This window comes from Coturnix japonica, chromosome 19 (genome assembly GCF_054131305.1).
Source record: "Coturnix japonica strain WE chromosome 19, WE-NBRP24, whole genome shotgun sequence".
Classification (NCBI taxonomy): domain Eukaryota; kingdom Metazoa; phylum Chordata; class Aves; order Galliformes; family Phasianidae; genus Coturnix; species Coturnix japonica.
The window spans coordinates 9270250-9342338 of NC_140681.1; the positions used below are offsets into that span (position 1 = coordinate 9270250).

The 72089-nt window shown below is 43.9% G+C and overlaps 1 protein-coding gene across 1 annotated transcript; it reads left to right on the plus strand.

Annotated features, from left to right (window-relative positions):
- Positions 1–4409: 4409 nt before the first annotated feature.
- On the plus strand, positions 4410–52026 carry NTSR1 (neurotensin receptor 1). The gene is made up of 4 exons (XM_015881684.3): positions 4410–5457; positions 35136–35337; positions 44174–44264; positions 46561–52026. Exons 1-4 carry the CDS (start codon positions 4801–4803, stop codon positions 46808–46810), a joined length of 1200 nt encoding a protein of 399 aa, XP_015737170.1. The 5' UTR covers positions 4410–4800; the 3' UTR covers positions 46811–52026.
- The last annotated feature ends 20063 nt before the right edge of the window (positions 52027–72089 follow it).

Sequence of the window (72089 nt, forward strand, 5' to 3'; positions counted from 1 at the left end):
GTCCCAGGTAAATTTCTACAGGGAGCAGCATTGGGGACAACCCCTCACAATGCACTGATGAATGGAGCTGCTGGAAACTTCAGGGCTGGGAAGGCAGATGGCATCCCTGCAAGGCATAGGGCTGCCCACCTGCACTGCTCTAACCTAACTCTAACCCTAACCCTGACACTAATCCTAACCCTAACTCTAACCCTCACCCTAATCCTAACCCTAACCCTAACTCTAATCGTAACCCAGCCAGAACCAGGCTGAAGCCTCAGGGACTGCAGCAATTGCAAACACTCCCCTTGGATTCCTCTGTCTCATTTCACTGTATTTCTTCCTGGGGTAAAACAAGATTTTCAAAGGGAAACTACATGGCAGTGCACAAGCACAGTTCATTGTGTGTTGGGCATTTATATTATATATGAAAACAAAGTGTGTTGCCACAAGGAATCTGATTTGGGCTTGTTGCAGTCACAACTCAGGGGATCCAAAATCTGCTTCTATCTCTGAACTGAAGCAGCTGGTATCTTCTGTGTGCGTCCAGTCAACGCATCTGGCTTTGTCTGAGAGAAATATTGTAATGCCTATAGGCCATCTGTTAATGTTAAAGGGATGAATCTGAACACCCAGCACGCAGAAGATAAGACCTGTACAAAGAATGCAGACACCTCCTTTCCCAGCTGTCCATTCCCAGAGATCGATCCTTCTTCAGGGAAATTCTCTTACCAACATCACTGTAGGTATCCCAGTGTGCTCTGTTTTCCACTTTCCTATTTTCTTTTAAATCTGTCCAGGGACACAATGCTGGGGTATGAGATCATTGCTCTGCGCTGGGTGTGACCCCTCAGCTTTGCCAGTGCACACACCAATGTGTTCACACTGAGGAACCTCAGCAGTTTCCTCTGCTATGAAAATCAGAGGCAATAAATATCCCATGTATCAACAGTTTTGATTTAAAATACTCTCCTGAAATCGCTTCAGCCAAATACAGTAAATAACGTGCAACAGTTGGGAATCCTTTATTGCTTATCCCAACTAACAATACTTCATTTTGCAATACATTGGGTAATGCAGTGCTTGTAAGTAATGATGCAGTCAATATTGTAGTCAACAAAGCTGATATATGCCCAATTTTCTATCACTCCTTTCTTCCTCTCTTTCTTGTACAAATCTTCCTTGTGCTCCCCAGGACTGTATCTTACCAACCCACTTTAGACACCCCTGACTTTTAGGGAAGTTTGAAGAAGGGAGCACCTGTCCCATTGATTTCAATGGGACCCGACTCTATAGGTTTGAACCAGGAATCTGCTCTAACAGATATATATGGTGGGGAGCTGCGACCTCAGCAAAAGGAGAAGGTTGATGCTGTTATTTAACATCTGCTTCTTGCAGAGCTTTCTCTTTGCTGCTTTTCATGTCCTTCAGAAAAATCCCACCCAGAGAAATCAGACTGCAATAGGGTTAACATGAAAAATTCCTAGTGGTCCCAGCTGCAAAGGGAAAAGCAAAGAAGAAAAACACTTGGGTCAACATAAAAGGGAGTGAGGCAATCTGGGGGCCTTGTATCCTGGTCACTGTGGGACCCTCAGCTCACAGTCCAGGAAGTTTTAATAGGCAAGGTCTTTAGGTGATATTTTCCTGCAAGATTTTAAGTAAATGCCTTGCTGTAACATTTGAGATCAAGAGCCTGTTGGTTTCCATCATTCTTTTCTGTTCTAAGCCACAGACACACACATACAAAATATATTAAAACGAGCCCAGCTTAGCTAAAAGGTCGTCTAGTTCAGAAACAAACAGCAGGGATTTAGGCTGGAAGCTTTAGCTCACAAGGAGAGAAGGGTGCACCTCCAGCTCTGCTTTTGCTTGAAGGAGGATATGGATTACCTCCCTGCAGGGAGCAGAAGTGAAGGCGAGAAGAGATGGTTTGGCATTCATTTCAATAACCCACACAAGGAGAGGGACTGTGCATATCCTTCAGTGATGCACAAGTAATGGGGACACTAATAGTGTGTTGGGAGATGCTCTCTGCTGGATGGTATCTTTGCTTGGCACTACAGTTCTGCCCATTCCAATGGAAGGGTTTTCAAGGCTCAGCTCTGCACCACAGGTAGGTATCCAGCTCTGTAAAAGTGATGTGAGGACAGAAGGTAGAACAAAACCTTCCTATAAAGATATGAGAGATGCTGACCCTTTTCCAGCTGATGACATGCTCAGGCTTTCTTTTATTTTCTTCTTTGCTTGGTGACCCGTGCTTCTGCATGGGGAATGGCAAGGCTGCATGTCAGCAGGCAGGATCTGGGAAGGCAGCATACTCAGGCTCAGCTAGGATAAACTGGTGGTAAATTTACCAGCACTGGTGTACATTGGAGAGCCACATCATGATTTCACATCTAGTCACGCACTCATGTTCTCTGATGACTCTACAAGAGGTGCAAGCTAGCTAGTTGACTTGATAGAGGAGCAATGAGTCGACATCCTTGCTATTCAGCCTCATCTGCTAGGAAGAGCTGAAAAACAGGTACCTTCCAATGAGATTTTATGAAAGCGGAGGTTTGGCAATTGACATAAACTGCAACAGCCTGATGAAGTGCTGATGGTAAATCAACAGCTACATTGATTCCAGGTAGCTGATATTTCAGAGTGCAATTAGAATTCTCTTGTAGCAGCACCTCTGGGTATTCTCTGCCAGCATTTGGCACAGAGAGAAAGTGGAGAAGTTGGTACCTGCAGCACTTGGGAACAGCTGCTGGGACAGAGAGAGGAGATGTAGTATCTTCCTTGTCAGCAGCAGTGCCTGCGTTGCCTGTGTGTAGAAACACAAGGCAACAGAATCCAAAACAGAGCATTTCTAGAGACAGCTATTGATATAAACGTGCACAAACACACTGTAAAATTAGACCAGCTGATGGGTATCTAGTTTATGGGGATAGCAATTGCTTTCCACAAGGCCAAAACGAAGTTACAGGGCTAGGGACAATAACTCTTTGTTATGGATAAGAATCCCAAAGGAACTCTTTCACTGCCTCAGGGAGGAGTGCTTTAGTGCAGAAGCATGACTTTGGGCTTGGATCACAGGACCATAAGCTACTGTAAATGGGGGGCTAAGGAGTAGGAACATCGGGAACCTGAGATAAGAGCACAGCCCCCACTGCAGCTGTAATTCAGGCAGCAGCACAAGGACATGGAACAGGGGGTGAGAGCAGCTGGGGACCCCAACCCTGACAAATTCCTATATGCTGACAGAGACCTCATAGAAAAAAACTGTAGATAAAAGGAACACTGGTGCTAAGAAATTATTAGTCATTCTTTAAACCAGTGTGGGATGAATGCTAGAAAACATTTAAATGACTACATGAGACTAAATAAATCTGATTTTGGTCAGCTTTCTGTGGTGACGCTGTTTGCTGGATGTAAGAGAAATTTGGGGGAACGTTGGTTGTTGGTGGCTGGCTGTGTAAAGTCCACTGTATGCATGCAGAGATTATTTGATTGACTGCAGGATTAGATGTCTTCTTGCATCAAACAGATAAGTGGTGTGCAAGGCGTCAGTGCACTCAGAGCCCACCGGTGTTTGGAAACACAACATCTGTCAGCAAATAAATTCAGACAAGTTATGGTTGCCTTCGCCAAATCAGTGGATGGGAAATCCCTGGATGGGATTTCCTAGATCTCTGTGCAATAGTAAAGAGCTTTATCATAAAGACAATCAAGTAAACAGCCCACTGAGGTTTTACAAGACAACATCCAGCTCAGCACCCCGAGCTTGAGAAAGTAACCACCAATAACCCCTATCCTGGGGAGCCCTTTGCTGTGGGGGATCCTTTTATCACCTTCAGCATCACCGTGGCACCTTCACACCCCCCTGCAACAGAACAGCTCATAGAGGACGGTTCATCCCCAGACTGGAGGATGTGGAGCTAAAGGAAAAGTGACATATGGGGATCAGAGCAAAGCAGCTCGCTGCTGATGTTGCTGAGTTGTAGGGCTGAGAAGTCTCAGGGCAGAGGTAGATATTTTTATGCGTTTTAAATGCATTTTAAATGCATTCCTCCTAGAAGTAGAAGAGTGTGTGGGATGCTCACAGGGCACGGGAATGTCCAAGGGTGCACTGCTGGTGTCTCTCATGACTTGGGGATAGAGTTGAAGGGGGTAAATAGGGCTAGGGCACTTTCCTAGTCCCCTGCCAGCCCTCTCCTTACAGCTCTGCCTCTGTGCCTGACTTTGCATGGGATGGAGAAGTGGGGTTCCAACGGGAGAAGGGGGGCGCAGTACCCGGGGCTCCGCAGCCTCCTCTCCCCAGCCCATCCTCTCCTCCCCATCGGCTCCAGTTCGGGCGCCGGGCTGGAGCTGCCGAAGCCGCTTGGCGGCGGGGCTCGGGCAGGGGGATCCGAGAGGAGGGGCCGCCTCCGGGGCCGGGGGAAGGCAGTTCGGGGGGCGGCGGTGCGGCGTGTGCCGGCGCGGCTGTGCGAGGCGGGCGGTGGTGTGCGTGTGTGTGTGCGTGTGTGTGTGTCTGTGTGTGTGCGTGTGCGTGTGTGTGTTCAGGGAAGCTCCTGCCGTACCCGGGCACATCTGGGCTCCGGGAAGCTGCAGGGAGGAGATTCCAAAGCTGCGGGCTGCACACAGAGCGGCGAGCCTGCTCCGGCGCTTGTGTCTGTCTGTGTGTCACACACTCACACACGCACAGCAGCCCGGCAGCGGTAGGCGCCTCCTCCCCGCCGCATTAAAACGAGCCAAGTTTCCTCGCTGGGGGCAGCGGTACGTCGGGGCGGGCGGCGGCTCCGACCTGCAGCCCCGGCGGGGCGGCCCGGCCACGGGATGCACCCCAACGCCACGGCCCCGGCCGTGCCCGGCGGCTCCCAACACCTCCACCCCAACGCTTCCAACCGCTCCGACCTGCTCTCCAAAGGACCCGACGAGGAGGATCTGGACGTCAACACCGATATCTACTCCAAAGTCATGGTGACTATCATCTACCTGGCTCTCTTTTTAGTGGGCACCGTGGGGAACTCCATCACAGCGTATACGCTGGTGCGCAAGAAGTCGCTGCAGAACCTGCAGAGCACCGTGCATTACCACCTGGCCAGCCTCGCCTTCTCCGACCTCCTCATCTTCCTCCTCTGTATGCCCATCGAACTCTACAACTTCATCTGGGTCCATCACCCCTGGGCTTTCGGGGGAGCTGTCTGCAAGGGCTACTACTTCCTCCGGGATGCCTGCACCTATGCCACAGCGCTTAACATCGCCAGCCTCAGCGTGGAGCGCTACATGGCCATCTGCCACCCCTTCAAAGCCAAGAGCATCATGTCCCGCAGCCGCACCAAGAAGTTCATCAGCTGCATCTGGATTGCCTCCTTCCTCCTCGCCATCCCCATGATCTTCACCATGGGGGAGATTTATGCTAAGGATCAGGATCCGGATTCCATCATCTGCACCACCATCGTGGACACCTCTACGCTGAAGACAGTCATCCAGGTGAGGACCCCGAGCAGTCGGGGATGGGCAGCTGCCTCCTTCCCCGAGCTGGAAAAGCCCAAACTTTGTCGAGGGAAGGACAGAGTGGGTGGGGGGAGATGAGTCTGGGGAGCCGGCTTTGGGAAGTGGGGGAGCAGAGCAGCCCCGACAGAACAGAATGGGACAGAGTGCGGGTGGGCTCTGTAGTTTGATGGGTGGGGGGATGTCGGCTGTGTTTGCTGTGCCCCATACGGCTCCTGCCCCCCAGCGCCAGGCTGAGCACCGGGGTGAACCCCACAGTGGGATAATCTGGGCCCCGGGATACGGCAACAACACCCCCCCCTTCCCCCCCGGAGCAGTTGTCCCTGCTGCCCGCACACAGCCTGCCCTGTCCCAGAGCGGGGCTCTCTGTCCCACATTGCAGGGATTTGCATGCAGAGATCCTCAGCCTTTCTTTACACCCCCTCCCCTTCTGCTGGAAAGGAATGAGCAGCATCAGGGCAAATAAACCCATCTTTCTGCTCCACTCTCCCTCCCAGCTTCTTAGGATGACCCACAGCTCATTTCATCTGTGAAGTAGCAGACTGATCTCAGAAAGTTTTGGGCAGCCAACAGGAACAGCAACTGCAAAGCTGGCAGCTGCTATTTTGGCTGTTTGGGGAAAATCATAGCTGGTTTAACTAGTGGCCCCCTCCCCGACTTCAGAAAGGCTTTGCTGGTCTCCATGCACTGCTTAATCTAACACTCCCATGAGTGGAAAGGATTTCAGCATCACCACTCACAGCACTCTGAGGGGTTGAGGCATTTGTTCACTGGAGCATTAGGCTTGAAAAATGTAAGAGAAGTGGAAGGAACGGCAGAAAGAGCCTCCAATCTCCATAGCTCCTTTGCCTCCAGGCTTACGTATGATAGCTTCTCAGACTTCTATATGAAACATGAATTTCAGGTGGGTCTAATCTGGAGCCAAAAGCCTTCTAAATGTTCCTGCAGGTAAAGAATTTAAATGGAAACAGAATGATTTCACCCTCTAAAAGTGGGTGAGGATACAGACAGGAGTAAGCCCACAGCCTGCAGATGTTACTGGATGTCTCTCTGAGTTTCCCACTGTGCTACTGCTCCAGTGACCAAAATCCAGCCCCAGCAGAAGCTCTGAATTCCCTCCGAATTTTGTCTTCACACCTAACTTTCACTTTCAGACCATGGAGGTTGTTTCCCCTGTAGCTTTATAGCTTTTCTTAGAGGCAGCCCAGTGTGCTTAACCCAAATTCTCTATTCTCTAAGGAGGAGTGAGCCGTCTGATTTAAGAACAATGTGGCTGGAATGCTTTATTTCTACTTATCTTCCTTTAAGGATTAAACCCATGCTTTGTGTTAACACGATAGAGCTGAGGAGAGCAGATTATTTCCTAGCCATGTCTATGGAGATTGAACAATTCTCAACATATTTTACAGTCTCGCTGTTATTCAGGATCTACCTTATCCTGTTACCCGAGTAAAAGACAGGCAGACATTAATGCATTGTGTATGAAGTTTGCCTGTGGCCTCTTCCTTACATTTTTTATCATCATTTCACTTGTGAATGTACTGAAAGTAAAAGGAAGGAGGCAGCTGTGGGGGAGGCGGGGGAGCAGAATACTTTTCCTTCTTGGGAACCTGGCTACAAGTGTAGATTTGTTAAGATAGGAACTAATATCATGGCTTGGGGCTCATTCCTCAGCACCCAACCTGAAGCAGGGCCCTGGGTCAGTGAGGGCTGCAGAGTGAGTAAGCAAAGCAGCTGCAAGTCGGGTTTGAAGTGCATTAAGGGAAACCATTGCACAGCGTGTGATCGAGCATTCTCACGTTGTAAGCTGTGCAGGGGTTTAAAAAAAAACCCAACGAATAATGGAAGACCTGTGAAGGAAAGGGCAATGGTAATGCGTGAGAGTGATGCGCAGAGGTCCCACAGTTCAGATATCCAGAGCCCTTGAGTTGTGCAGAGGGCTGAGGATGCTTCAGAGCAGGTCTCTACATCTCTTTCGTTCATTTTCTGCTTTTAAATTAATCAGAGCAATGATACATTTGCTCGAGCTGGCGAATCTCTCGTATTAAATCACTCAACATATTTCGCTCTTCCTGTTTGGCCAACTGCCTAAAGTAAATTGGGATTTTTAAAATTCTTTTTTATTTATTTATTTTTTTGAATCCATCGGTTCTCCAAGAGGTTTCATTTGGTGACTAATTGCAAGCCAGGCCCTAAACACAGCAAATGTAACCATTTATAGACTCAGAGCCCAGCGCTCACACTGCAGAGCCCAGGAGGATGCCCCTCTTTGGGTTGGAGCCACCCCAGGGTGAACACTGGACGTTCTCATTGAAGGCTCTTTCTGACAAAGTTTCTGACTCTTTGCTTGGAGTCTTTAAGGTCTGATGGACATCCCCAAAGGGAACTGCACTGTGTGCACAACTAAGTTTCCTTATAAAAGGGAACAAGAGTTAACCATTCAAACAACATGCCACACACTCGATTTCTGCTCGTATTAACATGTACCACTTGATCTGCGCAACTCTAAGAAGTAATTACTGGCATTCCTCTAGTAATTACAGATTGCTCAGTGCAGCACACTGCTAAGCAGGCAGAGCAACACATGTGTGCTCTGTGGGGTGTCACCCATCAGCACCATGGGGTGCTGAGCATCCCTCCTTGTGCCATCACGGCGTGAGCTCCGTGCGACCTCTGGCATTTAATTCCTTACAGCAGCTCTGCTTCCCAGCTTTGTTTATCAGCAGCCTTGCAGCTGCTGAAGTCAGGCTGGTTTATTCTGTTCTCCTCAATGCCAAGCTTGCCTGTTCCTTCTGTCTGTTAGGGGTGTCTGGTTTGGATGCTGGCATCGTTTTGGGATCTGGTCACAGGAATAAGTCCATTATAGTACATCATTTAGGTCTAGTTAACACTTTAACTGGCACACATCCTCTAACACATGCTGCAGCCAATTTTATGGTGGGTTGTTTTTTTTCATACAAATTAAGCACCTCTCGAAGCCATTTCCATACAAGTAAATTAATGTTTTCGTGCCACTTCAGCTGGAGGAGGTTATAACAGCTGCTCTTTGTGGTACTACCAGATAAAAGAGCTGTGAGGCAGAGCGACATGTGGGCTCTGCTCCCCTGCGGGTCAGCACTCGTGCTTTTGGCTGCTTGTGGTTCTGCTCTCAGAACAGGAGACCCCTCAGTGACTGCCCCATATCCACCAGCATTCACTGTCCATCCTGTTCCAAAAGGACCTAAATTTTACTGTCTGGGTGACAGTGCAAATACTGTTTTCCTTTAGTGCCATGGTGCAGCATAACCCAGAATGTCCCCCGGGCTCTGACTGGGCCACCTGCAGCCTTTTAGCCTCAGTAGGGTGGTTCAGGTTACCCCTTTCCAAGCCTTTGCTGTTTGTATTCCTGTGTAGGGTGTCTGATACACGCTGGTGGTTTACCCCCACTCTTGTGTGGCTGCAGCTCTCCCACCCTGCAGGTCCATTATCTGTTGTTTTATGAAGTCTGCTCATGGTACAGTAAATAACACAGCACATGAAATAACAGGTACTCTGCTTTATTTTCTCTTGCATTGAAGTAACGTGCTGAAGGGCTTCAGATCTGATGGGATAAGAAGGAGGGAGCAGACACTGGGGCTGAGGATGGAGGAGCTCTTTCTTGCGTGCAAGATCTCTCACACAAGACAGCTGGCCTGAACGCTTCCCTGGCCCTAAGCATGATTCCAAGTTCACCTATTCAACCCCCATTTATCCAAGGGGCCCAGCATCCCACACACAGTATTGCAAACACTCTTTTACACCTTTTCCAGTGAGGACATGTGGCAAGATGCCTGGCAGGTCCATGGGGCCCTGAAAATAAACCTGGCAAGCGTCTCTTCATAGCACATGAAAAGCAGCAATGAGTAAAACCAAAGGGCTGAATTCTCTCCATATTTGCTGGCATATTGTATCCAGGATTAGTCAATGGCTTCAGTTCAGGAATTCTGCGTTTATCCTAATGTTGGCTAGAGGAACTGAGGCTGGTCTCTTTTCCTTAAGTCACAGCCAAATTCCTGCTATTGCTTTTACTAGGAGGGCTGTTTTCAGTCACTTACATGGTGATAATCCTACCCCTGGAGCCTGGCTGATAAACTGTTATGGATAGATAAAGGCACAGGGTCTCTGCCCACCAGGGAAGCCCACTTAGCAGCAGCACAGATCAGCTCCTTTGTGGCAGGACTGTGTCTGATGCAAGGTTTTAAAAGTCCCTCATACCACAGACTGCACAGGTGTCCATAGGACTTTAATCCAGCAAACTCAGCCCACCCAGTCCCAGGCCATTTACACATGCTCCATCGTACAGCTGGATCTGACTTGAGCAAGCTCCTGTGTTTGTTGCTTTACGTAACTGCTTGGCCTGCTGCGTTCTGCCAGTTCTTACATAATTTCTTCTCTTTCTTCCCCCCCAATTGATTTTAATTCACTTGATACTTTTTCCCTCTCCAACCCCCTTCTCGAGTTGTCAGCTGGAGGGAATCAAAAGTGAGGAAACATGGCCAATCAATTCAGCTCTTATGTTTTCCTCTTAACAGCGCCTTGTAAGAGCAGAAGAGATGAAGGTATTCCAGTGGCTCCTCTTCTCAGGGAAAAAGAAAAAATGCAGCTGCCTTTAATCTCCTTCCAGATCAGTTAAAACAGCTATTTAATAGTCTTCTCTCTCCTTCCCCTCCTTCCCTTTAAAGGCTTTTTCTATCACTTCTGTGCAGTATCTGCTGGAGATGTGCAGATGGCATTTGTGCCTCCTGTGTCCTACCCAACACACCTGATGGCTGCATCCAGGGGTGGGGGCTCTGGACACCAGTGGTGTCACCGTCCCATTTCTCAGCTGTGAAAGTGGTGGGTGCCATTGTCAGGAGAGAACAGCAGCTGAGCAAAGTGTCCAGAGAAATTGAGGGTATGGTGGGACCCTGAGCTGATGGGGTCTGAGTGTTGTGACCATTGAGCCCTAAGGCAGGCATTATTAGATGCAAACATGGCAAGCCCTGGTCCTAACATCCCTCTTTCCATTTCAGAAAGCAAGTGAAGCTCTGTTATTACACTCCCAAGCTGCCTGGTTGTTCTCCAGCATGGAGCACTCACGCCATGTGAAGCTGGATGCGTTTCCAATGCCTGCACTCCCTTATCTCCACTGCCCACATCCCTCTCATCATTCAGACTGGTGTGGCAAAGAAAAGCAGATTAGAAACTCTGAGCTTCTTATTGGGACCAGGGGTTTTTCTGCCTTCATATACATGTGACCACCTTGTGATCTCCTGTCTAGTGTGACCTTGGCTGCTGGCCTCTGTCACCCTCTGCAAGGACACATCAGAGCAGAAGGTTTCACAAAGACCTGCCCTTCCCCAAGTGATGCATTTGGCAAATTTAATAACATCAGCCCACACACTTTGCCTCCTGTGGGTGCCGTTCCTTCAAACTAATTTCAAGGCATCATAGGTGTGGGATTAGGAAAAAAAGAAAAAAATAAGCTGACAATAAATCAGTCGAGCTGATGAGTTATTCAAGTAATAAGTGCCAGGGGTTGGTTTTGAATAAATAGGTGGTGGTGATGGAGTACTAGACCTCTCTGGGAGGGAGAAATTGCTGAGCCACTGGTTCATCCCCAGTATTTCTCTGCATTCAAAGTGTCAGCTGTTGATTTTTCTATGGGAGGGCAACAGCAGTGAGAGATGTTTGTATCCTGTGCTCAGTCCTGAGTGCACTGAGTGTGCATAGACCTCCTCCATTCTGGGCTGCCACAAAGCTGTCCCTCCTTCTCTTACAGGGCAGAGGATGCTGTGGGATGGGGCTGGACACGGCTGTGTTGTGTGCAGGCTCTGTTTGCTTCCTCCCTCCTGTGGCTTTCCCACTTCAACATTCATCAGTGCAGTAAGTGTGCCGCTGGGCACAGCTCCATGGCAGCTCATCTCTAGCGAGGAAATAAAGTAACAGTGAGCAAAGTTCTTTTTAACCGAACTCTTGCTTGAGCAAGAAAGATAACTTGCTTTGAAGCTTTTAATTTCTCAGGGGCTGGAGATGACTGTCAGCTGAAGGCAGGCGATGAGCTTTTCTAGTTAAAATCTTTTAAAAATAACTTTTCACAAAGTTTTCCATATCTGAACGGGAGGGAGGAGAAGCATCTCTTCTCTGCAAAGTGCTCACAAATGGAACCTGAAGGCAGCTCTATATTGTGAAGCCACACATGGTGAAAAGCCTGAAAAGCCCTTTGGATCTCAGTAATTCAGGGCTGTCAGACCTGGGGCAGTGCCCTGGGGGCAGCAGTACCATCTGCCCGCCCTCACCCCATGTTCCTCACCCACAGTTTGCAGCCAGCCTGCAGGCTCGCATCTCCCCAGATACAGCACCCTGTGCTGTAAATCTCCCTTTATAAAGTTGTCTCTTTGCCAAGCGGATTTCTAAATATACAGAAGAGGAACAGGCAGCCTAGACAGAGCTGGGGATGTAATCTGATTTCAGCAACGTGTTCCCTTCTCTTTGCAAATACCCTCTGGTACTTCCTGCCAACTACTACTCCCTCTAGATAATAAAGAATAAATTTAAGGCTGCTGCTGTTAGAGCCAACTTTTGCTTCTGAAGCAAACCTATTAGCTTGCTCCTGGAGATTGGTTCCTCCTTCAGGGAGCATTTCTATTGCAGGAGCCACTTTAAAAGGAAGGAGATGAGGACACTGGAACTCTGTGTGAGCCTTCACTGCAGTCACTTGGAGTAACTTGATGACCATATTGTTTCCCTTCCCACCACAGGCCAGTGGCTCCTCTCTTGCCCTGAGCAATGCTCACTTGCTGGGCTTGCTTCTGCTGCTCAGCCCGCAACTATCTCACTGCCTTCCTCCTTCAGCCTTGAGGATCGGGGTCTGCTCTCCCAACTCATCTTCTCCAAGCAGATCTCTGCAGCACAGAACTGCTTCACAGCAGCCACGAGCGCTTTGACGCAGGGCGACATTGAGCTCAGCAGAGCCCTGGTTTTGATCAGGGCTCCAAGCAGCTGATTAATGGGGTTGTTGCGATGCCACGTCCCAGTCATTGCAACACCATCAAAAGCAATGCAGGTCTGCAGAGCTGAGTCATGTGGATGTGGTCTCAGTCGGTGGTAGGGCTGTAGCACCCTGCTCTCCCATAGAATGGGTTTTGTGAGCCCACAAGTATCTGAGTGTGCTCAATACCAATTTAATATTAATTTGCTTTTCACTCCTCTTCTGTGTTTTCTTTCCAAACCTTCTCATTAAAATGCAACACACACAGCCAGCAGGAAAGTTTAGCTCGTTGTTTGCATCATTCTATTGATTCCTTCTTGCGTTTTATCCTCGAGAGGACAATTTATACATTTAATTTACTCGTTCCATTCAAAAGAGAAACTCGCAGAAATGCCCCTCCCTGCAGCCCACACTTTGTTCCTTCCATCACTGTCAGTTACGGTCTTACATGACACTGTCACACTTTCTCATCCCCACGTGAGGAAGCACTGCAGGAGGAAGGGTTCAAACCATTGCAGAGATATCTGACCGCAGTCACCAACCCATGTTGCTGCCTGAAGAAGTGGAAGAAACCTTGAAAGGGGACAAAGTTCTGCAGGAGTGTTGTTGGGACCCAACAGTGCCGCTGTGCAAAAGGAAGTGCATGCATTGCTCATGGCCACATGAGGAAATTTCACCATCAGAATTTCACCATCAGAGCACAGGGAAAGCAGAGAGCCTGAGGGTGGTGTTTCAGTAGCAGGTTGGTCAGCAATAAGCTTGCATGCTCTGAAAGCTGCTCAGGGGCTTAGGGATGGATTAGCAGCAGTGGCCAGGAGGGCACCAGGACGTGGCACAGCGCTGCGCCAATGTCTGCCCTGACCCTGCAGCTCTGCAGGGAGCACCTCCGTGTCCCAGGTCTGAATCACACTATGCTCCCTATATTCTCCCCTGGGCCTCAGCCCTGCTACCTTGATCTGCTGGGCTGACACTGCAGTGCCCATGAGAAGGTTAAGAGTCCCCAGAATGAGTTTTGCAGAGCACTGAGGGCAGATCTTGCTGCTACCATTTCTTCCAGCACTGAATCTGTGCTCTTTGTTGTAAACAGAGCTCACACCAGAGTCTGCACTCAGCAGTGGGACAGTATTTGACTTAACTGTGGCCTTTAATTTATTTATAACTGCATATCCAGCAGTTGGTATCATATTTAATGCAAACAACATTCAAGTGAAATCCCCACTGAGAGGCACATTATGAAGATTAACAGCCTGGCTTTTCTGTTGTTCCGATTAATACAGTGCTGATTTGTGCCTGGTGCTTTATAGACAAGCGCAAGGAGAGCTGACTGTAGGAACCTGAGCTTAAAGCTGCTGTTGTGCAAAATCAGTGCCTGACACCCTGCATTCATCTCAACAGCCAGAGGAATGGGCCCAGAGCATGAAGACCTCTGGGAAACACTGACATCCAGGAAAGGAGGAGAAAAATAGGGCCAGGGCATGCAAGCCACAGTGCCAGGAAAGCAGGTGGGCATTGCATGGAATTGCAGTGGGGGAATGTTAGGTTTTACAGCCCTCACCCAGGGGACAGCCCTGCAGCCTCACCACCCCAGCTGCCCCCAGAAAGGTAAAGGTGAGCTCCATCGACCGCACTGCACGCCGTCTGCGTGGGTTGGATTTCTTTTAATTGCACAGCCTGTTTCCATTTTAAACAAGCTGTCAGGAAAATTAATTTTCGCCAAGCTTAAGATGACATTGAACATGTTCTCGTGCCCTGCAATTATCTGGAGATGTTTTATTCCTTTATGTATTTGTGTGATGAATTTGTCAGGTGTAATGCTGTAGGCTCTTTAGGAATTTTATTAATAGGTTTTTGTCTACTCTCCTGTCTGAGTCCTTATGTCTCCTTCCCACCCTTTGTAATCAGATTACTCCTGCTCCCAAATTCTTGTCCCATTCTCATGTGTCACAGAGGAGAAATGTGGCCAAACCTCTGAGAGTTGCCAGGGCAGGGATCTGTTCTGCTTTGCTTTCTGCTGTGGATCACGCTTGTGCTCCAGCTCTGCAGAGAAGCTGCTGCGGGCTCCATGGTGCTAAATAATGCAAAGGGGCTCTTGAGGGTGTTGGCTCTTGTCTCGTCTCTTCCAGCAAATAAGGTCTCCCCTCATTACTGCCTGTGTGCTCTGAGCTCCTCTGGAATGGACTGGAAAGATATCTTCCCCAGGGGATGGCTGCGTCGCAAATAGACCATGCAGGAGGTCTTCCACTTTCCATGAGTGCTCCCCTTCTTCCTTCCTCCCCTTTTATCAGTGGAGACTTCTCAGGAAAGATCGTTCACATTCAGGGATGTTACAGCAGGAAGAAACTGCCTTCTGCCTTCATTATTCTGAAACAATTCTGGTTGGGAAAGGGAAAATTACCAGGCACACTCCAGAGGTTTTCTCATGTCCTATATTGCTGTGTTTAATTCCATCCCTTAAGCATTAGCCTGGCTAAAAATTGCTCTGGCGGCTCACAGGGGCTGCCCCCCCATGCTGCAGAGGCCTGATCCTGCTGTCACACAGTGTTAAGGTGTGGGACAGCAGCACCCACCCCCTTGCTGTGGGGCAGCTGGCAGTGCCTGGATGGGACAGCTCTGTTTTGCCATGCACAGGGATAACCCTGAGCAGTCAGGGGGGCAATTTGCTCTAAGGACATACGGATCGATCTGGAGAGATGATTTCACCTCATGCTCTGAGGGTACTGTGGATAAAGCATTGAAGCCCAGCTGCAGATTTGCCAGGCACTAATTGCTTTTCAGCTGTGGATTGTCTTTGCTCTCCGGGAGGTTGATCTGCAGCCCTGTGCCATGCAGTGAGGGCATATCTTGGTGTCTGTAGCAAGGTGTGCCTCTCTATTTCCCTCCTAAAAGTCTCTTACTGAGTGTCACACAGGAGTTATTTGAGCTCCATGAGGTGCAGGGATGATGTATATCTATCTCCCTTTTCAGTGCAGGGGACTTGGCCTAGATGACTTTTAAAGGTCCTTTCCAACTTGACCAGTTCTATGATTCTATGATTCCTTGATTCCATTCCCAGCCTTTGCCCAACCATTGCAGAATGCTCTAGGGAAACTCACCCTGATGTCAGAATGGAAGGCTTTGCAAGCATATTTGGCTACATCACACAGAGCCACGACTCTACCTGCCAGTCCTTGCTCTGCAGGTGCAGCATCCCCTTATGAAGCTGTGCTGTTCTGCCAAATGCAGCTGGGGCATTTCAGGTCAGCAGAAAAGCACTCAGGTGGAGAATGGGTTGTTCTGCCTGGCTGCCTCCACTTATCAACAATGTGGGGCTGGTGTGGTGGTCAGGCAAAGCTGGGTGTCTCCATGAGCCCACTGCTTCCACCACTGACCCCAAATGGAGCCAGTGTTGCACCACTTCACCTGTTGGCACAAACCAAGGAGCTACACCTCAGGGAGATGATATTTCCAGCTCCTCCTGCTTACAGCATTCAGCAGAACTGGTGTAGTTCAAGCAGACCCCATTCCCCCAACCCTCCCAGCCTCTCCCAGCTGCCGGCCAAAGTCTTGTGTTTAAATTGCCCAGAGTTGAAGGAGACAAGTTTGCCTGGAGCACCAGCATCAATCCTGTGGCAAAGACAGACTGATAAAATAAACAGAGATTTCCCTGGTTTTAGTGCTGTTTAGATAACTTTGAAATGCTTATTATTCAAATAAACGAATCGCAAAGCCTTTTCCCTTATTTTTGGCTCAAGAAGGAGTCAGTGAATTTCCTTTTTCAGAGCAGAACGTTTGTACTTTTTTGCAGTGATTGAAGGAGCAGCACTGTAACCAAGCCCTTCACAGTGACACATTTTGTGTTGGCAGAGTGCTGCATCTCCAGAGCCTCTGTGCGCCATACAGCCCAGGCTGTGCCTCCCCAGAACCTGTGCGTGCAGCTGGAGCAGCCCTAGGGAAAGCAACTGCAAGGAGCTGAGCCCTGCAGCACACCACTCTGTGCCCTGCAGTGATTTCAGGTGCAAGTTAGCATCAGGGCTAACAGACAGCATTATCTTTTCCCCCCCCTATTTTCATGCAAGGCAGGTGATGCAGCAAGAAGGCAAGAGTGTGGGTCCCTGCCCAGAGGGCTCTCCTTGCTGCACTGCTAGGAAAGACATTTCCCAAAGAAGTTGTTCCTGGCTTATATCACTGTAAGTGAGAAGAGACACAGAGCGGTGCATAAAGTGCCCTGGAAACTGCTGCTCAGCTCTTCCTTTAGAGCCTCATCCACCCAAGTAATTACATGTGGCTCAGGAAGCTCATGCTGCCACAACAATATCATTGCCCTCTAACTTTTCTGTTTTCATTTACTTAAAGCATTAGTGGTCAGGAACTGGCACAGCTGCCCAGGAAGTGGTGGGGTCACCATCCCTGGAGTGGCTCAGGAACTGATGAGGCACCGAGGGATGCAGGCAGTGGGCATGGTGGGGTGGGATGGGGTTGGACTTGGGGATCTCAGAGCTCTTTTACAACCTTAATGAATCCATCATTCTATGTCAATTTGCATTTTAAATAAGGAGATAAGGATAAAGCTGATTGGTAACTTGTTCACTGCATGAGTGAAGGTAAGCATGAATCACCACGTCACGCTCATGCTTTCTCTTTCCTTATGCATCTCTGGCATTAAACTGAAGATAAAGGGGAGAAAAAGTGTGGGTGACACCTGGCTGGCTTCCTCCTTTGGGCCTCCCGGAGGGATGGTGACATGCCCTGGGCATTTTGAGGAACAAGGAAACTTTCATCCACAGATAGTGCTCTGCTTTGGAACTCAGTGGCAAACTGAGCACATGAAATGGGATTGGTGGTGTAATGGAGGAGAGTGGCTGGGTTTAGGGGGCAAGGAGCTGCAAGTTGACTGTCCCAAACCTGCTCTGTTCCAGGTGTATCCCCAGCCTTGAAGCATGTGCTTTGCAGGGGATGGTTGCGGGATATTTTTAGCACGCTTCAATTTAGTGCAGGTCGCAGAGAAATAGAGCATCAGTATGTGAAAGAGCTGTCATTCCACTTCCAGTCTAGCAGGAGTAACACATTGACTTATTTATGAGAGCAGTCAGCTCCCTTCTCTCTGTGTCTAAAAATCTGCTTTACCACTCCCAGCACAGAACAATAATTTTACTGTCAACATTTATGCCTCCATAATAAAACCTTAAATCAGGCTAAGCAGGATTTGAGGGAAGTGGACATGTTCCCTGTTTATTATATTTTTCACTCTTTCCAAAATATTCCACTCTTTCACTGTCTAAGCCATCGGGCAGCAAATCACTGTGCTGGCCAAAAGGACGGAGAGGAAATTATTTTTCAAAGAATGAAGGTTTCTGGATAAACCAGTGGCTGCAACAGTTCCCAGTGGCTATACAAGCCTTTGGGTGTGGATGTTGCTCTACCTTCCATCAGGAGGGCTGGCATGAGGGCAGCATCCCCCCTTCTTGTCCATCCCTCATAGCTGCACTTCCTTGCAGGAGGAGAGGAGCCCAAGTGCACAGCAAACATCAAACTGTTCATTAAATCTCAAAAGACAACATCCCGATGCTTTGTGCCCAGTAGGAGAGGCTTAATCTGTTAGCTGGAAAATGCCCACATTGAGAACAACTAATCTTTCACCTAGAGAATGAAGATATTTAATGCTCCCTGCAGCAGAAGAGCAGGTGGATGCCTCTCAGTGGCACACCACGAAGAAAGAAAACATGAAGAGCTGCAGGGAAGCCAATATAGAAAGCCATGAAGGCTTTCAATGACCACCTGCAATGTCCAATGTTATTCTGAAGTCTGATGTGAATTTTTCTGCCTGAAGTGGAGATTTGGGGATTTGTGTTTATGGGAATGCCAGATTGATCTCATGGACTAGATTTTGGTGGTGCACTGAATGATGCCTGCCACGAGTATGAACAGTCCTGAATGAGTCACTGAGGGTAATGCAGATGGGGCTGATAACCAGCAAGAAGGGCTTGGCCAGAACAACAGAGATCCTAAGCTGACATGTCCTCGTGCTTCAATGATGTAATTATCTTCATGAAAAATGCCAGTTCTTATTAAACAATTGCCTGTCATAATTGTCTCCAAATCTGTCATTACCAAGGAGTCAGCTGTCATTTGCAAAGATGTGCTTCTGGAAATGTCTCTGTCTAATTCCAATGAGATGACCCGGCAGAGCATTGCTGCAGAGTATAGAAATAACCCTGGGGTGTAACAAGGGTAGAAAAGCTCCATGCTGGTGCTCCCCAGATGCTGCTCTGATGTCTTGGGCTGCAATAGCACAGCTCAATCCTCAGTACTGCTCTTGCTCATTCCTTAGTGCTTGTCATAGGAAAGCTGGGGTCAAAGGCTGCAGGGATACATCTGCTCCCAGTGGCCAGAGCCACAGCTTCTCCTCCATCCTGTCTTTTCCACCGGAGATGTGCCTTCTCCACTCAGCAGAAAAATGGGGTTGGTGGTTTCATAGTGAAATAGTTCACTTCCAAAGGAAAAGATGCGTTTGGGTCAAAATGAGAAAAAATAGAGGTGAGGAATTTATCAAGGATGAGATAAACAGACCAGTTAGTTTGGGGTCGACCTATAGCACTCTGTGAACCTTTATTCACAGCACAGAGCTTGAGTTGGGGTGAAACACTTTGTTTCCCTTTCTGCTTATAACCATCTTCTTTTTTGACTCAGGACAATTCTGAAATAAGACAGAAGGTCAGCATGTTTTGTTTTGTTTTATTTAAGATGTTGAGAAGAAATATGTTAGCATTTCTGAAAATAAATCAGTGTTTAAAAGTGTTGCACAGTTCACCATTTCCCCCATTTCTTGGTCCTTACGACAGTGTGCAATATACCCTTAAATGCACAAAGCTTTTAAATTATACAAACAGGTTATATTTTTTGCACAGCTTTTATAGTCTCACTGTACTGAGTCAAAGCATTTCTGGTCTGGCTTCATCTGACACTGTTCCAGGTTCCACTTCTTTGAAGCATTTCAATTAATGCATAATAGATAAGTAAACAGAGGTGTAAATTGTCCCCTAGAAGTTTGGTGCTGTCTTCTTGGCATTCTCTTCTGATGCATTTTGTTTCAAGCATCTCTCCTCTAGTTTCCCCATGTTTTAGCCTGCTAAGGATCAGATGTTTTCCCTTGCTTGTGCCAGGTATACACCAGGGAGAGTATTTAATAAGCTTTCTAATTGGCTCTGAAGATAACAAACCAAATAGCAATCAAATGGTGATACCTCTCCCATTTCACATATGTTTCAGGCTTTTCTTGTTGTTCCAAGGTTGTGCAGGGACTCTGTACCATTAAACACCAGAAATCCCCTTTTCCATCAGTGTGATCCCTGCAGAACTTGGCACACTTCACAACCAGCTCCAGACAGATCCCCCCCTGTGAAATGCTTTGATGCACCATTTAGGTGGCATAACACTGTCATTAGGGCTGTGCTTTTCCAAATTAAGCAGTGCAGGAAACAGAAGTTCAGATGAATGAGGGCTGTAAGTACAGGAGAGGAGGTGGCAGTGAGGTTGGGGCTGGGGCAGGAAAATTCCCATTCAACAAATAAAAAACAAATTCAAAAAATACTATTAAATAGAGCTGATTAGAGAGAAATGAAGGTAACCAACAGCCAACACAGTGAGATGTGGATAATCAAGGAAGGCAGCAATAGAAGGCAGGAGAAACATGCCTTGGTGGGGAGCTGTGCAGGTGACCAGCTGCAATGCTGTCTGTGTGCAAGCAAGGAGGAAGCAGCATGCCTGAAAAATCTCCGAAGAAAAAAACATTTGCAGCTGTGATAAAGTAATGCTCAGCAAATTCCCTGGGCTGGCTGAGGTCTGGCTCTGCTTTGGCGATTGTCCTCCTTGCTGGTGATCACTCACATGTTGATTGTAAACAACTCCCAGCAGGGAGTTGAGTTCTTGCAAACGTTTACTTTCTGTCTTAAAATCAAGTAATGCTTCCCTGAGCTGGAAATTCGATACAAGCCAAACAGAAGGGATGACTCATAGGAGTGTTTCCCATTGCCACAAGTTTTACCTGCAGAGCTTTATCTTTGCCAGCTCCATCTAAGCGCATCAAACGTTAAGGATGCGACATTCACATCTTTGGTTACACCTTTTTTTTGAAGCCGTGTAGACAGCAGGAGAGTACCAGCAGGGCAATGTGCTTTCACCCTTGTTCCTTTGCTTATGATACCCTTGGCTGAACCTTGCTTGGCTGTTACACTACAGCGCATTACTTCATGTGATCAGACTTTGGTGTGCAACAAACACCCGCCTTCATCCTCATGTGCTCTGCTCCAACATCCTTGTTTCTCCATCAGTGCCTTCAGTGCTAATGGAACAATCAAGGACCCAGATGTTTAATTCCCTTGACTCAGTCTCAGAGTGCACAACATAAGACAAATAGGAGAGTCACTCTTTCAAGCTTCCAGGAATTCATTTAAACCACAGATATTGCTAGCAGGCCAATTCCTCCCTGCCTTGATGAAGTAGCACGCTTCTTTTCCCGAAGTCTATATATTGCTTTATTCATTTGTAATATCCACGTATTCAGTCTGCAAGCCTGGCATTTCAGCTCCCCTGTGCATATTTTTATTGCCTTTAGTCAAAGCAATATTACGTGGGAGCTATAGTGAAGAATGGGAAGACAGACTTCACAGGTCAATTTAAGGCTTTATTTTAAACTTCGCTACAAAACAGAGAAATCCATTGTGAAAATGCTTGGGAAGAAAAGGTTTAGATTAGATTTCACTGTTTTCTGCCTCCGTTTATTAAGTTGAATAACAGGAATAATAAAATCTCTCTTGTACCCAGAAGGGAATGGACAGTTTTGCTTAATGAACAGCACAATGGTTTTGTCCATAAAATGCTGAATAAATTCAGCTTCTTTCCACCAGTTCAGCACTACATATGCTATTCTATTCTCTCCATGAAAATTCATCTCAGTGCACAAATACGGAGAGCTAATGAGAATTCTCTACACTTAAAGGGATAAATTAAAGTATCACAATTACCAAACTGTCTTCCATTAGATGGAATTATTTATGAGAACTTGTCACTTAAAAGACTCTCAGTTTTCACTGAATCAGAAATCAAGAAGTTTAAGTCTGCTGTCATTTATTTTTTTTTCCCTACCAGCTTGACACATCTCTTCCTATATTGCAATGAATTGCTTGAGAGAACAGAGTATGGGATTTCTGGCATCTTCTTTATCCACTGTTGCTCAAGCGGAGCCCCTCAAAACAGCTCAAAGCTGTGGTGATTGATACTCACATGTCCTGGTGCTCATCCTTACGTGACCAACAGGAGGGTCCTTCATGGAAGGTGAACCTGAAAAAGCTTAAATTTATTGCCCTGACACTGAATTTGCTGCCAGGTGCTGAGTACAGGAAACGCAGTCCCACCGAGTAATTACATTCCTCAGTATTTTTGAAATGGACATCTCAGATCTTTTATGCTCCTCCTTGCATCCTCACAACTTGAAGATGCAACTTCTTTTCAACTGGAAGAGGAAAATAATATTAGAAGTGCTCCCATAATCCATTTTGAGTCAGGATTTTGGGTGCAGAGCACAGTGAACCAAACAACAACAAACAGACCCAAACCTGGGCTAGGAGGCTGTTCTTTTATTTCACATAGAGCAGACACCTCACCTGCACATCAGGAGGGCAGTGTGAATGCAGCTTGCCCATTAACAGGCCAGCATGAGCGAGTCAGCATGACCCTGTGGTGCAAAGTGGTGGTTCAGGAAGGGAAGGGGTGCTACACCATGGGCAATAGGCAGCAGAAGGGGTCACAGAAACCTCGAGGTGAGGGTGAGTTGGGGGTGGTCCACAGTGCATCTGGCACAGACCTTTGGTCACCTCCTACAGTGATGGACATGGCATATGCTAGGACTATGGCAGAGCTGTCCAATAACTTCTGAATGTAAGAAGGTTTTGGGCAAATAAACATAAGGAAGAGAGTCAAAGGATGATTTCACCATCAAATCCTTGTTGTGTGGGCTGTTATAGCAGCAACAGAAAGAAATGTGATGTGTCAACCTGTTTGCTGGCAGCACAGCCAGGTGCTCCATTTCCATGTGCTTGATCTGAAACCAGTATATAAGGAGTGAGTTGGAAATTAGGAAAAAAAATAGGGACTAAATACTCAGTTGTTGGCTATGAATATTTATGACAACATTGGACTTGCAAATTTAAGGCAATTTAAATGTCAAAACCAGTGTAAAGTCTTACCTTTGGTAGATAAGGCAGAGAAAATTTATCTTGATTACAAGTCATAACATAAGGAGATTAGCATCTCGGGGCAGCAGTGATAAACACTTCTGTGCTATCCCCTTTATAAGCCATGTACTTCACAAAGATGAGAATTAATTTTAATAAAAAAATCACCCCTTAATTAAACAGTTAGGTAATTAACAGGGAAATCCTGGTTGCATTCATGACACTGTGATTATTCCATCTAGCTAAATCACCTCCTCTACTGCACAGGCTCTACCTCCATAGCTCTTTGAGGAAGAAAGGTTTCTATTTGAGACAGAGTCTTCTTGTTTCTGAGAAACTTACCTTAGGGATAAGTGATTCTTGCAAGTAATTACTTATATTACTTATATTTTAAATGGAAATCATTTTAGTTAATGCATAGGAAAGACAAGCACAAGCAGTGTCTGTGGTAGTGTCCCTGCAAGCAGGGTAAGTGGCTGCTGGGCATTCGCCGGGGTTCCACTGCTGATTCCTGCACTGGAGAAGTAAGAGTGTCAGGAGCTGGTTTCCACTCCAGCTTCTAGGTCAGCATATTTTGCATCCCTCCATGGACCTTCTTGGTTTTGAGAAAAGCAAATGTGAAAAACACCCCTACTGTTAGCAGGCTGCAAATTGCTATACAGGAGGCTGAGCAGCCACGGGGAAATGGAAATTCTTCTAAACCTGCAATCATGATCTAAATTTAAGGAAGAGCAGTTTATAACTTTACAGGCCTCTGAGACCCCTACGGGCCCCAAGGAGTTAATTGACCCAGCAATTCACACTGGCCTCATCCATCAGACTTATAGCCAATTCCCAGTGCTGGCTACAACCAGCTGCTTTGGGATAAGGTTCAAAGAAATTAAGAACAGCAAAGAAACCAACCCACTGGCAGAATATCTGCCTCCCGCCACTCATCTGGTGGCTGGATTAAGCCTCAAAGCAGAGGTTACATAAAGTCTGCATGCAGTAATGACTCCTCAGCAGCTGCACCAGAAATGAATCTGACATTTGTCCTATTAGTCTCATTTGCAGTCTTATCCTGTAGCATTTAGCTCCACGTGTTCATTTTGCACTTCAAATAATATTAAAAAAATAAATAAAAATCAGTTCTGAGAAATGGATGTGCAACTGGGACTTGGCTTTGCTATGGTTTGCAGCAGAGCGCCATGACCTCCTTGGTACATGTTGTTCTGGAATCACTTCCTGAAGAGCTGTGAGGGTTTGGAGTTCTGCTGGCCTTGGAACCTGTGGTTCTGAAGCCAAATGGGACACACTGGGGCCTGACCTACTCAGTACAGGGGATTTTAATTTGCCAACAGAGTCACTGGTACCAGAAAAGGGAGGTTCCTGTGCATGCTCTCCTCTACAGCCACATTAGGTTTGCAATTGCTTTCCCTGCCTCCACCTTCCCTTGCTCCCCCTCAAGCCATCATATACTCTCATTCTCTACCTTATGCATGCTTACCTCCACAGTTTCTGAGGTGGCAGATCCCCTGAGATCCGCAGAGCTGTCAGGTTTCCTGCAGCTCCTCCATTTGCTTCATCTCCCCCACAAAATGGCAAAATGTGCCTCTCCCTCCTCAGCACAAGGCGTGTAATTCTACAGTCATAGCAGCAGAGCGCATAGTATTGCTGTAGAAATATCAAGTAGGTCCCTTTTAAAGTAGTCTGTAAGCCTGTACATGCATAGTCACCCCATCTTTCTTAGGGAATTCCATGGTTTCCAGCATTTCAAGACCTAAAACAATGATACTAGAGTAGCCCCATGCCCTCACTGCATCGTAAGCATCCCTCCCAGCTGGATTTGATGCTCCTGGAGGGATCGGCTTGGGGTAGAGACATCCAAGATGACTAAGTCCACCTGGGAACCTCTTGCAGCTGCTCCTTTTCCATGAAATCCCTTCATTTGCAGTGCTGACCCAATACTCCCCAATGATCTCTTGTGTTTGGCCGTGGCTTCAGTTCCTGGCCAGGTCAGCCCTTGTATCCATCTTCATGGAGAGTGACCTGTCTCAAACCTCCAGTCATGCAACCTGCTCACTCAGTTGTAAATGCACAATCGTTTCAAAGTTTCCTTGGAAAGAAAATAGCTCTGAGCGTCTCTGCTTATCTTTCCTTCATTTTTTTTTCATCCCTTTCTGCCTTTATCTGAGCTATTTGTATGTAATCTTCACCCTGCAAAGAGAAGAAAGGTGCTATACATGTTGATAGACAGAGAATGGGATTTTTCTCTCTCTCTGGACAGATTTCTTTTCCTTCCTCCTCCAGCATTTCACATCCTCAGCTCTCCACTTCTCTCTTGCTGTCAATACTTTTAGCAATGGATGGACCCTGCAGATGTGCTGAGGAACACACAGTGCTGTAGAAAAAAACAACAGCCATATTCAGATCACACAAGCTGGGCTGAGAAAACACCTGCAAATCATGCAGGTCATTAGAGAACAAGACGTCATCCAGGATGGAGGCTGCTGATCCCCATGCAGACAAGGTCTCTTCTGATGGGGTAGGACAAAAACATTCAGGGCCACCAGCCTCACTGTGTGAAGGAGACAAGGTCCTGCTTCTCCATGAGCAGCCCCTGGTTTGAGCGCTGTGTCTGCAGTGTGCACAAATTCCACGCTGATCTGTTTGCTCAACACTGGCCAATGTGTGTACTCTGAAGGAAAGACACCTTATCTCAGCTGCTCCCAGAAGGCAGGAAGAGACCTCCAAAAAATTGACTGTAATATAACGACAAAATGACACATCTGGTCATTCAGGCTGCCCAAGAAAGGCAGACGTGTCAATGCATTCCAATTCATGCTGGGAACATGGGAGGACAAAGTCGCTCCCAATTCACACTGTATTCCTATTCTTGTTCTGTTGGCATTCAGCTTGTGATGTGTGGGAGGAAATGTAATTAATGGAGGACAGTGTGTGGCAAAGGAAGACAAATGTGGTTGTGTATTCTATTTAGGCTTTACCCATAGCAAGAGTGGGGGGGAAAAAAAGAACTTGGCCAGCAAGGAAGTGATGTTCTATGAAATACAAATACACTTTGCTCCTTCAAAAATAGAAACTGCAGAGAAATTACTGAAATTTTCTCAGGTCCAACAAGATCATAAAAGCTCTGAGAGCTTCTTGAATGGTCCCATGATCACAAATCAGGGAATTAAGCCTTCAAAAAAGAAAAGAAAAAAGGTGTTGCTTGATTTGCCTTGGTTGTGCAGTTCAAGCACAGCAGAGGGAGGTAATTTTAGTCTTCCTCAAGATACTACCTGGTCGAAGCTTTTTCCTCATCTAATCACCCTGATTAAGAGCTGCATAGCTGTGTCTCTCGGAGCAGCGGGGAGATGGAGGAGAGCTGCGCACACTCGCTGCTTCTTGACCTTGTTTAGTTTTGAGAGATCAACCACATTTCCAAGGCAGCAGCACATCTTGAAGGAGAGATAGAGATCTCTCCATCCCACTTCAAAGCCTGATGAGAAGAGGGATGAGTACGGCCTCCTGGGAAGGACTGCCATGGAAATAGGGACTTCAAGAGGGTGTTGACAACATTAACTCACTCAGGAGAGTGCCCAGGGCTTTGCTGGATGTAATGATTCAAATCACAGCCTTTCCCAATCACCTTTTTCCAACCCTACTCCAGAAAAGATTTAATTTCTTCATTGCAGAACCCAACCTTCTGGAAAGACCTTATGGGCAAAGTCCTGCCGTTCCAATAATGCTAAAAACCCACACTGCCAAATGCCATCACTGTACCAAGGCCTGGTTTTGTGTGCATCAGGCATTGGTTTGTGCCCCTGTCTGTTGGCACTGCTTCCATTTGCAATTAATTTGTGTAAACTGGAAAAAATAAAGATAAATTGTCTGTGCTGCCATGGCTTAATATTGCAATTTGGGGAGGAGCTGCCACATTTTCTTAGTAAACTGAGGAATGTTCCAAACTTCTAAAGTTCAGACCCCCAGAGAGATTGTTAGATTTTAATTGCTACCTTAATCAACATTTATTAGTGCTAACCAAAGCTTCTCGTGGATTTAAAATTCAACCCATTTGTCAACTACTAATTATTTTAAGTAGACAAGCTGTTATTTTACCAACTATATTAAATGAGACTTTTCAGCACATATGAAACATTACAAGCAGCTTCAGAAACTTCGTTCACGAAAATAAATCAACAGACAAAGCATTCCTTGCCATGACCTCACTTGTCTCTCAGACATCTATAATGTCTCTTATCCCCTTTCTACCTCCATCTCACCTGGCGAAGATTGTAAAAGCAGTATCAGGTCCCATGTGTTTCAGGAGGAGAATGATTTGTTCTTTCCATTTGATTCTAAATTAACTCTCCTTTGAATCCCTCTGTGGCCTGCGTGCCTCATGCATCAGGCTGAAGTGTGCAGTGGTTGGCGTGGTTTATTGCAAAGTCTCTGCCTCAAATCTTTAGGATCATCTGGGGGCTGGAGATGATTTATTAATTGCCCTCCACTCTGAGCATGTGTCTGCCTGTCACTGAGCTTGTTTCACCTTGGCCTGCATCTGTGGATGCAGCACTGTGGGCTGCATCCCCACTTCCCCACCTTGCCCCCAGCAGCAGAGGTGCCCCCACCACTCCTGCACAGTGCAGGACCCCACTGTTCAGTGCTCACACCATGTGAGAGCAGAACAGTCCCACATGTTTCTCTAGCGTAATCCATCTGCCATACATTGCCATAAGAGTGTGGTAAGAGAAAAAGACACCACCATTAAATTTAACTCTTCACTGATTGTGCAGCTACAATTCTTTGCCTCTTACATATGCTGCCATGCTTCTGCCTTTTGCTTACTTCCAAAACTCTGGCTAGAAATTCCCAAGCTGCTCTGGTCCCTTTAATTGATTTAATATGTGCAGAGCCTAAAGCCATCCATTTTGATTATCAGGGCTGAAATGACTCAATATTACCAAATGACAGAACAAGAAAAGTTGGGGGATAATTGACTGTCGCCATGGTTTGATTATTTTTTGACATGCTCTGTGTGAGACAGTATCCAAAGTATAATAGTCTCATTCATTACAATGACTATCCCAGGCGTGAACTGAAGAAGTACAGAATAACAAGCAGACATTAGGGAAGCAAGGCTTGCAAAAACAGCTGCTGTGATTTATTTACATGGCGATACACCAGCAAGACATAGGCATAGTCTGCACCCTCATTAAGCCTGCAGCAGCTGTTTCTGCTCTTGTCCCAGCTGCAAAACTTACACTGCAGGAGCAGGAGCATTGGATATACTGAATGCTTGCACTCGTGGCATGAGAAAGAGGATGATTTTCTTGGTTTTGACAAGGACTTCATTAGACACCCCCAACAGGGAGCACCATGCTGGGCAGGCACTTCCCGTGGATGAGAATCCACCACGTGAGCACCACTGGTGTGCACTGCACTGTAGAAAAGTTATGCAAGAAGATGGACAGAAAATAACGGCAAAATCTGGATTACTATGACTCAGATGTCAGAAGCATGAGGCACTACACGAGCATTTATTGAAATATTTAGAGGGCTGACAAGCAGCAGGGCTGGAAGAAAAGAGATATATTGTGATAGGTGCTACAGGGCAATGTCCCTTTGGCGAAAGCAAGTAGGAACCCAAATACCAGCAGATAGCGAGAACCAAAATCCAAATGCAGTGGTAAATTATTAAAAGCATATTCCCAACCTGTCATTTGAAGCTGAAGCATTACTTCCCCTTCAATAGGATATAGCTGGTGAGGAGGGTGAGAGGGAAGCAGTAGCAGCGACCTGCACATTCAAAGGGAAAATTGTGAACATTATTCACTGAGCTTTTGTTCAACCAAAAATATTGCCCTAAATTGTGTAATGGGTAACTCGATCTGAGAAGCAAAGCTGGGGCCAGTGAGCATTCTGACAGCAAACAAATTGACTTTATTATTGTTGCAAGAAAACTGAGTAAATTTAATTAATTTACCTGGTAGCTCAATGCACGCGATGGCAGGAAAATAAGGCCTGGAGGAGAAAGAGCTGGAGATCTGAATCTTTCAGGTTAATGATGGCATGACAGAGGACCAACAGTGCTGTCCTTTCACTTCTTTCCTCCTCAGGATGAACAGGGAGGGGCAGCCAAGCTGGACCATAACCTTGTCATCTTACCTTACACACACAAGTCATTGGCAGTAATCTCTAGTCTGAACAGGGCCCCAAACTTCATCACCTTCATCAAGTGCCACGGTAGGGAGGTCATCTTGTTTTGGTTGAGGGTTTGTTTTGTTTTTGGCAACTGTCTTATTTTTTTCTTCTACTTGAAGAAATGTTCTTCCATCCTTCAGTTCTATGGAGAGGTGAATGGTACAGTAAGGTATTCTGCATCAACACTCAGCAAACCTTAAAACCTTCCCACATGCCCATCTCTCCAGCACGTTATTTTCAGGATTTCCTGAATTTCACAGCTTTTCTCTACCGCTTGGAGCCAGAACCACAAGAGCCATTCAGATCTGAGAGTGGTGCCCTAAAGATCAGGAGAGGAGGAAATTTTCTCTTATGAATATTTATAGTGAAGGTTTTCTGACATTTAGCAAGGTAATGAGTAGCTCTGAGGTCCCCAGGGGCTTTCATACTTGGATATTACCCCTGTGTACAATTAGGAATAATAAGCCTTATATCAAACACTTATGTGTGATTCATACCTTTCAGCTATTACTTATGATAAGTCTGAAAATACCTTAGGTCACAGGATTATAACAATGCATAGTAATGAGGTTAAATGATCTTATCAGCTATCCAGTCGAGATCAGGAATGCCACCATTACTCAGCGCTGTGACATCTTTGCCACCCCACCATAAGCAAGAGACACTTTTAAGTTGTTCTGCATCAGATGTTGTTCTTTATGAACAAATGATTTCTCCATGGAGGAAGATTTATGAATGGGAAAGCTGGAGGAATGTTTTTGCCATGGAGATTTGATGGATTTTTTGTCAGCATGCAATTTATTTCCATCTGTTCTGTATCTGATTAACTCCTGCAGAGTGTGTGATTAAGTTCACTTCTCAAGATCATTAGCTGCTCTGCATTCCTGTTATAGTTCATCAGTGCAGGACCTCACACAGGCTTGAAAATCTTACACGTTGATTATTTTTAATGTTCTGTTCCAAACTGACTGGTCATTCTCTTGTCATGTCCCTGGATCCAAAGAGAGAAGGCGTGTCGCTTTACCACTGCTCTGGAGCAAGCACAGGATGCTAACAATAACAGATTTTAGGTGGACTGAGATACAGCGTAGACTGAAAACAATGTGTGCTATCATTGTTAGCCACGTGGTAACATGCATTTTATTCTGATCAAAATATGTACCCATACAAAACCTAAAATTTCTTAGTGGGAGCAAGCAGCCACAGCTCTTTTATATCACCCTCGGAGCTGCCTTGGAGTAGTTCTACTTCTGTGGATAGAATAAGACCAGTGAATGGATGTCTCAGTAACTGAGGATCATATGTCCTTGCCACATGATTAATTCAGTCTCACTGACATGAGTGGGTGCAGAGCAGTAATGTCATGTGGACAAGACCTGGTCTGGTTGCTTGGGAGCATCAGTCAGATCCATCTGATGGTCTATATTCAGGCTCGTGTGCTCTTTTTCTTCACCTAAGCGCTGGTACCTGCAGTCTCCTATTTGCAGACCCTATCCAAAGCAAGAAGAAAGCTGACTAGAAGAAAGAGACTCCTGCAGAGTTCTAAAAAAGAAAGGTTTGGCCAATTTGAGCTCCTGCAGCTGATGCCAGCTGAGCTCAGCAAAACCCACTGAGTTATTTAATGAAAAGCGGATTGAGAGTCTGTATTTGAGGTTTTCCTCTGTTGTCTTTTCCCCTGAAGGATGCATTTGAAGACTTCCACACCTGCAGTCCAAAGAAGTGAACAGTAGAGCAGTTTGAGATGAGATTAGAGCAAATCACACAATCACATTGTGTGATGCTGAATAGAAGCATAGAACTTAAGGTGTGACAATAACCAGAGGTTTCCATGGCCATGTCTTGTCTTTGGCCATCTGCCATGGTGATGATGGGATATAACATCCCACCACCCAGATCAGCATCAGATTTTTACACACCCAGCCTGGTCACAAGACAAGGGGGGTTCATTTTGCATGGCTGATGTAGTGCTGGCAGGTGACGATGGTGTCACACAGCATCACACTGTCAGGGCTGTTCCACATTGCAGCACCAGAAATAAAACGTGACAGGTAAGCTTGTGTGAGTTGAAAGAGAAATGTGCAAAGATCAAGCTCCTGCTTAAGTGCCCTCTTAGAGCTCCAGACCTACACAGCATTCAGCACCCAGCCCTGCTCCTGTCTGATTATTGTTTGAGCTTCTGTGCCAGGATGCACTATGTGGGATAAGGACCAGCAGTCCTGTGCTCAATGTTCTGTACCTGCTCCAGCAGCTCTGGTTTCTTCCTTTGTTCTCTCAATTTCATACACTTTTAGGCTTCATCTTGAGTCCACAGATTTAATTTAGATATTTACTGAATTAATGTTCCAAAACAAGAAAGACAGGAAATACTTTGTACTAAAATCTAATGCTGAATAGTATGCTCTGAACCAAGCCACACTGAAATTACTGAAATGCCTCCAAATTGTTCAGTAGAGCTGAACTCCCTTTCTAGGATGTTTTCCAGCTTTCATATTCCTTCTTGTCCCAGGTAGTGGCTATGAGAACAGTTGTTGCTCTCTATCACCACTTACAGACACAATCTCTCCTGCCCCACTGTATCCAAGGAATGGCATGGAGCTGCTCACTGCTCAACACTTGGCATGGTTGTTTGGAAATCTGTGTGAAGAGGGGATTTAACTAGATAGGAACTTGTAAGGGGAATAAAAAAAAGGGATTATTTAATCAGATATGTCCTGTGAACATCGAACACAGGTGGCAAAGCCAAATGCTTCTTTTGGTATGCCAGCATCATGCACACCTCCCAGTCCTGCTTTGTATTCCATAGGTTGCTACACCCACAAATGGGGCAGTGTGATTATTATTCCTGAAGTTATCCACTGAGTGGTTAAAAAATGTTATTTCCATCCACCAAGTGAGAAAACTAGAGATTTTTCAACTATATGTAGTCACACAGGATTGTTTGGCAGCCGAATGTTGAAGGATGTGCTTTTCTGATTGACATATGCTAACAATGCAGCCTCCACAGCCAGGAGGAGGAGAATTTACTTTTCATTTCCATTAGAAATCAGGCGAACCAGAATGTAGTAATTGTTAAATCCCAGAGACGTTTAATTGATGTGCTCTAAAGCATGACACCCTGCATCCTCAGCCTCTCCATCAGCACTGCCAGGAAACCAGAAAGGCAAATCTGAAATGCCAGCTCCTTTTGGGTCCTCACAGCCATTTTCCATGTGTGTCCTCAGAGGTTCAAGAGGTCTCTGGGACAGCTGAAGATCTCTGCACTGAGAAATCCAGGCAGTGAGGGAGCATCTCAGCTCTCTGCCATGAAACAGGAGTCATATACAAGGGCTAATGCTGCCCTATATCTCAGATGTCCCTTTGTCTAGTCTGGGTTCTGGTCCATGCTGGTGGGGGTCCTGTCTCTGTTCCTTGGGATCTCTGGTTGCTGCCTGCATTTCAAGCTTTGTTTGCTTTGTCTGTCTGTTTATTTAGAGAAAAAGCCCATGTATAAATATATATATATGAAAGGCAAGTTCAAAAAACATTTCTCTTGTAGTCTCATTGAAGGTGCTTTTTCAGATAAAAACTCTCACTGGAAATACTACGAGCCATTCTGGTACCTGGCTTTCTTTTGTTAAACTATTAGCAGTGGAGGTGCTTTATTCACTACCATATCTCCATGATTTTTAACATTTAGTCACTTGAGTGGTCCGAGACCCAGTCAAACAACTTCTAATACCTGCTAACAGCTTCCAAGCAGTGTTGGATCACATAAGCAGCCAATAACTGGCATTGCAGGGCTCAGACAATTGGATATTGCTGGCAGCAGAAGTGACTTGCTGCTGGAGCAGAGCCTTCCTTTTGGATTTCCTTGGCATGACAAGTAGGAGATAAAAACTCCTTCCAAAGGGGCCTTGGGGTCCGTGCTCCTCCATCAGTCGCCCTGCAGCACAACATTCACACAATATCTGATTCACATCCCTTGTTTCATCCCTCTGGGGAGCTGCTAGGCTGAGCTCTGTGCCCACCTTCCCCATCCCTGCAATGAGCGAACCATGCCTGCTTCCTGCGGTAACCCGGGGAAACCACAGCAGCCGTGATGCGAGGGATGGCTTGGCAGAAGCAAACCGTGTCAGAGTGGAGCTCCGCAGAGCCTGGGGAGCCTTGTCCCAGACCAGCACCTTCCCTTCTGCTGGCTTCAAAGTGCTGTTGGAGGCAAAGCATCAGCACTGCCATGCCCTGTGCACAACCCACTAAGAGCCAGGGACAGCACAGAGCACAAGGGCTGTGCTGGGGGAGATCTGCTTCACTGGCTCTTATTGTCTTCAAGTGTTTGTGTTTGAAAATGAATTTTTTTTCCCCACAAATTAAAGCTTTCCATCTCTTTGAGTTTTGTTAAGTACAGGAAGGCTTTGGTACAAATCACAACCAGATCGAAATCTTTAAATGGAGCCTTTCATGGAATGTATTCAATTTTTGCACTTATACTGTAGCAATTCATAATGCTATTCTTGACGGTTTCTCAAGCTCTTTAAAAACTTCACAGTACAGTTAGGGAACGAATCAAAACTTGAAAGAAAGCTCAGAACAGACTTTTTGGTTTCTATGTGATTCCATTAGACAAGCCTAATTTTTAGCTTGGGCAAAGCTATTGAGTGAAATTCAATGAACTCTGAATCTTAGGTGGCAGAGTGAAGTGCTTCCTTTTGCTCATTTGCAAATGATGTTTGGTGGTGGCAGAGGACATTCAGCAGCTAAAGCAGCACAAATAGCCATGTGGGACTGAAGGATTCGTTTCCATTGAGCTGGGTTAAGCTCGAGGAAGGCTTTTCACCTCTGTGTGTGCCAGCTCAGCGCAGCTGCATTGTGAAAGTTAAATAAAGCGGGTTCTTTACAAGCACAGATCGCTCTCACTGTGAGAAACTGTTATTTTGTGCTGGCTGAGAACGTGCTGCCTACCACTTAAGGATCTATCTTAACATCTTGAAGCAACTCCAAGAGATAACTCTTCTCTGTATGCAGGAGGCTGTGAGATGTGCTGTCTTTTAGAAGACAAGGGGAGCTTGGAAAGCTATATATTTAATAACAGAGACCATTAACAGCTTGCAATGGGGGAGTATATCTAGGAATTTCCTCCGGAAATTATCCATGGTGTAGCTCTATTATTATTACAGGAATAAACAGAGTCAATGCTCTCACAACGTGGACTGCTGGAGATGAAACCCAGCTGGTACTTTTGCTAAATGCACAAAGTTGTACAGAGGCTTGATCTAAAAAAGAAAACTTTGGCAACAACAGCACTGCCTGTCTTCAGCAAGAGAGGAGTTACATCTTGCTTAAATTTATGAACATGGAAACTTAAGTGCTTCTGATTGTCAGTGCACCTGTTACCCGTACGCTTACGTTCTTAGTTCTTTGTTTTATGCACCCCATGTTGCATTGTGGGGGCTTGGGGATTTTTGCTTCATTTTCCCATTTACCTTTGTATTTTTTAATCCTTCTGGAGCAAAGAGAACATGTATCTGAACTAGATATTGAGGGTAGAACAGAAACCTGGACACAGCTAATCTTCTTCCCAGGCTACGTTGCTAAACTGAGCTCCAGCGAGTTGCGAGGCAGAGAGGGAGGCCCTCCCTTACGAAGGCTTTCTGCTTTTAGTTGACACGAACAGTGACTTCCACTTGATTCAATCACTGCTTAATTTGATCCTCCATTTAATTTTATCAAAACTGTAGTAATCAAATAATTTGTACTAAAACCATTATAACTTCCACTTGTTTATTTCGATCAATTTTAATCCTTTAAGGCATAAGGTTTATTGGACAATTTGATTACTGGCTAACAAAAAGCCGTCATTAAATCTACAAGGGAAGGCCAGAGCTGAAATATCCCGAGTAGAGCTCATAATAAAGAAAAAATATAATAACATACTGTTATTTAGGAGTCATACTCTGCACAATGAAAGCTACAAAGCATTCTGCCACTAGCAAGATAAAAAGATAATGATATCTTTTGGTCATGACACTTCTGGCAATGAGCTGCCCTGAGAAGGGAAAGACATTGTAATTGGGTGTGAGTGAATTTGCCTTTTCTTTGTGTTGACACCACTAAACGAATGCATGACAGTGGTGTCTGAGCTTTCTCTATGTGCAGTGAGCCTTCAAAACCAAAGGCAAAGTGCAAGAGAAGGGAAAATACTTCCACTGCAGGATGCTACTCTTGCTGTGAGAAATGAATCACAATCTCCTGCCTTGCTGACCATTCCCCTGCCTTGACCGTGTCTCGTTTCTCCTCCACAGGTGAACACATTCATCTCCTTCGTGTTTCCCATGGTCGTCATTTCGGTGCTCAACACCATCATTGCCAACCAGCTCATGATCATGTTCAAACAAGCTGCCCAGGAAAACCAGGTCTGCACCATTGGTGGGCAGCAGACGATGCTCAGCATGTCCATGGAGCCTGGCCGTGTGCAAGCCCTGAAACATGGTGTCAGGGTCCTGCGTAAGTAGTGGCGTTTTGAGCCAGCTAGAAGAATCTATGTAGATATGATCTAAAGGGCAAGGTTGAAATTGGTGAATGCTTTCATTCAAAACATCTGAAATGAAAAGTAACTTCTTAAAAAAATCCAGATTACCCCTGAGAAATGCTTTGAAATTTGCCATTATTATCCAGTTCTCAACCCAAAACCCCACATTTTGGAAACAAATTTATTCCTTCTACCAGTCTCCCTCCTTCTTCTTTTTCTTGCTGAGACAACAAGAGTTTCTTAGGGAATTTTATCTTTAATTTTCTTTTTCTCTCAGAGACACTTTTCTGAGTCTTAATCTTCCCTTAAAGGATAAAAAAAAAAAAAAATTCGTTATAGAGGAAGGAAGCTAGAGAGAGATTTAAGCATTATTTAATTCATTGTTCTCAATGGAGGAGAATTTAAGGCATGTAAATTCTGAATTGAAGGAAAAAATATATATTCTCTGAGACAGAAAGAACAGGCAAATATAAAGCTTTTCTGCTTCTTTTTCTATCCCTGACTACCTCCAACCTGAACACCTCCCTTCCAGCTGGTGCTGGCTTCAGGCTCTGCGTGTGGTGAGGGAACTGATATAGTTTTAAAACCAAGGGTATTTTGTGGGGTTGGGTTTGAACAGATCATCCTGAGTGGGCACCTTGTGCAGGTCACTTGTGGGCACACTGCTCATGGCCATGTAGGCGTGCGGGTCCCCTTCTGCTGCTGGAAGCAAGGCATTGGTCTCCTCCTCATTCTGCAGGCAAATATAGGGGCTGCTCTGGTGATCTTTGCTTTGCCAGAGGAGTGTGGAAAATTGGTTTTCCCCTGATGGTACACACAGAGAAATGAGTTTCTTGCAGTCACAGCTTTGATTCAGATTGCAATTTTCCTTCTTTTTTGGACAGAAAAAAAAATTATCGAGTAGCTGAGATTAAGAAAAGAAAAATCTTAATCAAATCTGGCTGGTTTTCCTCTTCAAAACTTTGACTTACAATTTCAATTATGTAGCAATGTTAAAATGTCGCTATTTCTGCTGATGAGAAATCCAAGCCTGAAGCGAGGCAGTGAGGCAGTGATGGGCGACCGCTGTATCGCCTGCAGAGAGATCATTCCTTGTTCCTGTGCTGCACACAGCCGGGGTCAGCCCAATCTTCCCTGGTGTTCTGCTTATTACACCAGCCAATGATGCATTATCTTTCCCCCAAACCTCCCAGACCAACATATAGAGCATATAAACACGTAATACAGAGCATATGAACATATAAATACATTACTATGAAGATTATATTGAACGGGGCTGAATATGAAGCCCTATTGACTGTTGGCTCTGCTGGAGAGGCCCCTGCATCTCCCAAAGTCAAGTACACAGCTCTGAGGGAAGGTGAGTCTTTCTTATATGCTTTCCTGGGAGCCAAAGTCCCACTGTCACCTCAGCAGGGTTCCCAAGGGACACGTCTGCACCCCTTGAGCTGCATTTTGTCTGCTCCCTGCCAGATTTTGCATGCGGTGTTGTGCAAACTTTGCCTGAGCTATTCCTATCGCAGGCAAGACATTGCATTCTGTCCCAAAGCCAAATTGGAGCATTAGGGTGCAGTAGAATTTTAAATAAATAAACAAATAAAAAGCTTCTCGGAGGATTTTTATTAAAGTTTGCAGGCCTCAAAGCGGCTGCAAACATATTTTGGATGAATTCCTCAGCCCAGTTATTGAAAACGCCTCCATCCAAATTTCAGGTGCAATAAAGGGTTCACCTTTGTACTCATAATTACTGCAGTGTCTCAGACAACACTTATAGCTGTGAGCACAAATGGCCGTTTATGAACTGATGGATGAGAATTAACATCGCAGAGAAATGAGGCAGAATTGTGATCTTCCTGGATGGAGACAGAAAGAGATTCAATATTTTATTCTTCCTCCAAACAACCACAATTAGAGTGGTAACAAATAATCCTTTTCTTTTGCCTTTGCTTGCCAATATGTAAAGCTAAAGAATAGACCTGCTCTCACACACAAGCTCTCTGAGGAAGAGCTTTTGAATGAGTTCAAAAGCAAAACCGGCTCAGCATTTTAATGATTCCATCAGCAGCAACTTAGGCGTTAAATATCTGGCTTTATTCCCTTCCTTTTCTTTAATTCTCAGAGCTTCGGTTCATACAAAGGTTAAATAAATGATCCTGCACTCAGGAACCGAGTGGTGCTGTGAAATTCCGGATGCCTTAATCAAGCAATCTGAGGAAAAACCAAAGAATCTGGTAACTTAAACTGACAGATGATAAAGCAAAAGGAGTTCAAAAATAACACCCTAAAAAAATCTATTAAAATATACTGGTTCTGGTTTTGTGCTGTGAGGGCCCTCATGCACATGAGATGGTGAGAGCTGGTTAGCTGAAAGCCTTCCAGCTGCTTCAATTCATGGCAAAGCTCTTGGTGGCTGAAGTGCTTTGGCCAAGGCCAGCTTTTCTATAGGGAAGGAAATCCAGACCTTAGAGAACCCACCAAAAATCCCACTCCCTACAGTGGAAGAACATCCCTCACCAATGGGTCCAAGTTAACTCCTACATACTGATGGCAGCCCTTCATTCTACAAGGATGTGTACGATTTGTGCCGGGCTCCATCACAACCAAAATCATCTACCCAGACTGATGAGTTTATGGATGACAGTGGGAAAAGAGATCAGAGTTGCAAACACTTTCCTTCCTTCTTCCAGATTTACTGAGTTTGTACTTATTTACATTAAAATAGGTGCTAAAATTGACAGGCCAGCAGCTTCATTCAAATGTCCTCTGCATCCCTTTCCTCCTCTTCACTAGCTTGTATGTGTTTTCTTGGCTCTGATTCTGGTTGTGTACAAAACAATTAGGCAGATCAGGATCGAGGAACATGTCAGCCCTGCTTCCTGTGAGCCAGTTCATTAATTCATTAAGCGTGTGATTTCTGATTGTAATTCCATCTCTGCTGTCAGCTTTCTGTAGGTGTGAGGATCCACATCCTGACAGCTCCAGGAACTGGTGGCTTCCCATCTACTTTGTGAGGATAACTGGGCCACATCTGACCGATGCTGCTGTTAAAAATACCTCCAAAAAGAGATGCTATGCCCTCCTTTAGCTATCCAGTATTTATTCTGTATCTCCAAAATAAGCCACGTCCATTATTTTGTGACTTTTTGTTGTTGTTGTTTTGGATTCTTTGTTTTTCCCTTTTGTGGTTACTGTTAATCCTTGGTTGCACTATAGCAGTGCTGTTCAATCCATTTGATAAGGATGAAAGCTACCTAAATAAATCTGAACTATACACGAGTACTCAAACACACATGCAGATATATACACTGCATAATAAGCAGCTTTCAGCAGATGAAACCTCATACATGCTGCCCAGACTATTGCCTGCTTTATCCAATATAAGTCTTTCCAGGGGCATATTTGAGCTTGGCTCAGTCTGGAAGTGCTTTTAAGCCAACATTTCTTCTTGAAAGTGGACAGTTCTGTGGCACAGACTAATTGTCTCCATCAAAGCTCCATCCAGCAACTGCAGAGAGGAACACCTCTTAATGGAGCTGCCTCTACAGCTTCCACGTTCAGCGAATGGGAAGGAAGAGCTACTAAAGGGCACAGCCAAGTGATGACAGCAACGCTGAGGCAAACTGATGGGCATGAAGTGCAGGTGTTATGCATCCCTGGGTGGATGTTGGCTAAGCTCATTAAAGCGTGAACACTCCCAGGTAGCATTTGCTGTTACAGAAGCTGCTTAACTGAAGCAATTATAAAGCATTTAGAGGGGTTTAAAGCCTCCCACAGTTGGCTGGTTGATGCCTCAGTATGGTATGTTTTAGGAGATGAAGTCACGCTGTATTTTTTAACTGAAAGTCTGAGAATGTTAAAATTATGGTTCTGGAGCCTCTGCATTTCTTCAAGCAATGCCAGGCAAATGCCAAGTATTAATGAAGCATCCCTGCATCCTACTTGTTTCATTGCTTCGTGTGTGAATAATTCCCCTCCAGAACAAATGTGCTGAAGAGTTTGTCCATTTCTCTTTTCAGATGTTCCAAGTTTGAGCCACCAATTTGAAGAGAATAATGCTATGAGATGCAGTGTAACTGTCCCGCAAACAGAAATAACAAATAGCAAATGCTTTGCAGCTGGAAAGGTCTACAAAAGAACCACAGTCTGAAAGTCTGCTCCTTCAAGAGTTGTCTTTCCTAATTCCTGTTCTATAAGGAAATCATATTTGTCCATGAATCACTTTGCTTGCAAGAAAGGAACTAAGTTCATGACAGCTTGTAACCCTAACAAAAATCTGAGCTGCTGCAAGTGGAGTTCAGCAAGTTTCCCATGATGTTAAGCGTGGATAGAAGTTGTGGTTAACAGCTGAAGTGTCACACTAAAATTCAGGAGGATAAATGAGCCACATAATAGTTGTATATGTTTCTTGGAGGTGTTTGTATGTGTAGGTTTACTTTACAGGCTGCCAAGCGGCATAAAGAGTGTTGTACAGAGCACTCTGTAAACAGCCTCCAAGGAGCAGAAATGCAGCACAGCTGTGCCTGTGGGGAGAGGGAGATCTGTGTGCCAGTTCTGCACGGCTGCAGGGATTCAGGCTCCAAGGGCTATAGGAACTCAGGCTCCAGCTGCTGCATCTCTGAATACAACCCTAGGGCTGGCCAAGCAGGTTTTCCAGGTATTAGGTTCTGTCTTGTATGAGTGTTTAAAAAGCTAACGGATGTGTTTTTTAGACATGAAATCTGGCCAGGCCTCTGTGACTTCAGAAGCATGAAGCAAATAGAGCACCAGGATCCCCCAGAAAGCAGAAACAGCTCAGGGAGGAATAAAGGACATGTAGGACTCAAAACAACAGGAGAATAAAGAAGGGGGCTGCAAAGTGACCTTGGGTTATACCTGACCATTGTGAGTAGAAAGAGTATTGAATGAGGTGAGGAGAAGACTTAGAGCCCTTATCTGTCCTTCCAAGGGGAACATTTCTTTTTTCTTCTTCCTTCTCCTCCAAACACCCTGACATCCTTGGGATGAACAACACAAATGAAGCTCAGATTGAATCTAGCAACATCTATGACTAATTATCTTAGAAGAGGACTTGGGAAGAGTCCCTGGTTTGCAGTGTGTTGGCAGGGATGTGCTGCTTGCTGAGCCCCATTGTTTGGTTGACTTTTAACCTTCATATTCTGCCTTGCTCCTTTTGGATGAAACCAGGTCTCACTGGTGCCAGCAGATGTTTTAATCACGTTGTCCTGTGTGAGCGGGGACAGGAATTCACATTCATTTTCAAATCTGTCAGTCGAATCCTCTGAAAATCAAGTCTGGAGAATATAGAGAGAGTGCAATACTTTGTTGTTTTTTTTTTTGTGTGTGTGTGTTGAAAAGGTTTTTCTATTCACTCTGCTGTCTGCAAATAATACAGGAAAATAAAAGCAGATCCCTGCCTTTGAAGAATGTCAATTAAGGAGTCAAAACTAATGATTACACTGCCCTGTAACATACAAGAGAACAAGAGCATTGCACCCAGCAAAGGCTATGTGACTTCAGCAGTTTCTGAAGGAGCTGAGGGCTCCCTAGGCTCATTCAGTTCCCAGTTTCTCCTTGTTTCACTCCCTGGGGCTCTACTGGTGCATACTGGTGGTCTCCACTCTCTGCTGGTAGTTATCGACTTTTATGGAAATGCTTTCTTCTACAGCCTTGTGACCCAAATACCAGCACAAGCAGTTTTACTTTTACTAGGCTCCTACTCACATTGTAAGTGACACAACCCCTATTTTGGGGCCTGATGGTGTAAATATTGCAGACAACCTGTCAGGTACTGCATCATTTTGAATAAACAGCGCCTTGAGGTTTAGCCAGGCACTGCCAGCTGCATCTACACTTGGCCCAACTTTCTCCATCTCTCATATCAAACCACACGGTAAGACTTATCCCCTGTTCTGATAAATTCCCTTGTAATGACATCAGCTAAACAAGCATATAAAACCCCCAGAGCTTTGAATACGCAGAGACTGCTTCTCTAGAAGCCAACATCAATGCAAATTAATGAGCCCCATTACCCTGCTTTATACTTTATTCAATACCGGCCAGAGCGTGCATCCCTTGAGCAGCATTGGAGATGAACAGCTGTTGATATGCTGAAACTCAGAAAAGGATGAGAGGTTTTGCTCTGCTCAGTCTGCCCAGACCCAGACAGCTCCTGTCTTTGCTCCAAACTTATGACACGCTGTCACGTTTTTCAGCTCCCTTTGAAACACAAAGAAAAAGAAATAAATTGGCCAAAACTGTCTGAAAAAAGCTATTGAGGAAAGGCTGGATTTGAGCTTCTCTGAGCAGCATCTCTCCTCTCTGTCCACCAGGCAATGCCAGGGCCCATGTACAGGTAATGGACTACACACACATTGCCAGATTTTTGGGACACTGGCCACCTCCCAGCCACAACCACAGGATACACACACGGTGAAATAAAATAGTGTAGTCTAATAAAATTTAGCTTCTCTTCTTGCTTTGTCATCCAGCTTAGTCTGTAAATCAATACTGGCACAGTCTAAATCTTCTCTTGGAAAATGAAGAAGACGTTGCTCAAGATTTTGTTTCCCTCTGCAGACTTTCTGTGTGATACTCCTGCCCTTCCTCCTTCAAACAGGCACGGAATTGAGCCACAAGACAAAATAGAAAATCACAGGATGCAGTAATTCAGGTCTACACTTTTAAATGACAAGTTTGATTTAGAAGATAAATGAAGACCCACTGTGCCTTGTTTTGAATCCTTCCCCAGGTGGTGCTCAGCTCCACCAGGCTGTCCCGCCCCATTTTACAACACCAAAGAAATCCAGTCTGTGTGAAGCCTCAGATGATGGAGAATAGGCTCTGGGAGCCTATAACAGTAATAAAAAAATCATTTTGGCAGCAACGTTGCCCTTGATACGGCAGGGTTAAGAGTGACAAACGTGGGTCAGGGCCTCCTAACCCACACTGCACATAGCCTGACAGTGCACTGCTCAGCCAGCATTTCAAAATCAGCCCCCAAGTGCTTCCTTTGTACTTAGCCATGTGTTTAATACGGTTCTAATTGCAGAATGATTGCTCGGGATATTACAGAATTACCACAGATTATTTAATTGACTATCTGTTAGCTGAGGTCAAGTGGCTATTTCTCTCAGCGTGTGTTTTTGTTGATATAGACCCCTGCCTCTGTGCTATCTGGCTTCACACTCTCAGAACCACAGAAGCAGAGATCCCTTACAAGGAGGAAAACACTTTCAATTAACATGTTGGGAGACTTAATGGGCCGATGTGCAGGACCATTAAAGTTGGCTTTAGAAAGAATCCAGGCCCTGCAGTGCCTGAAGAGCTGCAGGTGGAGGCAACACCTGGGACCTGTCAGTGCACTTAGGTTTCTGCAAACTATTTGGATGTGATGCAGGTCAAATTCATCCACTTGGTGGTGTCTTTTAGACCCTATAGCGACAAATTACATCTGTGATCACAATGACCATATAGCAGCCAAAAAATAGTCAGAATGAAATAATGAATTCAGTTAGATGAGAGAATAAAACCAGCCCCTCTTGCCTGCTTTCCAAAACATATTCTTTCAGATGCTTGAAATTTTACTGAATAAATGACTTTTGCAGGGTTCCTGTTTTCATACATCACACAAACTGGCTGCAGAATAGCGTAGCCATCCTCATTGTTAGTGATGTGTATAATACATGAGATAACCCATGAGGTTGAAATAAAGTGTGAGTAAGTGTTTTCAATCAGAAAGCAGAAGGAAAAACAGCCTCCAAATTCACATTGCACTGGTGGTACATAGCTTGATGAGAGAGCATTGCTACCTCCTAGTCCTTACAGGTCACATAAAGGACAAGAGTGATGAGGCCCTTACTGTCTGTAGAGCAAATTTGGGATAAAAAAATTAACATAATTATTTTGTTTAGCCTTGATTTTCTTCTTGGCTTTTATTACGTTATGTTTTAACTGAGACTTCTTTGTTTCCTGCTGGGATTCTGCCAGAACGTTGTCATTTCATACAGAGGTTGAGATACATATTGCAAAAGGAAACAAATCTTTCTCTTGATTGCCTGATATATCTGCTTTTTAATTTCAATTGATGATTGCTCAGCACCAGCAGAGCTTTTATGCTTCAGAGTTGTTACGTTCTGTTTTCCATTGTTTGACATTCCCTGGCTAGAATCTTGAAAGGAAAAAGATACATACATCATCTCCTCTTTTTAACTTACAATTTCTATTACAGTAATGTTCAGACCATCTTGTAATCACTGTCTCAGGTATTGCAGAAATGTAGAATAAAAGGACAAGTTCTGCCACCAGAAAGCAGCTCCTGAGGCTGTTTAAGGATCCCCAGCACTGTGGGGACTGTGGCCAGTGGCTCCATGTAGCGAACTAATGGGATTACTGTGTCTACCTGGATGAAAAACACACACTAACTGACACTGTGGGTATTGCAGACAAAACTCCAGTGCCACAACAGCATAAAATGCAAGGATAGGTGCAAATACAGTCTGATTTCATTTGGCCTCCATCTGATCTGGGCATCAGCAGTCCCTTATCACTGTTATATCTTCTTTTATTCATATTTTCTCTGTCCCCAGCTTATAGCTGTTTTTTTCTATTATTTCTGTTATACTTGTTTTTATAGGTATTCTCAGGCTGTTTGTCCCTCAGGGTTGTTAATATCTTCCACAGCAGCAAGATGTGAACAAAATGGGGCTTTAAGAAAGAAGTTTACAGTGATAAACACCCATACAGACAGGTCCCTTTTCACCCTCGAGAAAGAACTTCTCACAAAAAGTAATGGGCTTCTTTCATGCTTTGCAGGTGCAGTGGTGATTGCCTTCGTGGTCTGTTGGCTCCCTTATCACATACGGCGCCTCATGTTTTGCTACGTCCCCTCCAACCACTGGACAGAGTGAGTTGTGATCTGAGGAGCAAATCTCCCTATGCTGGGATGGGTTGTGGAGCCAGGCTGGAGCTCAGCTCTGGGCACCAATAGAATGGGGGTTGGGGTGGGGACTGGAGAGAAGTGGAGCATAAAGCCTCCACCTCTTAATTGTTGTGTTGATTTTCTTTCTGGATTTCTTGCCATGATTAGCAGCCAAATTAAGAGTCGTTGCTTTGACATCTAACACCCCCTGATGAAGCTGAAGGAAGCATTAGTTTGAACCAGAATCATCCCTAATGACAACGGCAATGGATATTCACCTCTGACAGCCCTTAATGAAACGACATTTGGCAGAAGGGTTTATGCATCCAAAGGGGATCGCTGTCTCTATGGTGGAAATAACGATCTCCAGCCCTAAGATGGAGCAGTTCCTGTCAACAGCCAATTTACTTGCACAGTGCCACATTTCCTTACTGACAGGAGAGATTTCACAGATGGGAAAATAACTGGGATGCTCAGAATCTGGGATAGGACACTCACTGTGTTTTACAGGGAGTGCAATAAAATTAAACACCAGCAGTTTTCACTGATCAGAAAATGTCTCATAGACATTTTCACAGACTCATAGACTGCATAGGGATACATACCTACATGCAGTTACACACCTATACTGAGCACACCTCTGGTGTTCACAGATGGGCAAAGGCACACAAACAGCTACTTGCAGCTTCTCTGCTGCATCAGGCCCAGTTCCTTGGCAAGGCAGCTACAGAGCTGATTATTCATTTTAAATATGCATAGTGCTAACACTGTCTAGGGATCTAAACCCAGGTAACCCGAGAGAGAGAGATAACATAAGAGGTTCTCACTGTAAGATGTCTCTCTCCTCCCACAGCATTATGCCCCTGTTCTCTCTGGGTATGGCTCTGCTTACTGCAATGAGCAGGAAAAGAAAAAAATCCGTGACAGCAAAAGGCAGAGCAACAATGAGACATTAAAATTTCATAAACTCCAAGCATAAATAATAGTAATTTGTCATACAGCAGTTTGCTGAATGGAAATGTACATCCACCCATAGTAAAAGCCAAAATCTACGAATATGGAGCTCTAGGCACACACGGAGGCAAACTGTTGTTTCTTTATTTGCTTTCCTATATGTAAAGCACTTAAAGCAGCAAGCAATTATGTAGTGGCTGGTTTTGCTTTGAGCCAGAGAGGTAGAGAATTCTGCTAGTAGTTAGTGTGAATTTATGTATTCCGGTTGCATTCCCTTATTTTCTTCTTCTTTTAAAAGCTGTGAGTGAGTTTAGGAAAATGTTGAATTTACAGGCATATTATGAATGGTGAACGAGCTGCATGGAGGCTAATCAAGAGCTTGCAGCAGCTCAACATAATCATCTATAAATGCACGTCTGCTCCTGAACAAATCTCAGCTAAGTTAATTTTTCACAGCTACATTGAGAAACTCAGCTTGTAGGAGCTGGATGGGCCACACTGCACTTGGCATTGCTGAGGGGGCCATGGGGAGCTAGTGATGTACTCCAGCACTCGTCTATTTATCTTCTGTTAGACAGTGCTCAGACTAACAAAAAGGTCTGCGGTTTCCACTGAGATAAATGAACCTGGGGAACATCTTTCTGAAAATGAGATCTATGTTGTTTATAAACCCTTTACCAGCACAGAGATGATGAGCTCAGTTTTCCCGAGGAAAGATATTTCCAAAAGAAAAAAAAAATAAAAATAAAGCTAAATATTTGAGATGAAAACATCATCTTGTGATGGTGAGGATATGTTCACCCCTTAGCTGAGAATGCCATCCCAGAGTACAGGCAAATTCTAACCCAGGGACCCACTGAATGAGTTGATGCAGCTCTCACTGCCTGGGGGAGGAGATATCTGCATCTGTTACAAGATCTTGGCTCTTCTGCAGGCTCTGTATAGCAGAACTGCAGCCAGGAAAGTCAAACCAGTGTATATGCATTACACAGAAGCAAGTTTCCATCTGGTTTCTCAATTTCAAACATGTATATTTTCAAAGAAAAAAATGAACATGAGGCAAGTATCCCATCCAGTCCCAGGGCATAAATGAGTTTCTAACTGGTAGAGACTGGGGCAAGACCTTTGTAAAGGCATTTGACCTACACTTGTCTAGTCTCAGCTGAAACCAAATGGTGCCTGCACTGACTCCCACTGGCAAGATCATGCCCCTAACAGGGAAAAGTTAGCAACAAGAAAAGCTCATGTTTTCCTCACACTCGTGACTTTGAATTATTCCAATTCTCCACACTCCACTTAGAATTCTATCTTTCATCTGTTCTTCCAGTTTCCTTTTCAACTTCTACCACTACTTCTACATGCTGACAAATGTCCTCTTCTACGTCAGTTCGGCAATCAACCCCATCCTATACAACCTGGTGTCCGCAAATTTCCGACAGATCTTCCTTTCTACGCTCACCCTCGTGTGCCTGCCATGGAGGAAGAAGAAAAAACGACTTGCGTTTACCAGGAAATCCAACAGCATCTCCAGCAACCACACTTTTTCCAGCCAGGTCACAAGGGAAACTACATACTGAAGCCAAAGGAGGAAGAGAAATGCATTTCATGGAGTCTAAACTTGAGAGAGGCCTCTGTGACTTTCATACGTGGTCTCTGAATTCATGTAACACAAAGCGTGTTTAGCAAAGTCATTTTTGTTGGAGAAATAGGCTTCTTTCTGCCAGTAACTTTGAGGTTATTTTAAAGCATTGGCCTTGCATCCTGTGAGTGATGTCTACACGATTTGTAAGTTCAGTCTGGTGTAAATCCAGGTACAGTGTTAACTGGGAAGCCAGTATATGTTAAATTTAGGCTACTTCATACTGTATTTCATCCTTATCTCAATGCAGAGATGCCATGTTCACATCCAAAGGTTTGAGATCATGCCTCTTGGTGGCACTGAGCAGAGTCTAGAGAGGAGAAAGCAATTTCAGAATGAAAGGTTTGTTTTTGGCAAAGGGACGTGCTCATCTATGGGATGGATACTCAATGAGCAAGGAGTGAAAACTCAGGGAGTCAAATGGGTGTTTTAGAATTACATTTAAATTCTTACAAATATGACCTGGGTGCTCAAGAGAGCCATTCTGGCTCCTTGAACTTAAATACCAACAGATGATGCCTTACTTAGAATAGGGTGAGGATAGCCTGGGGGGAATTGGAGGCATCTTTCACTGTAGGGCATGCATAGTGCCTGGTGCAGGGAGCCCCACTCTCTCTGGTATTGGTATTGCAACACCTATAAGTAACAGAGTCTCTGGCAAAGTCAAGAATGTAGAGAATGTGCCCAGCTGGAGTGTTGAAAAAGAACAGGAATGGAAAATCTTACTTATGCCACACAGCCAAACTCATGTTTCTTTTGCCAGGGAAAACAGCTAGCTAGCCTGCATTAAAGAGGAGATAAAACAGCAGGCTGCTGAGGGCTCCAGCCTGCAGATATGAGAGCAACCATCCCAGTCCTGTTGGACTTCAAGATTCTTCCCATTAATTTCACAAGCTGACATCTCATAGGCTACTGGCTGTAGGTAGTGGGGCCTTTTTGTACCTTTCATTTCTTTTTGCTACCAAAACTGTTGGCATACTGATCTGTATACACAAATCTTCAGATAGTGAAGAACACAGGGTCTAGCTCTAAAACAAACTTCCTTTTAACGAGTCAGAGGAACAGGGCTGAGACCTGTTTACAGCAAATCAGACAGTTTGGCTCAGACAGGGTTGTGCTGAATCCTGACTATGAGGATGTTCTGAACAAAAGTCAGGATCAAAATAAGAGGACATACAGTATATCTTTTCTTCCTCGTATTTTTCCCCTTGATTATTGCTTTGAATTTGGAATTTCTCAGCTGACCAGGATAGGTAGCATGATGTTTATTCTTGCATTGTTCCACCTCTAACAGCCAACTATGAGATAGATGTAACAAACTGCCCAAGAGCCTTTGGCATCAAGGGTTTCAAGGATAAGCTAAAGGGCTTTCTGGGCTGTCATAGCAGCAGATGCTGACCTGCATGAACCTGGGAACCAACCCATCATCTTGTTCAACCTGTGCTGTGATTTTACTGTTAGCGACCTTATGTCCCCCTTCACAAAGAGGTAGAAAGTAAATCAAAGCTGTCCCTGCTCACATTCTCCTTGCCAGAGGCATTCCACAACAGCCAATTATGGTCACACAAAGGTGAGCCAAACATATCCTATCAGGGAAACCATGCATTTTGTTAAAGGTCTGGCCTTTACAAAGTGGTGCAGTCACAAACCATTAGCAGGAATTCAAACATGCTCTAAAATAGAGGTGAGCCATGGTGGGGCAAGGGGCAGACTGGAGCCCTGGTAATAAGGTTAGATTTTAGTCTTATCTGCAGTTGCTGCTAGAAGGGTTGTTCTCTGCTGGTGACAGACTTTGTTTCTGCTGCTCAGAATGGCTGTGGGAAAGGAAAGATGGGTTGATTCTGTTTGAAAACACAGAAATGAAGAGATTCTACATAAAGAGAGTTCTAGGGGGAGCTCTGGTGAAAGGAGGCTCTTTGCAAATCCCTGCACACTTGCGGAGGGGGCTTGCTTCTTTATGATGACAAACTGGAAGTGACCCTTAGCTCTGCTTTTGGCCCCATGCACAGCTGTGTGGGCCTCCAGATCTTCACAGTGTCCTCTGCAATGCAGATCAGCTCCTGATACATTCAGTACCAGCAGCATCTCATCAGTTAGGCCCTGCTGGGCTCAGGACATGGAGAGAACACCTCTGGGGCATTTGCTGTTCATTGTGAGTGACAGCTCTCTGCTCCTGTGGCATTTATTGGCAGTGGTACAGAGCTAGATGCATGGTTCATCTGCCAGCCATGACCTCCAACCACACCTAGCAGGGACAGGAGATTATTTTAATGCCTACTACAAACTACTCCAAAGGAAAGGGCTCAAAACAGAAATCGGTCGGGCTTTAGTTCCTTCTGATTCCGCCAAACTACAGGCTCTGTCCTGTCATGCCTTCTCTTAATTTCTCGCCCTGGTTGTAGAAAACAGAGGGCAGAGTTTACAATTGACAAAGCACTTTTGTTGCTCATGTGCAGTTGATTCTTCTTTGACAAGGAAAAACAGTAAAGGGACACATACACAGAAAAAGGACAGAGGAGACTGGCTTCTCTTTGCAAGGAAATTTGTGAGGAACCAGCAAATGTCATCACTGTGTGTGTGCTAGAAATGGCTTGGGCAGACTGCAAGAGAAGCTGTAGAGGATCAGTACATCCCTGCACCATGGGCTATGTAAATCACATAGGAATAGCAGAACCTGTATATTCTTGGTTTATTCACTTTTGCTACTTTCATCCAATGCCTGTCCATTACAGCTCAAACGTTTATGATGTTTGTAGATGACTGTAGCTGAGAGGGGGACACAGCACTTGTGGCACCTTGACAGCTTCCAGCTGACTGACAAAGGTGAGCTGCCAACAAATAAATAACTCATGGACATCATCCATAATAGACCCTATAAAGCCAATTATCTTCACTGCTCTCACTCCTCCTGCACGAGCAAAGTCCAGGTACGATGAGCAGAGGAAGAGGAGTCTTAATATCACACATTTAGTGCCGGCCTTCCAGGCAAGACAACCTTTAAATAGTTCCGGAGAGGACCCAAACTTTTTAATGGTTCTTCTAAATAGAGTCAACAGCTGTGAGGTGGTTTCTGAAACCTCCCATGGAAGCTGTAACTGTGTGTTGCTTTGACTTCCATTTGGATTTAACATCCTGAGTGTCTCAGTTGCTTTTCAGTGTTCACCTTTGAAATGTTTCATGTTATTAATATGCTCACTGAACACCAACCTGCTGAAATGTGCTTGGTTATCTTAGGAAACTCTATTCAGAAATAGTCTCACATAAGATGTTTAGTTTTGATTTTTATCACTGAGATACGCTGGCAGCTTATGGAACTTTTGATCACAGCTCTGTGAAGGTGGTGGCTTTAGTTATGATTTGACATGAAAATGAGAACAAGCTGGAGTGAAAATGAACTTATCATGAAGTGTTTGTTGGACAGCTCAAGTCTGGAAGAGCTGCCTGCAATGGGAGATTTATCCAAGCAGTCTTCTGGCTTCTAAAGCTCTGTTCCCACAGTTTAATGTGGGAGCAGGACAGAGTCTATGGCCTTAACTTGGGATTGCAGCTAAAAGCTACCTCTTCCATTGGGCAAAACTGATTACCTGAGTTGAGTATTGGAAGTTACAGCTGATTTTATACTCTTCCCCCCTCCCTCCCCCCCCCCCCCATAGTTTTGCTAAACTCAAAATAATTTTGGTTTCCCTGAGCTCAAAGAAGTGAGGATAAGTCACTATAAGACCCCATGGTTTTGTGAAGAAAAGCATGGTACTCTCATGAAGACAGAGGTACCAAATGCCCAGCATATTTCTACGACATGATTCTCTTTCTTTTACTCACCTTTCAACAGTGGTTGAACTGCTAACACAAAAGGGTTTAGCTTTAAACCTTGTGGAGTATAATTGGCTTTTGCCATTAAACAAAATGTATCCTCACATCTTTGTATTCCTGTCTTGTCTGAATTCTCTTCTGGGGCAGAGTGGTGAGCATTCATGCAGCGTGCTGTTAATCTATGCAAATTTCCTGTAAGTGTTTCAAACTGTTTGTTTCGACTGAAAAAGAATCTGTTGAACCCACAGATGTGGAGTGCTGCCAGATGGATTCAGAGCGATTCCCATCTGAGGAGAGTTTATCGAGTGACCTCTTCAAATATACTTTTGAGGTTTCGTTTATCTTCACAGTCTTCATGTCAGGGCCGTCTATTTGGCAGTGTGTGAAATTAGATTTCCAAAGTCATTATGCTGTTTAGAAGTTTCCCCCAGACAGGACTTTCTCACCGCAGGCCCCATACACAGCGGTGTTTGAACGCTCTGCTGAGCTTGAGCGCGTGAGATCTCGCTTCAGTGACAGCGCCCGTAAATAAGAAAACTGAATGGCAAAATTGATGAGGAGGGTTAGCAGGACATACACTAGAAACACAACCATCACAGGACCTTTGCATTGACAGCATCAAACATTCAGTGAAACAAAAGTCTGCTGTTGCTGCGGACAGCTTTGTGTTGTGGACTTGAGCTGAGCATGTGTGCAGCTACCATTCGTGCGTGCCCACAGTGGGGGGCTGAGAGCGCTGTGTGCAACGCGTTGTTAGTCTGGTATCTTCCTGGTTGTGTTGTTTGGTAGCTGTTTAAACAAATCTTTATCTGCTGGAGCTCTGATTCTTTACATCACAGATGAACGACTTCTGTTTTCGGTTTGTACTTGTTCAGTAGGGAAACAGAAGTTGCTAAAATTCATGGTGCTGCGTCCTGGCTTTGTGATCAAGAGTCCTTCCCCAGCGGTGCCACCTGATAGCCCTGCACATACTGTATTTATGGCAAACATATCTTAAAGTGCACCTTTTTTTTTTGTTGTTGTTGTTCTCTGAACTACAAACTGTTGATGTGCTTTATTTTCTGTGGCCTGTTGTGCAATGGGAAAAAAAAATGAATGTTCAAAGTGTGTCAGCGTCTCCTTTGTAAGATTTCCTGTGACAAAGGGAAGGGAAAGGGTGTGAAATCCATTTGTATAGCAATGGGAAACACTCTTTCTATGTAACATGCTATTATTGATACTGTGTTTACTATCAAACTGTAATGAAATGGTTATTTCCTGATATTAGCCTTTGTACTGTATGGTATTTTATTTTATTTTATTTTGTCATTAATTGGAACCTAAGAAATAAATATCCAAATTTAAGGCTTGGGTTGATTTCCCTTGATGTGCCTGGGTCACACACCCTGCTCACCAGAACAGTCTGCTGGTTGTGCTCCAGCCCTGTGAAATCTCCTTAGATCTGGTAAAAGTAAAGGGAGTCTGTGCTGGTTCACAGCCCAACCTGCATATCCTGCACCCTCAGGTTGAGCCCCTGGGCTCTGAGAGTGTGACAAGCCTGAGGGATGGGAATGGAGATCTTCCAGCCTTCAAGACAGACATCTTTCTCGTCCTCTTTCTTTTGCACAGGATAACCCACAACATCTTCATAATTTTGAGCCATTCCACACGATTGTTCTGATTTCTAGCAGCACAAAAGATTCTTGGAAAACAACTCTGAAATAACATCTAAGTATTTTGAGTCATTCATGGATACAAACTTCATCTTTTAAAACCTCTCTGAGATGTGCTGGCTCTCCAAAAGTGTTTCAGTGCTGCTTCCAAATGAGGAGAACAGGATTTCTGTTGTCCCTACATCATCAATTATTGAATCCGAACATTTATTTGATGGATTGTTTTATTTGGTCTTCAGCCCTGCCCTGCTAGAAGGTGTGTTTTCAGTCAGCTGCCCACAGAGCTGGAGTTAAACTCTTCAGCAGTGAAAACCCACAATATGCATCAATGTCCTTTTTTCTGCATGAGATTTTCGTGCAGAGCAGGATGCTCCCAGCAGAGTCTCAGAATACCCAGACCTGGTTCAAACTGAGGTGAAAAATGTTGCCTTCTACTCATGAATTCCCTAGTTCAGAACTGATGCCTTGAAAAAGCAAAACTCTCAGAAACCAATGAGCTGTGCTCCACCAATGAAACCTCCCCTCACAGCCTCGTGCAATCAGGCATCACAGCACACCCCACCAATGCAAAGAAAAGCAAAACACTGTGGATAGCCAGTGAGTTTCTTCCTGCTTTAGAAAGGGAAAAGGGCTTTGCTTCAAGCAAGAAGGAATTCTTCCAGTTTGGCCCTTATTTCTTGTTTCAATTATAAAGGTAATATCCATAGTTCACGAAAGGAAAATTTCAGATGCTTTTTGAAACAAACATTGCAGTTGAGTAAATGGCTTCATAAAACTTAATAAACATCCATCCAAAAGTTAATTTATTTAAAATGTCTCTAAATCCTCCTCTGCCTTATTGAATTCATTTCAACTGTAGATCAGGTTGGAGTATATTCATGAGGGTATTTAAGCAGTAAGGCAGAACATTCTGCTTATTGTTGTAAGTCCCAGGTGGGCTGTGAAGTATGAAGCAAAGTGTGAAGACACTATGGGCACTCACATGCAAAATCCTTCCAGCGCAAGTACATGAGCACAGATACAGCTCTGAGTGCTGATGGTGGCTGTACCCAGCAAAATACTGGGGCTCACTACGGGGGCAGCCCTGCATGGTGAGCACTCAGCGGTCACTGCTGGGCAGCCTGGTGCTGGGCTCACTCAGCAATGTGCAGCAGAGAAACACTGGTGTCAACAGGCTTAGGATGAGCCCACTGGGTTGGTAAAAAGAGAAGGAGAGTCCAAAAAACTTAAGTTTGCCTCAGAGATGGCCAAGATACCACTGTAGGTGTGAATAGCACAGCCACATACTTGTTTAAGCAAAATCTCAGCTTCACTATAAAGTGAGGTACAAAAAGGAATGATTATGAACACGTGGCCCAGATGATCTGTTTCAAGATCTCCAAAGATACAGAAAGAATAATGAACACCTCACTTGTGATTAACATCAGTATCTCAGATGCACTATTTCAGTCTCCTTTGTCCCACCAAAATGCAGCACAGTGTTGAAAGGATGGACACATTACACTTTGCCATTGCATCAACTTCAGTCACATTAAAGGCTCAAACAGTTGGACCAGAATTTCTTTGCTCCTTTCTTCTGCTTATTCTTTCTTCTGTCTTTGGAAGCTATTTGTTAGGAAGGCTATGTCCAGCATGCATACAATGCAGCTTTCAGCCTCAGGAGCTCAAACACAACATAATTAATCTGGTGTGAGCCCTCTGCAACTCATCACTGTTACTTAACTACATAAATTCCAATGAAAACATTCACATACCATTTTCTTCCTATAAATGTCTCAGGATCGGGCAGGTATTTGCACTAGGTCAAACAGGCCCATGGTTTGTTTCCTTGCCAAAGAGAAATATGCAAGGAAAGAATCCCAGAGTCAGAGCTACGAGGGAGGTTTATAGAGCTATTTTTTATTCAAGAACTGTGTGAAGGGAAAAATGCTACACAGCCAAGGTGGTGTTAATGTGATAGGTACTCTTAATAACCAGAATATGGACTGCACAATGTAAGACTAGCTTCTCAAGATCATTTTTGCTGAGGAATAGACTGCTGGGCTCTTCTGAGAGCAAACTCCATGGATTTTGCTGTCCTGTGCCTGCATGTATTCCACAGTCACTTGTGGACTTACCAGCACCCCAACATTTCAGGAACATTACTGAGATGTAACAGCAGCCATAAGCAAGGTTTAACAGTGTTAGCACCGTGCTAACAACCTAACAAACTCCATCTCTTTGCTGCTTCAAGGTTGCTCATATTTTATAGATATGGATTTCAGGAACAGAGAACAAAATAGATTCATTCAGGGTCTCTAATGAGATCTTTCTGCAGGCCAACGATTCAAACCCCAGTGTTTCCAGCCCAGTCATCTCTGATTCATCTTTTCCTTCATTCAGCATAAGCACTGTCTGAGAGCTATATATAACCTCCATTTCAAGAGGTATATCAGCCAAACATGCCAACGTTCAACCATTTAAAAGCAGCTCCTGTTGCTTTCATTAACAGCAACAACCTTGGCATAGCATTTGACAGCTTTCAAAGTACTCTTGCCGGAATAGTGATGCTACGCTTGGTGTCTGCTTCCTTACAGAAAACACACACACTGCAACAGGTGAAGAACTGTACTCTACATCACAAAAATAGCCAAACAGGAATGAGTTCTACTAAATGGGAATGTCCTCAGCAGTGCCATGGAGAGTTCTACCTCTTCTGTCCACTTGAAAAGCAGCCACAACCATCAGCACCATTCTCAGTGCTGCTCCCACACAGATTATGCATTCTTACAAAGCTCTATTACTGCAATGGATTACTTTTTGTCTTCCTTCAGACTTCATTACTGAATCAGGGTAAGATTTATGCATCCTTTACCATTGTCACAAGCACAAAATTAGAGTTTTCAGGACCATTCCAGAAAAACATTTTAAGTAGCCAGTGGTGTTTTCTGACTCAGAACTTTTAACCCTTCTTCTTCCTCTGAGCTTGATCTTGATTTGGACAAGCACAGATAGAAGCATTTTGAAGCTGATGACTGATGGCACCACTGCAAGGTAGCCAATATTCTTGTCCAGATAATGTCTGACCTTCCTGGGGAGGGTGATTTAGCAAGACCTGTAAACACAAACCTATGCACTTTTGATACAAAATCAAATACCAATTTGGGGAGCGTTTGTAAACCCAGATGAAGGCCCATGTACACAACTGGTATAAATCAGCTTAGACCTGAAAAGAAACGCAGTTTGTGTTTGTAAGTGACCCAGTCTATCTTTGTTTCTCATTTCTATGACTTGCTTTTTTTAAAACAACATTTAGCAGGGGAAAAATAAAGCAGTTCATTATGTTAGCAGCTCCACAGCCAATCTTAAATGCCGGAGGCGCTGATCAGATTAAAACAAAAATCACATTTTGTAGCTGATGTGTGAAAGGAACAAAGACTCTGGTCTTCATTTTGATTGAATACAGGATGATATCTCTTGCTTATCGTATATATTACAACTGCAAGGAAGGATGTAATTTATCACAACATGCTTCAGTGCTTTTTGATATACTGTTTATCATAAGGAGCTCACTGGCATTCACAGAGCACCCTTGCAGATTTCACTTTGTATCTTAATAAGTTTTTATGAACTTCGGGAGACAGAGAAAAATACTTCTTGTTCCTCTGCAGCCACTCTCACTCCATTCATGTGCAGTTAAAACCAGCTCCTCATCTAAGCCAGAGCAATGTTCCCAGATGAACAAGCAAGAGTCAGTTCTCTGAATGGTGCACCAGCTCTTCTTCCAATGCCTGCTGTTACTGCTACAAAACTATGCAGATCTAACCTAGCAAATACACAGTGTCACACTGAAGGTCAGTATTGCACTTCATTCTCTGCCATCTCTCTGATGATCTCTGGGTCAACATTTCATTTTATGAGCAGCAATTTTACCTCTTGCTCCAGTGCCAGTATGACTTGCATACATCAGCCCCACTGATTTTCCCTTGTTATAATCCAGTTCCTGTGGAAGTAGCACTGGCTTTTACTGGGAAAACATTTCATCAGCGAGCTGGAGAAAAAATTTGGCTAACTGTTAGTGGGAACTTCACAGCTGTGGTGAACAGGGAAGGAAAGCTGCCAACAGATGAACACCAAAACTGAAGTTATGGAAAGTTATCTTTGCTCCATCTGTCATTCTGAAAGGCAAATCCAAAATGAATGTATCTCTGTACATGGAGACAGAGCCAGAAAATTTCTCTACAGGGAGATGTTGATTTGGCCCCAGTTGAAATGCATGGCAGCCCTAAAGGTAGCGACTTTTCAGTGCTCAGCTTTAAGGAAGGTTATGCTCTATCAGTTTAATATGGAGGATAGAAGGTTCAATGAATTCCAACTGTCATCAGAAAGGACGGGAGAAATAAACGTACAGCTATAATCTTATTTGCTTTCAGTGTCATGCATCATGTCATCAACAGCATTTGCAGACATTTTCCAGAGAGAGGACAGTTGTATTAGCAATGCCGTCGTCTAGTGAAGAACACTGGAAAAGAAAGAAAACAAAACCCGCATTCTTCTCATGCCTGATATTCACATATTCACAAACCAGTCAAAAGCTTTTACTTCAACTACAATTTCACTTCCTCTCGTTTATGACAATTCATCCCTCTGTGCTGTTCGTTTTCCTTACGGACTGCCTCGGGGCTCAGGGTCTGTCCATTTTTTATATCCATCTCTCCAGGAGGCATTGTAGGGTTTGAAGATCGGTTGTCTTGATCAACATGAAAAGGCTGCTTTATGTATGAAGGCGCTGTGAGTCACAGCAAGACTCTGATGAGCCCAATAAACTTTCCTAGCAGCTGGCACCAGGGGTAATGGAGAATTAGGAGCTACAGGACTTAAATGAAACACTGAATCAGATAAGATGGGAAAGATGTTTTTTGGTGACAAATAATAAACCTGAGGATGTTGCATGTTTCTTTGAAATAGAGCCTATTTCTTGTGAGGTATAAAATGCATTTCTCCAGAGGCCATTTATTTGTGCAAAGACAAAGAAATAAAGAAGAGAACAATCATCAAAATGAACTGGAGGGGAAAGTGAGCTGTTCTGCACCCAGTGCACTGGGATGAAGGCAGGACGTGGGTAGAATCCTGCTAACCGGCTGCCAAAGAAAGCTCCAGAGATTGTCCATCTTGGTCCAGTGCCTCCATTTTCACATCTAACTTTTCAATTGCAGGTATTTTCTCAGTCATTCCAAAGTAACATTTGGAAAAGAATTGTGAGCACTTAAAATCAGTTTTGATAAAAATCCCCTTCACAAATATTCACTTCTTTCCAACTGGCTCCTTCTATTCTGGGCGATCAAGTAAAAGTTTCACTTGAGCAGCTGTTGTTACACGCCAATGGATGTTTATATTGAAGATAATTTGTTTTCCTCTTCACAGTAAAGTATCCGTTCTATAAAATAGCTTGAGTCAATTCTGTATGTTGATTCTTTGTGAACAGAAATACTTCTGGCTTACTGGCCTTAGAGATTTATTCCTACCTTCATTTCCTTTAATAAGATTGTTACCTTAAAAAGATTTAAATACTAACAGTGCACAGATTTAAGATAAATTTGTTCCCCCATCAAAGCACAAAAGAAAATATATATCAATTAAATTAAATATTAGGTTTTATCCACTATTCTACCAGCAGTAATGAATAGCAGTCTGAAATACAATTCAACTCTAGCCATAAATATTCATAGCTAAAAGTCCTCATTTTCCCTTAAACTGTTCTGTGCTGCTAGAAAATGTAGCTCATCTTAACTGGATGTGCTCAGAAAAACTGAGATGCAGGAAAGTGGATTTCATTTCAAATAAATAATGAGCTGTGGAGGAAGCAATGCTGTATACTATGAGTAAATACATGGCATTTGCATAAATACATAGAAAGCACAAGGTAATACACGATGCAGCATCCTTGCTCTGTCCTGCTGGCTTGCTGGCACAGATGCTGAGGACTGGAGGTGTGATGTCAAGCAAGTGTGTCAAGCCAGCTACTGCCTGTGTGGAGCCTGAGTGATGGAAAAACAACTAGAAATGACCTGGTCTGGCTCTGTAGGACAGTCTCATCAAAATTCAAAAGGTGATATAGGATACTGGGGCAGGAACCTTATTTTTTCCCCTGTGCACCCACTCCCTCTGCCAGAAGCTTAACATCCCCAGGAATTAAGTAACCTGGGACAAAGACACCTTGAACCAATGCTCACACTTTAGATCTAGAGGCAGAGGCTATCTGTGTTCACAACTACAAGAGGAGGGGGGAAGGAAGAAAGAGTGTCTCATAAACCTTCTGATAAATGGGAAGACAAAGGAAATTCAGTTAGTCTGCACAACGATGTTACCAATAACAATGAAGAACTTAAGTAGATAATAGTTTATTCTTTATTTCCATTGCTGATTCAAAGCTAATGCAATTATTTCTGCAGGTGATGTCTCAGTTCTGGTTTACATGAGGGAACAGTCCCTCCTGTCCCTTACAAACTGTTAATTCGGTATGACAGGCTTTACCTGAGAACACTAATAATGTTGTCATCTCAGTTTCCCTTTTGCACAAAGCCAGACCAATTTATTCTGTCTCACTAGTTGAGGCAATTCTGTGGAAGCAGATTTCTATCAGGTGACAATAGTATACAAGGGGAAATCCTTTTTTTTTTTTTTTTCTTTTTGTTTAAAATAAGCAAGTTGCATTTTCCCCATAACTTGAAGTCATGATTCCCTTTTATTTCAGTTTCAGCTCTTAAGTCTTTCTTCTACTTACTGTAAGGGAAAAGATATGAGAGGAGAAGTCATCTGTGGAGAAGACATTGGAGTAGCTACCTGTGGTCCATGCTTCTGGGATCCAGAAAGTATATAGAAGAACTCACAAGAGCCTGAGCAAGCCTGCAAAGCTTCATGATCTCAAAGATAGAACACCCCAGGGTCAGGGAGGCTCAACTCTTCCTCCCTTATCCTCCTCTGATTTGATCTGATTTTACCTGCTTCGAAATTTTTCCCACTTGTCTGTGCTATATTCTTCCACTAGAGAGAGAGAGATGGTTAGAAGAGATGACTGTTAACACAGATGCTGCAGGTTGCTGTGCTGAACTCACTGAGGTTCACATACTGCTGTCCTCAAACTCCCTGAGAATTGAAGTGTTGCTGTAGGGGCCACGTTCAAACACTTGAAGCTCTTGAGATGGGTATCTGAAGGAAAGCTGGAAACAACAAATGTTGGATGTTATCGGCCACTGTATAACTTCAGAAAACAACTCCTTTGCTTTAACCATCTGTATGGATCCATCTCAGCATCTTGTTTATCTTCATAGGCTGACTGTAGAGCTTCAGTTAAATGCATCTTCCTTCATTAAAAGAAAAACATGCAGAGACGGGAGAATCCTGTTCACTTTCAGACCTCTCTATTGACACCTTTTCTTGTTAGTCCCACTTGCTGGTACAGATGAGCATACACTTGTTTTTGGAGTACAAGGGAGAAGAGATACAAGCTCTCTGTGTTACAACTGCTGCCTCATGTTCTTCACTTCTGAGAGCAGCAGCATCATTACGTGGTTTCCCACTTTCCCTTTCATCCACTGTTGTAGTAAACACTTTGGCTTGTCCTCTTTTCTATCTGACAAATATCATGTAGAAACTAATACTGTGGTACCCAGGACTTTCTGAGGAAGGATAGACCATTCTGATAATCCCATTCTATCTTTCTCATATGTACAAAGTCATAAAGCACCTGCACATCTCAGAAGCTACTTGAACCTAAAGGCTTAGAGCATCATAACAGACTCAACAGTACCCAAAGGAAATGATTCCCAAGCACAGATAAGACACAAAATATCCGCTAGTAATCAGAACTGTGGGATGTCTCTTCTCACAACTCCTCCACTCCTGCTGACAGCGGATGCTGAAATAAACTTGCTCACGTACCACATTGGAGTCTGGAGACAAACCAGCAGGAAGGGAGGAGGTGTTGGGGGCGGGTGAGGGGGAAGGAGTTTTTTTCTCTGTGCAAACATCCAATTTCACCACTGACAAGTCTGACAGATGGAAACCAATTAAAAAACAAAAAAAAACTTCTGCTTGCAGGTGCCAGATTCTTCAGATTCTTCAGTGAAGTTCAGCAGCTCTCTCCACCCATTTGTAGTAACTGCTGGGTGCTCACACATGGCAAGTGAGTTAAGCAGCCTCACATCCCAGTGTCACAGTCTTCTTGCTTAAATGGGGAGTGTGCTGAGGTAGTTGTCAGCTCACAGGTATCACAGCCACAGTCACAGAATCACACAGAATCACAGAATGACCCGGGTTGGAAGGGACCTCAAGGATCATGTAGTTCCAACACCCCTGCCTAGCAGGGCCATCAAACAATCAGACCCTCTGCTTCCACAGTTTGTGGGGCCATATGTCAGTAATACTGCAGTCCAGTTGCTGGAATAAGGTACCACAAAGTTTGGTGGCAGTCTCTTCTTCGTGTTCTCCCATGGGATGATAATGAAGTGTCTCAGAAGAATATAAGCCATTTCAGCAGGAATGATGCTATGAGTTGCTCCTCCTCAAGAAAATATCACTGCCAATAGCAACAACAGAAAGAAGTCACTGACTTTTCTCAGCCCGCAGAGATCTCACCTCAGTCATGCAGTCCAGATTCAAGTATGAGAGGCTTTATCTCCCTCCTATGGAACTGTCAGGTCTTTCTACTTAGTGTTTGTTCAGGGATGCTCAACAGGACCTCTGAGGCTGCTGCTAACTTGTCCTTGCACACATGAGGTTTGATGAGAAAACTCATGCTGTGAAACCTTTTGAAGATATCCCCCTTAATGAGAGCCACTTCTCTGCAAGGAGCCTCTGTGGCCTGGTGATCAACATCTATCATCTTTGGCAGAGCTACTTCGTTGTCATATACTCCCACCTTGCTGCAGTACAAAGCTCATTAATACAACTTGCATTCATCTCTGGCCATTACATGTAGGGTTGACATTTTGAAATGCCTGGCAAATCACACAGCAAGGTCCCCTAGCCCCAGCTTACTCATTCCTTCCCTAAAAAGGATCTGCAGAGTAATGACGGACAGAAGGTCTTATTCAGTAGCATCTCTTTATCTGCACTCATGAATTTTTATACTGTCGCCTTTCTCACAGGGCTTTTAGAATGCTAAACTGATTTTATTAAATGTGACAGGAGATAACAGTACCTTATAATAATGTCTTATTCTTTTCCATCATGAAAACTATATAATGTGGCAATCTCAAGCTCACTGATGAGCAAAGGGATATCTTCCTGAGTCACAGGCTATAATGTCAGCAAGTCTACCTACACTCACTATGTCCCACACAAAATGGATGGCTCAGGAGGTTAGCAGCGACATCCAAATTATCTCATGATTCAATTAATTGCCTTATGGGCAACAAAGGAGAAAGTAGGATAGCAGCAGAAACACACTGAAGTGCATCTCCCTCCTGAGGAACATCCTGCTAAGATGGAGAATGTGAAAAATGGCTCGCTCCACCTTGTTATTCTGATTTATTCCTAAAGGTGAGCTATTAACAACAAGAGAATTTTCTCTCCATGGCCAGGAAAAAGCCTGCCTTCATCTGTGAGACTCCAAGAAAAAGTCATCCAAAGTGAAAGAAAAGCCTTCTGCCTACATCTACCTCCCTGAGATGGGCATCACTCACCAGCAGGGTATTGAGAGTGGAGGAGATGTAGCAGGTTGGAACATGGAAGGCTTGAGAACAGAGGAGCTGGTTCCATTTGTTCCATTTGTACTTGAGTTGTCTTCTAATTACCACAATAGTATGTGTTGATCAGGCACTTCGCTATACAGCAGCTCCTGGGAATGTCTGCAATTCATTCTACAAGCACAGAATAAACTGATACAAAATTTGTTGTAAAAAAGAAGGTCAAGCAGTTTGGTGAAATTAAAGCCAGGCCAGGAAACAATATGAGTCACAATTTTTGCCTTCTACACAAAAAACTTGGTATGGAGCTGTCAGTATCTTAAGAGAGTGCTCAGGTACTTCATTTCTTCTTTTCACCCACATCATTCTCCAGTGACTCTCAGTTTACTCCAGTCATGGGTTTTTTTTTCCTCCAACAATAATGAATTTTATGTTATTATCTTTTAATTTGCTTCACATTCTAAATACATTCTTGGAAACTGATACAGTGTGCTGCTGTCATTTGGAAGCAAGAACTGTCTAGGGGTCCTGTAGCCAGTCCTCAGATTCAATTCCCTGGCTTAGTGCAGCCAAAATGCCTTGAATGAAGAATTACAATTTAAAGGGAGAACAGAAATCATTCCTGCAGCCTGGGGTACTTTAAGTTCTAAGGAGACAGTTAGACAAATGCACAAATACACATACTGTATGTGCATACAGGCAAGTCATTTTGTGACATCATGGTACAGCTTTCATGCATTACTCAATAAACGTGCATGGAGGCTTGGAAAGGCATGTGCAGATTGGCTTTCTGACTCACAGCACATGCCAAACATATTTCCGAAGCCTCCATGTTTTGCTGTCTATTCAATTGCTTTGTGATTTTTCCTCTCTCTTTCTCCGTGGCCTTAGAATCCACTTTTTGAAGTTCCCATCATGGGCTGGAACCAAATGGGAGTGACAACATGATTTTGTAACTCACAATTACATAATGAGCTTCTTTCCACACACCATTTCATTTTAAGCATGTTCACTTAGAAGTGGAAGCCTCAAAATAACATTACTGCCACAAGTTCGTACTGAAAACTGAGGCCAGATACACAAGGGGTCCTTACAGGTTTCCACAAGTGTTAGCAAGCATAGCCTAGGCTTTCAAACCAAAACTGAAGGAGAGGACTGGTAATACATAATCACTATTGGTCAGTGACACTGTAGTGCAAACATTATTGTGAGAGACCAGCTTGCAATTTTGAGACCAAGCCAGCTGAACTCAAAGGATGATTTCCCATCACTGCCAACAGGCTTTGGGATCAGGCCCAATTTGCTTTAAATCAGGCATCTGGCACTTAAATAATTAGAATTAGTTCAATTGGAAGGGGGCATACAAAGGAACTGTTCAATTAGAAGAGGCCTACAAAGACCATCAAGTCGTCTTACCTGACCACTTCAGTGCTAACCAAAAGTTAAAGCATATTATTAAAGGCATTATCATAATACCACCTGAACACTGGCATGCACAGGGCATCAACGATCTCTAGGAATCCCGTTCCAGTGTTTAACAACCATCAGTGATACAGAAATTGTTTCTGATATCTAATCTGAACATCTCCTGGTGAAGCTTTGTGTTGTTCCCATATGGGCAGTTGGGGTCAACAATATGGTACAAGTAAGTTAATGCATAAAAACCTCTGGATATTAGATAGAAAAGGCTGTCCCTACTATTTACTCTGTTTCACTGCTATCTTTAGCTTTCAAAACCTCTTCATTCTCAGTGATACAAATAGTTTCTGTCATGTCTCGTTGATAATCTGGCTGTGATAAAACCCCTCTTACTGTTATTAATCTCTCATGTGGAACAATGCAAGCAGAGCTCACAGCCTTATCTAAGCCTGTTTCAAGATACAGTGAAAGCAGTTCTCTCATTGAATATAGATCCCATAGATCAGGTTTCAAACATGAGAGCAAAATGTCAAGTTCATGTTAATATGCATAGAGATTTACTGCAAGTTATAAATACTAATGCTAGCTATGTGGTTATCCACTATTATTACATCAGTGGCACCTGCAACATCTTCAGCTCTAATTATATTGATTAAACAGAACAGGCACAAAGCAGCAAGAATGAATTGCTAAAAACAATGAAAGACTTCCTCCATTTCACAAAGATAGTTGTATGTAATTATAAAGATACAGGTTGGCCCATAGAGGCCAGACTGCACCAGGGCAACGGGCTGCCCTTTGCAATTTCTACCATCTATTAGGCCTGTCTCCCTCTGCTCTTGTTTCTGTCAGATTTATAGTGACATCCATAGCAAGAGCTGCAGAACCCTTGAGCTTTCTGCCATTCACTTTCTTCTTCTGGCATGAATTGGTTGCATCAAGCAAACCTGGCGGAAGATTCAGGACAGAGAAGCAATTAGCAATCAATCTCATACAATGATGAAGCCATTTAAACTTAAGCAGTTGTGTGGAATCAGCTGGAAGAAGTAATTTATACAAACCTATTCCCAGCCAAAAAAAAAAAATCCTGTTACAATCCAAAAATTACCAGCCCAACTATTTCCACCTTGCTATTTCTTATGTCTCACCTAATTCTTAGGAGGAATAACAGGATGAAAGGCTGTGGTCTGTATGGCTCTAGGAAATTGCTTGGAGCAGTTCAGCAAATGTAGTGAATCATTTTCCATTGCCTCCTCTGTTGGCACATCAAAGCAGGTGGGGAAAAAATTCCCCCATTGTAGAGGGATATAGTGGTGCCATAGATGAAAATGATTTGCAGTGAATTACAGAAAGCTGCCAGAATCAAGAGATATTTTACTATGACCACACTGGGGAGCCAGGGGTAATGCAGTTGAGTCCCACATAGAAATATGATGTGGGGAATGTGATTTAATGAGTAATCAAGACTCCGTGATTCCTAATACAATAAGGCATGTAATAATAGAAGAGAGAGGTACCCAAATTTTCCAGGTAGAGTTGTGCCTCGCTTAAACTTTATGTGTAAAGGAAACAGGAATATGAAACTAAAGGAGCTACTGACAGCTTGAAATCCAGAGGAACCATGTGGTATGTCAGTGTTTTCTACCAGGCCTACAACACAAAAAGTACATCTTTGCCTGCAATACAAGTTTGTTATTTCCTCTGCGGGAGAAGAACAAGGGGGGAAAAAAAGATAGAAATGCTGTTGTAGATCATCTCATAAAACATTACATCTGATGTGATAGCTGGGAATGAAACTGGGTCACCCTGCAACAGCAAGCGGCTTTAATTAAACTTCTTGGCAGGATCCATGCAGACTCTGTGCTCACACCTCTAATTTAATCTTGTCTGTGTGGCTTCATTCAGCCAGAGAATCTCCCCTTTCTCCCCGGCATCCTCCATGACCTCCGAGCAATCCATTTCCACATAAAAGTAAACAGGGAAGTTTAATGACCTCACTGGCAAGGGGCTGGGCTGATGGCATCTGAGAGATTCTCTTTGGACAGCCCTTCTTCCCTTGATGCTCTCCCGATAGGTGGCCAAGAGAGAGGGTGGCACAGAAGCAAGAAGCTTCCCAGCTGATACCACCAGGCACCTAAATCCATCCCACAGGCAATAGACAGCCTCCATACTTCACCTTAACATATTTTGGTGGAGAATGAGAGCTTTCAAATAAGCCCTCTGCAAAATTTTCCAGGATCATTTATCCTTGTATTAAATACTGAGTTGTGTCATGGTGCCTCCTACATTGTATTAGATTATACTCAGCTGCAGGATTGTGTATTACACAGCAGTACTGTGTATTAACTTGAATTTGTACTTAGTGTATGTGCATCATATGGTAATGGTTTGCTCTTAGCAAAGGTTGTTTGAAAGGGGAAGGCTATTAATACAGACATAATTAAATCAGAGAGAGAAGGAATAATTACAATTCATAGTTCTTGTCATAGGTCGTCTGGGGCTTAGAGAGTGGCATGTACAGCCTGATCACAGCAAGAAAGAACCAATAATTGGAATTCAGGATGGTGGGGTAAAGGAATTGCTACAGAAGTTGAGACAGGTCTTCTTTTTAAGATAGGAAGGGTCCTACTTTGTCTTCCTGAAATCACATGCCAGTAAGTAAATAACTGTTCATCAATATGCCTTTTGGAAGTTGTCTCATTGAGAAGCTCTGTCCCTGCTAACAAGAAAAAGCATTTAGTGGGTTTATAGGAAGAACATGGTGTTTCTTGGCAAAGTTCTTATGTTTCAATCATCTTATTTCTCCTGCATCTTCTATGTTTCCCATCAGACAAAAAAAAAACAACTTGATTTAATGTTCAATCACTGTCTATGAGTCACCTGTAATTTAGCAGTCACTGACTTAGGGAGATATCAAGCATAAATGGAGATGGAGTAATAGCCAATGTACAACTGAAATTTTTTAGGGATAATTTATAATACTGAAAACAGGACACAGATGATTTTAAAGTGATGTCACTCAGAGAAGCAGTGAAAAACCTGTTGGTCTATATTTTCTGCAGATATCCAAAGTATTTGACTACGAGCTAGTTCCTGGCTCTGCAAGAAATGCTCCCTTTGACCTTTAACATCTCATTTATTCTTCTACTGTCTCCAGAATAAATAAAATAAGAAAGATCTTAATAGTATTTCCTGATCTGCAAAGGGTACTACAATAATAAATGCCATCTAACCTAGAAGTTGCAGAACTAATGCCATAACTACAGCCATATTAAAACAAAGACAGATGCTTCACGCTTTGGCCAACTTACCTACAGGGCACCAAGTTAATTTGTACCCTATAGATGGAAGTGACAGTAGTACAATCAATTGCAAGGCTGTGGGAGATATGGATTTTTCATGTGCTTTCACCCCTATTGCCCAGCTTCTGTTCACAAATATTTTATATTTTATATCTTTCCCCATCTTTTCCAGCTCCAAACTGCCAGCATTTGACAACTGAATCTCAGTTTTGATAAGAACTATTTAGGAAACTACATTGTAATAGATGTAAGAAGAGTAGTATTCTAATTCAGCAGTGCTCAGATATCAGTGTAGCAGGGTGGAAAGTGTCTCTTGTCTTCTCTGTAACTCTATCTAAATTATTGCTTTGTATCTAAAGAATATTCAAATGAAAACCCAGCAACCAATTTCATTTCCAGTGGAATGGAATAAGTTGCCATACATTGTCAATAAATGGAAGGAGAACATAATAGTGTAGACAGAAACACTGTTTCACATCCTATCACTGACCTCAAGCTTTCACGTTCTGGTCATTTAACAGTCTGAATATTTACCAATATTTTATTATCCCTTTGGCAAAACTCCCTCAACTTTGTCTTACCCTCCTGTGGGAACATTTGTGTGCTCTCAGTACCCAGCCCCTGCTTCAGTTTCTCTGAAGCAATACAATGAAACATATTAATCTCTCAGTCTCTAGTCCTTAGCATTTGTCTTTATATATCTCCTTTATTTTATACTTCAGATGAGAAAGGAAACCACCAGAGGCTGAAAATTTAATTTGGTTGTATCGTGCACCTAAACAGACATGATAAGCCAGTGTGTTGGCAACACTACCAGCCTAGAGACAATGCTGCAGGTGACTGCACGACCTCAGGTAAACCTAATTGTTATTAAACATGATCTCAGAGCAGCTAATTCTTTAGAAAGTAGAAGTTAATCAGGTTCTGTACTGAAATTCCAATCTCCAACAGTTGACAGAACAAGCTTAAATTCATCTTCTGCCTGACTGGGCAGCCCTCTGCTCCTCTCGTGTTGACAGATCTCATCTGAATCACATTTTCAGTTTTCTTGGCAGATAAGTCAAGGATTTTTGCCATTTGAGCTGTCTCAGTCCAAATTAATTCACTGCCACATACATACATGCTCAGCTGATGTCACTGGGCACATTATCTCCATGTTGGGAAACACATGATTACTGGCGAGTAAAAGGGCATCTCAAAATCCAGGTAACCCTGGTACTCAGTGACTTCAGGCAATGAGCAAATTACCCAAGGTACATGGTGAATCAGAGATGGTCTAAGGGGCTTGAGGAGCTTCTCTGTTTTAAAATGTGATAATAATGTTTTGACGGAAGCAGCACCTTGTGCTTGCTCTTAGAAAGACTGTATCCTAAAGAACTTCTTGCTGCTTCCACTTCACACGTGGTTCTTAACATTGCACAGAGCCGCTGTACAAAGCAGGGCTCTCACAGACTGCTTGGTTTTCTATGGTTTCTAAATAGTACAAATAAAGGCAGATTTCACTGGAGAGAGCACATGCAGAAGGGGCAGAAAAGGGGTTTCTCATCAAGGGAACTGTCTGCTCTGTATTTCTGCTATATTCACTGGAATTTTGTGTAGATTGTTTGTAAATTAAGGCTAAAGAACACACAAGTCAGGCATCAAACGCTTCTCATCTTAATGGAAAGAACTCCAAACAACTGTAATTGTTAGTTGGTCACACAAGTGAAACTGGCAGCAACTCTAACCCATTATAGCATTTCCCATTAGCAACAGCTAACCCATTATTATCATAGTAATCATTCCTTCACTTTTGGGGAGACATAAAATCAAAACGCATGATAAAGGCAATCCTTGGGCGTGTATTTATTGAGACTTCTCTTTTTCAACTTGTATAGACCCTCCACCTGTAAGAAACAAAGTCCTTATTTGAATCTCTGCATTTCTGAATCAATGAAACACACACAATGTACTGAGGGACATCCATCCTGCACAGCACTGGTGAATGGAAGCCACTAAAGCTGGTTCAATTTCTAAACACTTGCTGGTTGTTGCAACGCTACTGTTTTGTTAGCTTCATCATTTTAGATCCTGTTCTGTTAACTTTCCTGATAGGGGATATAATTTAACTCCGTATATGATCTCCTTCAAACTCAGAGAGCTTTACGCAAAGAGCCAAGTCACTAATCAACTAGAGAGCAAAGACTAAATCTGGCCTTTAGAAGGAGATGGAATTAAAACAGGAAAACATGAGATCTCCAGAGAGTTTAAAGTGTCTGTCAAACACACACCAAAGCTCCAGTTAAGTGGGCTGTGGAAAGTTTAATCGGGTGGCATTAACCCAAGCTGAATTCATTTGCTTGTGTGTAATGTTAATGAACCTCGGCTGCTCTTGCTGAAAGTAGGCAGTGAATGTGCACTATTTGGAGTGCATGCATTAGCCACCACTAGTTCCTTAATTAGTTTTTCAAAGGCGGTGTCTGAATGGGAAGGTTATGGAATAATAAGTGATAATGGATTCTCATTTTATTTAGAGCTTTTTCCTAGTTTATGGTACATTAAATAATGGTAAAGAGAAATAATTTCTTCTCATCAAATGGGTCTGTGTTGTGGGGAAAAAGAAGTACTTCTGGTTTCCATACAAGTTTGGTTTTGATAGAACTCTTTTCAAGGAGCTATTTGCCTACCAAAGAGGAGTGTATTTTTCACAGAGCTTTTGGAACCTGCCAGCCTGGCTGTAATCCACTTGACTGATGCTCCAGTTCTCTCTAAAGAGCAGATCTGCATCTAAACTACTTCAGAAGTTGGACAATAGAAACAGTGAAATTCCAAGAACTGAAAACCATTGAGGCACTGGCAAAGGCATTGATATCTATGAAAGGAAATAGATCAGAGCTACTGGGCAGGCATTAGTGGAGAAAGAGTACAGCTTGGTGGAAACAAAACAAGTCCAGGGTTTTAAACAAAGGCGGTGTCAGACTTCATGTAGAAAATGGGAACAGTCCTTGAAAGCAGTTGTTCCACTGTTTTTATTAAAAAATGAAACACAGACTATGTGTCTGCATTCACAAAAGCAGAGAGAATGAAATACCCAAAAGAGGGAACAAAGTCTCTTCCACCTCCTGACCTCCTGACAAAGGGACAAGTCCCAGGCAGGTCTAAGACTCATGAAAAGCAAAATAGTACTTCGCAAAATAACAGAACAATAATCAGCTTCCACTGTCATGGTTTATGCCTTGAGAATAAATGACTTAATAAAGTGGTAGTAGTCATTTCTATTTGTACGAATCACTTTTCTGCATAAGAGATCCTTGCAAACATCCTCACAACAGAAACAGACAAAACGCAGGCATGTTCTTTCTGATATCGATGACAATATGCTGTTGCTGTTCTGTTCACAGCCACTTCCTTCAACCTGCATAGACGACCTCTTTTACCTTCCCTTCCTTTACCATCACTTCCTTATTATGAACTCCTGATGAAGCAAAGTGTATTTTCACTGAATTCATTAAAAAATAAAGCAATACATAATTGTATCTCTATATAATTACATCATAACTGTGCCAGGCATACTCCTGCTTGTAAGGGGCCCATCTGCACAAAGAGGCTCTCCATGTCTTAACTATTCTGGTTAGCTTTATTGTTTAGAACTTTATTGCCCCAAAATGCCCCAGTTATTCCAGTCTTTGGTTTTAAACTCAGTAGAACTGTACTGTCGTCCTAAGACTATAAAGTAGTTCTAGGCCAGAGCTTCTAGTGTAATGCCATGGCAGTGCCTTAAGTACACGATGAATTTGTCTTGGGACAAGACAAAAACCTTCTCTGTGAGTTCCTGCTCAGGAACTTTTCTTTCCCAGAAAACAAATTTCATCTTCTAAAAACAGACTGCTGTACATTTCTGGCATCCAATGCAGGGAAGGAAGGAAACATATGGAAATTTCAATTGACAAACTTAAGAAGAAAGACAGGGGGGAAAGAGGGGGTTTGTTTGTTTGTTTGTTGGTGCTGCATGTTCTCACTGGAACACCTCCAGCTCCTTACTCAAGGCTCTTTTTGTCTCCTCGGTGGAAACATTACAGCAATATTGATGTCCTGGTAGATTAGACACAATTTCTTAATAATTAATGACAATTTCCCTGTGCAGCTTGGTCAGCAACCCACCAAACAGCACAAAACAAATGGGATATCAACAACAAAACAGTTAACCAGAGGGCAATGCAGGGCAAGAGCTCTGAGTGGTCTTTAATTTCACCAAGTACCTTCAGATTGCCAGAGAAGGAAGGCGGTTGCATTTTTTAAATGGATTATTAAGGACTATCATGAACATCAGCTTAAAATTTCACTATCAGTATTATCTAAGTTGTGTTTCTTGAGTGCAAGATCCTGTATCAAATCTGCAGAGACTTCATCACCACATTGTACTACTCACTAAGAAAATACATAGATGGGGCAGACTTGACTGCATGTCTCAAGCACCTTCTGCAATCAGCTCACTTCTGTGGGGCTCTTGGTCGGTGGGAAGAGCTAAACATCTCCAGAGGGCAAGCTGTAGAGAAAGTCTAACTGTTCGGTTTAACCCAAAATGCAGTCACTCAAATTGCTCTCTTATTAAATTATTAATACACTGCCCTTTTCCTTCCTTCCTTCTTTCCTTCCTTCCTTCCTTCCTTCCTTCCTTCCTTCCTTCCTTCCTTCCTTCCTTCCTTCCTTCCTTCCTTCCTTCCTTCCTTCCTTCCTTCCTTCCTTCCTTCCTTCCTTCCTTCCTTCCTTCCTTCCTTCCTTCCTTCCTTTCTTTTACTTTTTCTTTTTTCTTTTTTTTTCCTGAATGATACTGAGAAATTATTGTTTGGAGAAATTAGGAGAAAATATTAGGGGAAAAAAATCGGAATCATGAGAAGTAAGTTCCCATAGACTTTGGTTACTCATTTTCACTCTTGTGCTATATGGGATGGCCGAGCACACAGATGCATGGAGCTTCAGTCTTCCTCGATATAGAAGCAGAAGGAAATTATAAATACTGAAGTCATCAAAGCCACGTACTGCAGGAGGGAAATATAAGGGGGGAAAAAAAGAGAGAGAGAGAGATGGATTAGGAAGTACTTATGTTCTGTTGCATCTCACAACCTCATTCTTTGCTTTGTACAGAAGATCAGAACCGGGATGTGTTTCAGCAGAAAAAAGAAGTCTTCAGAGACTTCAGAGATGCACTGGGCTGGAAAAGTGTAGATTTGAGGGATGCCTCAAATTAGAGTGTATTTAAACATCTTACGTTGTGATCAAGTTCAGCCCCTTGTTTAGGATTAAGGTTATGAAATGTTCAAATTATGTAATCAGGAATGACGGCAGCAGATAAAGTACCAAGCTGTTAGGGTAAGAGGGCTTTTCCA

Coding starts and splice junctions, on each gene's coding strand:
- NTSR1 (XM_015881684.3), top strand. CDS start 4,801: ATGCACCCCAACGCCACGGCCCCGGCCGTGCCCGGCGGCTCCCAACAC. Junction 5,458..35,135: donor CGCTGAAGACAGTCATCCAG/GTGAGGACCCCG, acceptor TCTCCTCCACAG/GTGAACACATTCATCTCCTT. Junction 44,265..46,560: donor CCCTCCAACCACTGGACAGA/GTGAGTTGTGAT, acceptor CTGTTCTTCCAG/TTTCCTTTTCAACTTCTACC.